The 60,079-nt window shown below is 44.0% G+C and overlaps 5 protein-coding genes and 1 long non-coding RNA gene across 9 annotated transcripts; 3 read left to right on the top strand and 3 right to left on the bottom strand.

Moving 5' to 3' along the window:
* Positions 1 to 2,113: 2,113 nt before the first annotated feature.
* Positions 2,114 to 4,844, bottom strand: DYNLL1 (dynein light chain LC8-type 1). 2 transcript variants are annotated; one of them, XM_033098550.1, is made up of 3 exons: positions 4,690 to 4,829; positions 4,347 to 4,484; positions 2,114 to 2,546 (listed from the first exon to the last, which is right to left on the bottom strand). In XM_033098550.1, the coding sequence occupies exons 2-3, from the start codon at positions 4,476 to 4,478 to the stop codon at positions 2,409 to 2,411; spliced, it is 270 nt and encodes an 89-aa protein (XP_032954441.1). In that variant the 5' UTR covers positions 4,479 to 4,484; positions 4,690 to 4,829; the 3' UTR covers positions 2,114 to 2,408. The 2 variants fall into 2 exon arrangements, with proteins under 2 accessions (XP_032954441.1, XP_032954440.1); XM_033098549.1 differs by having other exon boundaries at positions 2,120 to 2,546; positions 4,703 to 4,844.
* A 190-nt stretch (positions 4,845 to 5,034) lies between these two features.
* On the top strand, positions 5,035 to 7,604 carry LOC117017724 (uncharacterized). The gene is made up of 4 exons (XR_004422115.1): positions 5,035 to 5,157; positions 6,125 to 6,215; positions 7,275 to 7,375; positions 7,458 to 7,604. It is a non-coding gene; the product is annotated as an uncharacterized LOC117017724 (long non-coding RNA).
* Positions 7,605 to 19,273: 11,669 nt separating this feature from the next.
* SRSF9 (serine and arginine rich splicing factor 9) lies at positions 19,274 to 29,729 on the top strand. 2 transcript variants are annotated; one of them, XM_033097354.1, is made up of 6 exons: positions 19,274 to 19,570; positions 19,768 to 20,067; positions 23,218 to 23,375; positions 24,883 to 25,055; positions 26,700 to 26,848; positions 29,712 to 29,729. In XM_033097354.1, exons 2-5 carry the CDS (start codon positions 19,880 to 19,882, stop codon positions 26,841 to 26,843), a joined length of 663 nt encoding a protein of 220 aa, XP_032953245.1. In that variant the 5' UTR covers positions 19,274 to 19,570; positions 19,768 to 19,879; the 3' UTR covers positions 26,844 to 26,848; positions 29,712 to 29,729. The 2 variants fall into 2 exon arrangements, with proteins under 2 accessions (XP_032953245.1, XP_032953244.1); XM_033097353.1 differs by lacking the exon at positions 29,712 to 29,729 and adding an exon at positions 26,972 to 27,200 and having other exon boundaries at positions 19,275 to 19,570.
* GATC (glutamyl-tRNA amidotransferase subunit C) lies at positions 27,300 to 36,447 on the bottom strand. Of its 2 annotated transcripts, none has more exons than XM_033097355.1 (4): positions 36,329 to 36,447; positions 36,043 to 36,215; positions 30,529 to 30,632; positions 27,300 to 28,674 (listed from the first exon to the last, which is right to left on the bottom strand). In XM_033097355.1, the coding sequence occupies exons 1-4, from the start codon at positions 36,407 to 36,409 to the stop codon at positions 28,622 to 28,624; spliced, it is 411 nt and encodes a 136-aa protein (XP_032953246.1). In that variant the 5' UTR covers positions 36,410 to 36,447; the 3' UTR covers positions 27,300 to 28,621. The 2 variants fall into 2 exon arrangements, with proteins under 2 accessions (XP_032953246.1, XP_032953247.1); XM_033097356.1 differs by having other exon boundaries at positions 27,300 to 28,482.
* TRIAP1 (TP53 regulated inhibitor of apoptosis 1) lies at positions 36,438 to 39,100 on the top strand. The gene is made up of 2 exons (XM_033097357.1): positions 36,438 to 36,648; positions 37,336 to 39,100. The coding sequence occupies exons 1-2, from the start codon at positions 36,469 to 36,471 to the stop codon at positions 37,417 to 37,419; spliced, it is 264 nt and encodes an 87-aa protein (XP_032953248.1). The 5' UTR covers positions 36,438 to 36,468; the 3' UTR covers positions 37,420 to 39,100.
* Positions 39,101 to 39,613: 513 nt separating this feature from the next.
* Positions 39,614 to 41,648, bottom strand: LOC117017226 (cytochrome c oxidase subunit 6A1, mitochondrial). The gene is made up of 3 exons (XM_033097191.1): positions 41,488 to 41,648; positions 41,199 to 41,341; positions 39,614 to 39,890 (listed from the first exon to the last, which is right to left on the bottom strand). The coding sequence occupies exons 1-3, from the start codon at positions 41,588 to 41,590 to the stop codon at positions 39,810 to 39,812; spliced, it is 327 nt and encodes a 108-aa protein (XP_032953082.1). The 5' UTR covers positions 41,591 to 41,648; the 3' UTR covers positions 39,614 to 39,809.
* Positions 41,649 to 60,079: the final 18,431 nt, after the last annotated feature.

Genomic DNA, 60,079 nt, shown 5'->3' with positions numbered 1-60,079 from the left:
GTGTCCTTAATACATTTTAACTGAATGTAAAATGAGGCCATGTTTTGAGTGTGGATAAAGCTTAAGGTTTTTGTGGAGGCTTGCTAAGAAATCGCAAGAATCAAGCTGTGAGTTGGCAGGCAGTTTGTTAACCGCAGGTAACTTAGTTCAGGGCTATTTGAAAAGGCTTCAGATAGGCTGCCTCTTGGCCCAGCACAGTAAGGGTCATTTATGTACCTTCAGATCATTTATGTACTCATTAGATCTTGCTGTCACTGAAAAGCTTCCAGATACAGCTATCTAATATGCAACTATCTCAAGGAACAGCAACTAAGAGCATTTCATAAAATGCTAAACCTTAGAAAAGCTTTAGCTTACATTTTGCATTCAGCCAACCTATTGGCCTTTAAAACTAACAAGGAGAAGGCACTGGAAGGAACTTCATAAACCATCAACCTAGTCCTACCCTGTTTCCCCAAAAATAAGACCTAGCCGGACCGTCAGCTCTAATGCATCTTTTGGAGTAAAAATTAATATAAGACCCGGTCTTATATAATATTTATTATTAATATAATAAATATAATACCGGGTCTTATATAAGATCAGGTCTTATATAATTTTTGCTCCAAAAGACGCACTAGAGCTGCTGGTCTGGCTAGGTCTTATTTTCAGGGAAACACAGTATTTCCACAACGTGGTTTTCTCACATCTGAATCAAAAAATAAAAGTTAAAAGCTGCCACTTGCTGGCAGTAGATACAGATGAACCTAATCAAACCAGAACCCCGTGTCCAGCTGCTTGAGACTTAAGTCAGCTCTAGGGTCTGTTGCTGGAGACTATTTGGAAGTAGGGCTAATTAAACAAGACGGATACAGCTTTGAACGCCAAATTGCTGTTGGGCTTCAAATAGAAATATAGCCAGGTCACTAAAGAGGGAAGGGAGATAGAAAAAAGATGTATTATGGGAACACTTTCAGCCTTGTTTATATAAATACAAACCTAAATCACCCCAATTGTAGTCTCCTGTCCCACAGTACCTCCTTATCCTGCTTTCCTGCAGGAAGTATGAGAAACTCTTCTCCCATTCTGCCACAATAAACAGGAAAACAATTTTTTGCCCCTCTACCCTGAAACTTTCCCAGTCTTAACACAGTTCAAGTTCACTAAAACCCTAAGTTCTGGTAAAGAAAAATAATCTTCAAAAAATGTTACAGACCTAACTCTGCTCTTAAGATGGAGTCGAATCCATCACCCACTCCTGTGTAGCAGTAGCCTGGGTTTTCAGAAATCCTAATTGTATCTCAGATTTAAGATCTAAAACAAAAAGCCTTACCTCATGTGAACAATGAGCAGAGTAACTAGAAAGTCAGGACAACTCCCCAAGATGGGTGTGGATTGTTTCTGACTCGGGAATATTTTTCTACCTACAAAAGCCAAGTCTGCCATATTTGCTTTTCTTAAAAGACTTAAGTCTTCCTAAAATTGATAGCAGGAAACCTTCAATGAAGGTTACCGATCCAGCTTTAATTGGGTCTTTTAATGAAAGCTTCAATTCACATTTGTTAATTGGGTTTCTGACCAAAGCTAGTTAAAGCACAGCACATCGGGCTTACATATTTAAATTCTTGCAGACTTGGGAATAATCAGAGGGCTGCTGCTCAGAAACTTTTTCCCTTTTAAAACCACCTTTCATCTTTAGAGTATCCTTTTGAGGCCCCACAGGAGAGGTGGCATAGCCCAGAGCCCAAATTTCTCATTAGCCCAACTTATTTCCATTTTACAGCCATAGAAAGCTTATAGAAGGGAGTTCTACTAAACATTCATCACCACCACCTGCGGCCTAAGGCCTAGAACATTCTATAGCAACAACTTTTAACAAAATGAGCACTTAAAGATAGTATTTATCAGATTAGGAGTAAGATTTAATCCAAATGTTTCTGACATGCATTTCTGAGTGTTATTCTACCATGAACAACAGTTGCAGATGGGTGAGAATTAAAGGCTCAAAAGTACTGAATAGGCTAGTGTACTATATAACGCAGAAACTTACTTCAAAGACTCATCCCCACTAACCTAGACAAGATGAAGCTATAGAGACCATCTTCGACTCTAGATTATTTGAACAAATTGTAACTAACACTTCTCCAACAGATTTATTTATTTTTTTTTTTTGGAAAGGAATGGATTTTGAGAAAAAACATGGGGCAGAGAGGTATGGAATAGAAAATAAATACAAATGTAAGCTGTTTTGCTAATTGTTTTATAACCACAACAAATGAGTACAGAGAAAGCCCTGTACAAAACACAAAGGTTCAAGATCAAGGTGTTCCTTTAGGCAAAGCTGAAGATTTCAGTCTCTGGTATTTGGAATTTAGGCTGCAGTCCTTGTTTTTGGATGGATCACTGGGTGTGTAGCACAGTCCATGCTTCTAACCAGATTTGAACAGAAGAATGGCCACTTGGCCCAGGTAGAAGTAGATGAAGTGTTTGGTTTCATGTGTCACGTAACTACCGAAGTTCCTCCCCACGATGCAGTGCCAGGTGGGGTTGTACTTCTTGTCAAACTCCTGGGGGGGTGGGGGAGAGGAGAGAAAACACTAGAATTTTAGTGCTAAATCAGAGGTTCGAGTTTGCCCCTGGATAAGGAGGGCCTGTAGAGGCAGAATGGAGGAATATTAGCATCTGCAAATTCTTAGAATGAAAGAATGTTTCCCAGCTCCAAGTCGCCTACATAGTGCATTAATGCAAACATACTTGCAGTCTGAGCTAAGCTGGGAAGGGGGGCTGGGGAGGTAAACGGCAGAAAGGGCAGCCTCAAAGACAGGGGTGCTTTGTTATCATGGTAATTCCACCTTCATAATTTCTGTAATATTCTTATTCATTGATAGCAGGTGACATCAACAGTTCTGGTTTATAATGTTACCGTGTTTCCCCGGAAATAATACCTAGCCGGACAATCAGCTCTAATGAGTCTTTTGGAGCAAAAATTAATGTAAGACTCAGTCTTATTTTACTATAATATAAAACCGGGTCTGATCTAATCTAATCTAACCTAATACCGGGTTTTATATTAATTTTTGCTCCAAAAGACGCATTACAGCAGATTGTCCAGCCAGGTCTTATTTCCAGGGAAACACATTATGTGTAAACAGAGCTAAATTATTCTCCTACTGTATGTCATGCACCCCAAAATCCAAGAAAATGGTAAATATTTAGCCCCAAATACCCCATTATAACTCATTCTTTAACTGCACTCCAGTATCACTGATAACAAAAGACTTCCAAAAGGACAAAGTCTCATTTAGCATCTAAACCACTGTGGATCATAATTTAAGGGGACAAGATACATGACACTCCATTGCTCCTATAAAAAGAATGCGGGAAGCAGAACCTGACAGCCACCTAGTCAGATTTTACCCTTAATTAATTATAATTTCAATAGCCCTCCTTTCCACCATCTATCCTGTTGCTAATCTACCACCTGGTCCACAAGGAGCAAATTGCAGGAACAATTTTCCCCTATTCTCCCCGGGCCTAAGGCTCTGGAGACTAGAATGCCTGTGTTAATTTCTTCACTAGGTGACCATAGGCAGGAGCCAAAACTAATCCTTCTCTAGAAAACTCTTACAAGTCTGTGGTGAGTTACAAAATTTGGCTACTCTCATACTGTAGGCTGCGTGAACATCTTTAAGATCTATCAAGGGAAATAAGGTTCTCACAAGCTAGAAGAACACACTGCTGCGTTGGTCAAAAAAGGTATTTCTGTTCCATCTTAAGTCTTTCATCTTCCCATTCTCGACTAGAACTCTCTCCCAGGGTTAGGCTGCCAGCTTCCTTTCCTTCCAGAAAACATAGCTGGAGAAGTTGGCAGTCCTGCCAGCTTTCTACAGACTGCCATTTACCAAGCCCCCACCTCAGGTCCCAACCATCACTACCACCCACTTTCTCTCAATTGCCGACTGAACTCCCCAATGGAAGGCTGGCAAGATCTCCCTCCTGCCCGGCTGGAAACACCCACGCAGCTCCCCGCTCGGGAACATGCAGATGGATCCTCCGCGCAGGAATCATGAAGAAGGGGGAACCGCTGCTTCATGATCCTAGAAACCGTTGCTAGGTGGCGCTTTCCCCCGCGGATCTGGATAATAAAAAAAAACTTGGGGCACCGAGATTCTAGTCTTCTGAAGAGCGCAAAATTCATTTGCATTCTTTCTGGAAACCTCTATACCGGAGCTGCCCTGCGTACCGTGCCCCCAAGGCGCTCTGTCAGGCGCTCTGGGGATGCATGAACCGGGAGAATTTAGGTAAGTCGTGACTCCCCCAAGCTGAGCGTAATCAGCCCGGGCCCCCCGCCCGCGCCCCGTCCTCACCTTCTTAATATGGGCCGCAATGTCCTTCTCTATGTTATATTTCTCCAACGCCTGAGTAGCACACTCCACCGAATCCTGTTGCATCTCTTCGGACATGTCGGCATTTTTGATCACCGCCTTTCTGTCGCACATGGTTACCTGGGGGACGAGGCCCGGGCAAGGGGTGAGGAGTTGGGTTGTGCGGTGCGCCTCCGAAGCCCGCTCCCCCGGCCCCTCCGTCCGCCCCACGCCAACCCGGAATGACGCCCTCCACCCCACTTCTCAGGGAGCGCGGGCCGCGCGGATAAAACCGCGAGAGAAGTCCAGCGGGGGACGAAACCAGGTTGCGAAGCCCCCAGTGTACCCAAGTCTCTCACAGTGGAGCAAGGGTTGGCCGACTGCAACGGTCTCCTGGGGGAGGGGCTGGAGAGGCTCAGACCCGGCGGGAGAAGCCGTCGCTACCGAAGCCGTGGCGCATCTAAGGAGCCCCACACCAGTCGCCGCCGCCTAGTGCCTAGGCTCCGCCCTACTCCAGCCGGCCCCGCCCCCGCAGGACATCCCTATTGGCTTGACCCATCCCCTAGGACTCTCCCATTGGCCCATGGGCTCAATGGTTCCTTCAGGATCTTTCCCCTGCGTTTTGTTGCAGACCACAATGCACCGCTCGTGGCGTCGGTTGCCCCGGCAATGGGCCGCACGCGGTGAGGCCCACACACCCAGAAGGTGGAGCTGGGGTGCGGTTGCGAGAACCAGCCAGCGGCTAGAGGGGTGCGCTGGGAGCTTCTGCCCTAGCCAAGGGAAGTGATTCCAAATGTACGGAGGTTATCCTAAGGTTTGTTCTCGAATAACGATAGTGGGGTCCACCCCAGGTCGGAAGAATTTACTGATTCTGACTGAGGTGACCAATCCCTTCTCTGAAAAGGTATCTATCTCTGAGGCAGGGCAGGCTTCCTGGGCAAATAACCAGTGCAGTCCCAGAAGAGGGACCCCAGGGCTTGTTTTAATGCTCTACTGTCTCATTTGTGATATTCTTTTTTTTCTTTAACAAGGTACCCCACATATTCATTTTGTATTGACCCCCGCAAATTATGTAGCGGGTCCTCCTTTGAAATACTGGGGGAAGGTTCCTCAGGAATGGGAGAGGGTTTATTTATGAATTAAGGGATTACCCCCAAGAGAGGGGTCTCCCTGCGAGCAATGCTGACCTCCTTTAAGTGTGTGGGGGGCCCTCTGCGTGGATATGGGAGTGCCGATTCCAGGTGTGTGTGTGTGGCAAGGGTAGGGCTTCTTGCTCTGATGAGGCATTCTTTCCTGTATGGGAATTTCTTGGTTTGGGACTGTAGGGCGGAGGGAGGCGCCCTAATGATTAGGCATTCCTCAGACGTATTGCCTCTGGCTTAGGCTAACCACTAAGTGGTTAAAAAAAAAAAAAAGCAAGGTCTTGCGGGTGGTTAGGGAGCAGGATCGGTTCTGGATTTAAACCCCAGCACTGTTTTGTTTTTTTGTTTTTTACCTGCTGTTTGAACCTCAGTTTTCTTATCCGTAAAGTGGAATAAGTATAAAAGGAAAACACTTCATAGAGGCATGCTGGGAGCCTCTGAAGTTCTCAGCACAACCAGTGGCACATAGTAAGTGCCCAACGAATCTTACCATCAGTTTATGGAACTGTCCCAAGAATCACAGCAAGGTTTTGAAACAACCCTTAAATGCCTATAATGTGTTTTTGAACTTCTATAAACAAGTTATCAGGTTAATCATGTCACCAGAAGCTATTTACATTTCTGCATTTTTCTTCTTAGCCACCTACTTTAATTAACCCAGAGCCCCTTACAGTTTGACCAGAGGCACACAACTCCAAAGAGAAAGAAGTGGGAATGATAAGAACCTAAGGTACAATGTATGCATATCAGTTAAATCAAATTAAGAGGCTTTTCTCAGTTCCAGAGTTCCAATGCTGGGATTATGGATTTGAAAAGTTAAAATGAGTTTTATATGGTGTCACTCCTGAGGAAGAAGTTGGGTTGGCAATGAGAGTGAGGCAGGGTTAGTGCTTCTACCTGACTTGGGTGTATGAGTTAGAGCTATGGAATGCACTGATGACTCGAGAACATAAATCTCTCTCACACGCACACGTATATTTATCCCTCTGATCTGTAGTTTGGCCAGCTTCTCATTGTTTCAACAGAAGTTGCTGAAAGTAGTTAAAGTGGATGAGGCAATAAGAATAGCTGCTGTTTCTTGAGTGGTTGCTTACCACCAAGTGCTTTGCATTCACTCAGTTATTCCTCACCACAGCTGTGCCTGGGACTCCTTGCCTCCTAGCTCCCTCTTGACACAACTGTCTGCTCATTTAGATTTCAGCTCAAATGCCACCTTCCCTGAACTCCCATCTCTCCTTGCTCTCTAAACACCACCCTTCAATGGAAATTCCGAGTTTTAAGAGTTCTGTGCTAGGAACCCTGGACAAAGGCCAAATATATATATTTTCTATTATACTACACCTTTCCTGAGTCTGTCTTCTGGTTATAAAAACAGAGTATTCAACTGGACAAGAGGTTGCAAACTGGGGGCCCATAGATCATATCTAGACTGTAGTTTGCTTTAAAAAATGAATTTGTGAGCAACGTTTAAAAATGGTAATTCTCGGGGGTGGCTGGTTAGCTCAGTTGATTTAGAGCATGGTGCTAATAACACCAAGGTTGCTGGTTTGATCCCCACATGGGCCACTGTGAGCTGTGCCCTCCTTAAAAAAAAAAAAGGTATTTCTGATTTTTAAATGGAGATAATACCTTCATCATAGGCATTAGGTGGCAAGGATTATATTAAATAATGCATCTGAAGATCTAGGCAAGGTCTAAAAAAATGGTAGCTCTTGCTGTGATGTATTGAGACCTTACTATTAGTATGTGCCGGGCATCTGGGACACACTATCTCATTGACTTCTCACAGCACTATGAGGTGTATTTCAAGAGCCACTGATCTATTACCCAGATGAGGAAAACGAGGTTCAGAGAGGTGAAGCACCAGCCTAACGTGATGCTGCAATAAAGGTTAGATCTGGGATTTAAACTCTGGTCTGCCTCCACAGTCCCCCATGGTGGATGGAATTTTTGACCTGCTTTACTTTCCCAGACAAAAGGAGCTAATGCATGTCCCTGGAGACTTTGAAGTAGCCTGGCCCCTGGCTGAAGACCCTAAATACTGGGCGTACCAAAAACAATGTATACAAAAGGATACTGGTCAACGTTGCTCAAGCAGTAGTTCGCCGTAATCAGAAGTGTCTGGACGCTGATGGGAACCACTGTGAGCACCTCTTGTCATTGCAGAAGTCAAACGTGACTTGTATTCATCTTTTGTTATTGGTATATATTGAGTATTACAATTTTAATACAGTTTTCCTTTCTTAAAATGTGTATACGGTTTTTTGGCACTCTCTGTATATGCTGGGTGGGTGGGTGGGTTGCTGGCTGGCTGGCAGGACAGATGGAAGAAAGGGTGGATACTTAAAACTAATCCAGCATTGCTTCCTCTCAAACTTGACCAAGATCGGTCCTTGAGTGTTCTTGATTTTCCCTGGACAAATTACCTTTGTACTTTAACCCAGGGCCTTCAGAAAGCCCTTTGGAATTGTTTATAAGAAGGCTGAGGGATTCCTTGCAGGTCTTGGAGCTCTACCCTCCTGCAAACAGACTAGAAAGGACCACAGCCTGCTCCTCTTCTACCCCACCACTAGCCCAGGATTGCACTGTTCCCAGCCCTGTCCAGCAATCACTTTTCAAGATTTTCTGGGACCTCAAGCCCTTTTTTGGACCACAAGTTCTGTCACCAATCTAGCAGTTCCGGCCCTCCCTTACCTGAAAGGAAGTGTGAGAAGATATGACCTTATAGCTCCTACCGTTGACTCAAAGACCCCTGCCCAGAAAGGAGGGGCTCCATGGAGGAGTACGCCTAGGACTGAATTTAGAAGCTTCTTCCCCATGGAGAAGGGCTGGCACTAGCCTGGGGCTGGCAGAAGAACTCTCCCTGTGGAGCAGGGAGAGTGAGGTCAGACAGGCCGGGACCGAGGGAGGAAAACTCAGGGAAGAAAAATCTCCCTCCTGGCCAATAGCCAAGCCTCACCTGAGTGGACAGATACCGTGAAAACTCTGTGCTCAGCCTCCTGTCCTTGGGCGCAGTGGGTAAATTCAGGCACATCCACAGAGCCCTAGTAGGCCCCCCTCAGCTCCCCATTAGGGATCCAACCAACCCAGAGCAGAGACTAAAAAGTACAGACTTTGAGGCCAGGCAGACCTGGGTGTGCATCTTGACTCTACCCCTACTAAGGTGTGACCTCAGGTAAGTGAGTCCATCTCTCTGAGCCTCAGTTTCCTCATTTGTACAATGGGTACTGCACTAGTCCTTGTGTCTCATGGACAATTTGGAGACTGAGATGGTCCTGTAAAGTATGTAGTGCAGGACTTGGCACATGGCAAAATCAGCGATGCTAGAAGGTTACCCTGAGCCAGGAGTTTTCAACCTTGGCATTAACATTTTGAACCAGAAAGTTTTTTGTCGTGTGGGGGCCTATCGTGTGCACTGGAGGATGTTTAACAGCATCCATAGCCTCTGCTCCCTAGATGGCACCTCACACTCAGCTGTCAACCAAAACTGTCTCGTGGACAGCGCCAAATGTTCCCTGGAGGATGACGTTGCCTCTGGTTGAGGACCACTGTCCTAGACAATCTGGATTAAATCTGAATGTCACAGATCCCAAACTCACAGCCCCATGTAAAGACCACAAGGTAGGCAGGCCAATTTACAAAGGAAGGGATGGGAGGTCCAACAATCACAGAACAAGCTCTCTCCAGCGTGGACGAAGAGGCAGGACCTAAGTTGGCTCTAAGAGCCAAAGAGCCCCCTCTGACTCACTAGGTGACCTCTGTGTCACTGTTTAATTATATGCAAAGTGGTCGAAAGTTAAATCTCAATTATTCTAGGGCCCCAGACAAAGGGACAGGTAGTTGATATCTGATTTCTGGCATATCTACTCTTATCCACTGACTGAGGGAAAACCTGACTCTCTGGAACTCAAGATTTCATTCAAAGCGTCATTCATGATTGCTGAGAGATTTTTGAGAAAGAACTAGGTATCCATCACTGTTCTGGGTGCTGAGGATTATGATATTGTGATTCATAATAAGAAATACATATTTGGTCTTCATCCCAGTTCCTGGCTCGCAGCTCCCCAAGTCCTTGGAATTTGAGCTATATGAGCAATGGAAGCATCTTTTGTCATAATATTTGGTCTCTTGTCCTCAGTTCCTGAAATCCCTGCAAAGCCGTAAGGTGAAATGTGTGTCTTGCTTTTCATAACAAGCCCCTTTTCACCACAACTGGGTTTGTGTTAATAAGGTGACTTTTGGAAAGCACCTAATGGTGGGGACTGATTGTCTGAGGGAAGGGGAGAATTGCTTGTTGGTGTGAGGGGAAACCCTGCCTCTCCCATACATAGCAATTGGTGACCACAACCCTATTGGGGATGCACAAGAGAACAAAACAGGCAAAGTCCCTTCTTCATGGAACTTATATTCTATCAGGAGAATAAAGATAAAAAAAACAAGCACAAATGTCAGACCCTGATAAGTACAATGGAGAAAGATAAAGTAGAATAAGACCAAGGCTGACTGACAAGTCAAGGCGTCTTGTTTTACATAGAGGTTTCGTGGCAGGCCTCTCTGAGAAGGTGCCGTTTGAGCCAAAACTTGATTACTTTGCTACTGGGTAGAAGATTGGGTGTGGGGAAGCCAGTGGGAGCAGAGGGGCCAGGGAGACGCTATTACAACAATCTAGGCAAAAGGTGATGGTGGCATGGACCAGGCAGAGGTAGGATGAGACGTGGTTGGATTATAGATATATTCTGAAGTTGGAGTGGACAGATTAGTTTGATACCAGGTGTGAGGAAAAGAAAGGAGTCAACATGACTCCAAGACTTGTAGCCTGAACAGTGAGAAGAATAGATTGGTTTGGAGAAGGCTGGCCAAACAGAAACAAAAAGCTGTTTTTGGCCATATTAAGTTTGAGATGCCTATTAGACATTCCAAGTGGAGATGTCAAATATGCAGTTGGACATATGAGTTCTGGGAAAAGGTCCAGGTTAGAACTATAATTTAGGGACGCATCAGCTTGTAGATGACATTTAAAGCCGTGGGACTGGATGAGATCACCACAAGGGAGGAGTACCTATAGATGGAAGAGGTAATGCTATTCAGCTAGCAACATTCTCTGAGCTTTTACCATGGGCCAAGCCCTGAGCTAGGTACTAGGTACAGAGACGTATATCCCTCAGCACCTATCCAAGAAACACTCCCTTACTTATTTAATTTTTCCTGCCTAAGTGCTTTGGCCACTTAGAGGCTAAACATTGAGAGTTCCTGCCCTGCCTCTTATTCACTTATTCATTTTTTCAACATGTATTTGTTGAGTACCTACTTGGCACAAGGCCCTATCTAGGCACCAGGGACATGAAAGGGAGTAAGTCAGATATGGCTCCTGCCCTAATGGAGTTTATATTTTGCATGTGGAGGAGGTACACATGATGATGTGATCACAGTTATGACAAATAGAATGACAGAGAAGGCAGGCTGGTATGAGAGCGGTTAATGGGGACTCTGCCTGGGAGGCAGGGAAGTCTTTCCAGGGAAGTCACATTTGAGCAGCCATCTAAAGGAGCTGGAATCTAGGCTAAGGGGAAGTACCGGGAGCTTCTCAGGTGGATGGAACACTATGCTCAAAGGCCTGAAGGCCGGAAGGATGTTGACAGCTGAAGGAAAGCCAACTTGGCTACAGAGAAGTGATGTGGGGAAATGGGAGGGTGGGCAGCAGCCAAACCTCCAGGGCCTTGTGAGCCTGGTTAAGACACATGGACTCTGTCCTGAGGCCACCACCAGCCCTGAAAGGCTATAAGTGGGGGCTCACATGATCAAAAGGTCACTGAGGAGAGTGGGCGGGGAGGGGCGCCAGTGTGGCAGCAGAGATAACATATGAGTTTTGGAAAACCCATAAACATTCAGTCTATAGGAACCGCCAAATTCATAGTCAGCCAATAAGAAGTCTGGGCAGACTAGGAACCCCATTTGTGGCTAGTGTCTGAAATGACAGTAAGTCTTGTGGGACTAAGCCCTTAACCTATGGGGGTCTGCACTAACTCTGGGTAGTAAATGTCAGAACTGATTTACTGGACACTGAGTTTGTTTTGGAAAATTGGTGTGGAGAAACAACACATTTGGTGTCAGAGGTGATGTCAAAATAGATACCACAGGAAGGCACAGTGCTAGATACACAGACTTCAATAAATATAAAAATTATAAGCCACAAATAGGAGGAAAAAGGGTGTGAATAAATGGAATGCTTCTGGATGCAAAGGCCAAATATAGCAAGAATGAAAAAAATTTTCCTCATGTAAATTTATAGATTTAACACCATTCCAATTAAAATACCAATAAACTGCCATACAAACTTGATAAAAAGATTCTAAAATGTGCTCAGACAAACCAACCAGCCAAAGTACTGAGGGAACGCAAGGCGACAACTAGGTCTTACAGAGGTACACACTGAAAGTTCTACCTAGTGCAGGCTTCAGACACAGCGGATCCTAGAGAAGCTGGTGGAGGAGTAGGAGCAGATCAGGGGAGGCTTGTGGAGGCAAATCACGAAGGGCCAAGATAAGGGGGTGGAGATAGGGCTCCCTCCAGGGGGCTTTTGTCTCCTCCACCTCTGTCCCTAGCATCTAGCACAGTGTACACTGCAGGTGTTCCAGAAATAGCTTGGTGATCTTTTCACACCTGTGGATCTGGCCTTGGTCTGTTTAACATCTACATGGTATTCAGAACTGCACATTTCTCGGGTAACAAGCTCCCTCTGGACAGACCTTGAGGTCTTTTCCAGTTTTGGGGAAATCATAGTTATTATTAACGAACATCTTAGCATTTTGAAGCTAGTGCCCCCTGTGGCCCTTTTTTCTCAGGCCTGGGAGGGATCACTGGATTTTTGCTTAGTCCTCTTCTGCTTTTCTTCTGGCTTCCAAACAAGCACCCCTTTGCTATTCCCAGCTCCCCTAGGAGACTGTGAGGCTGTATTCCCCTCAGGCCCTTCCCTTCCCCCAGCCTGAGTATCTCATCCCCTTTACAATCATCCTATTCAAGGATATACAATAAACATTTGTATGATAAAGGCAACTCACACTGATTTACATTGAGCAGCTGAAATAGGCCATACATGTATAATCTAGCCCAGCTAGGCTGATTTACATGAGGACATCTCTCCCTAAGGCATTTGTGGCTCTAGAGTGAGAAAGAACACCCCTCACTCCCACCCCGTGTCCTAACTGTGCTGAGCTATTTAGCTTTCCTAAAGCACCAAGCTGTTTTCCGTTTTCCCAGCATTCCTTGCACACGCTTTTCCTTCTGCCTGGAATGCTTTTCTTCTCTCCTCATTTACCTAGCTAACCCCAGCTGGTTTTTCAGATCTCAGCTTGGAAGCCACTCTCTCCGAAAAGTCTTCTCCTGAACACCCCGCTCCAGGCTGGGTTAACAGCTGCAGCAGGAGCACCCTGTATCTCTCACAGCACACATCTCACTTCGCTGCCTTTTGAGGTGTCTGTGAACAGTGCGAGGGCAGAGTTTGGGTCTTGTTCACTGTTGTATCTCTGGCACTCAGCACAGAGCCCGGCGGTTGTGTGGCTCAATAAATATCAGTTTAATGAATGAACAAGTATCAAGTGGACAAGGAGAGGGGGAGCCAGCGAAGTCCCAGATGCCAGGTACACAATCCTGGGCTTTTAGTGCTGGGGTAGAAGCATTCCATGAGGGGGAAAAAACCTGGTCTCCTGCAGCCCGCCGTCAAGGACTGTGCCACAACTAGACAAACTGGCAGTCCGTGAGAAGGATGGAATAACAAAAGAAACTGGTCCCCGTCTGCCTAGCTCCACGAAATGTCTGTCAATGTGACATTCACAGAAGCCCTGCACATGTGCTGGCTGAGCCGGGGGGGCGGGGTGGGGGGGGGAGAGCCAGCCAGCCTCAGCCAGACAGAAGTCAGTTCAGTTACTGTACATGTGTTAGCACAGAGGGATGTGTGGTTTAGAAGCTTCTTGGCTCGCTATTCATTTTTATTTTTATTTACTTTTTAAAAATCTCTAGATATTTCCCATATTTGTTCTTTACCTTTAAGGAATGTGTTTATTTTTGAGGTACCATTGTTAATTTTATTAACACAGTTCGTTAAAAATCTGCTTCGTACAAAACTGGTTTGAGTCCAAAAATGTTAGCATTCTATTAAATTAAGGCATCCTCTTTCAAAAAACATTATTAGGACTGTCATTAATCTTTTTATACCCCTCAACCCTTTGCTTGTGTTTCTAGTTTACTCTGCCATAAAGTAAGTTTCCAACGTATGTTTAGGGAAAAGTTCTGGGTTGAAAGTAACAAATTTGGAGCTTAGAAAATAAAACTTGTGAACTCGAGGAGCCCATTTGTCATTTTCTACCTCAGTTCCCTTTTTCTGGAGCTAGAGTAACTCTTCTTTAAGTACTAGTTAATAAAATCAATAGGTGTTTAATAAGCACTTACTATATGCCAACATAACAGGGCTGTAATGGGAAGTGATTGGTCCCAGTGGTTGTTAACATTTTGCGGGGTAGTGGGGGTGTGGTTTACACGCCTTTGAGAATGGTGAACTGCACTGTCCTAGATGGTAGTCACTAGCCACACTGGGCTATTTAAATTAAATTAATTAACTGCAATTAAATATAATTAGAACTTCAGTTTCCCAGCTGCAGTAGTCAAGTGCTTAATAGCCACATGTAGCTAATGGCTACCACCCAGAATTCAGATATAGAATGTTTTCATCATCATACAAAGCTTTATTGGTAGCCCTGCATGGATATTCTCCCAGAATAATGACTTTCCTGCTCACAGGAAATATTTTGCATCCATCTTGACAATTTTACAACTTTGTAGGCTCAAGGTGGGGACCGGGTAGGTAGGCAATGGTTCACTGATCCTTGAAACCCATGAATCCAAGAAAAAGAAGCCCTGATATGACAAGCTGTATTCCACCTCAGAATGCAGCGAGTTGTCAAAAATGAAGCAACAGAGCTGCTACAAACTCGCTATGCTCACTGCTTTAAATGTACCTCATATGAAACCAGGCCCTTGGGTTACTTACTACCTGTCTGGCCACATTCAAAGAAACATCAGTTCACTATCCAAAAATAATTGAAAAACAATGTTAAAGATTTTCTGCAGTCTCTTAGGAAAACACCAAAGGGGAATAATATTCACAACACACTGCAACTCTTGAATTATCTTTCTCATCTTTCTCTTCTCATCCTCCCTCCCACACATGGCACTTGCTTCCCTAAAGCTCTCTGCACCCCCATTCCGGACTCTCTCCAAACCTCCTAGATCTGCTGCTGCTTCTCCCCTTGCTCCCCTGCACAGCGAGTTCTTATGGAGCTCTCCAAGAGAAGATGTTTTCTTTTACCCCATCACACAAATAGTGGCAAAAACGAACAGAGAGAAAGCTTCCAGGCTGCTGTGCCCAAGAACGCATTAGACAGCGACCCAGCCCACAGCTCTCCCTGGCAGCCAGGACCAGTTTCTCCGGGATGACTCATTTTCCCACTGATGGTCCACTCCCCCACCACTTTCTCTTCTGCCCACTGCTCCCAAGGGCCAGGATCTGGGAGCAGCTCATGACTGAGCCTGACAGAGAGGAAATCATTTTGCTGGGATGCCAGAGGGGAGTGATGTCACAGGGAAAGGAAGAAAACCAGACGGTCAGGTTTGTGGAATGTTTTATCTCCACTGTTAATTGTTTTATTATTTTTTTTTATTGGGCACTGCCCAGCTCCCTCGTAGGCAGTAGTAAATGGCTTGCTGTGGGAAACGCATTAACTCTTAGTAGTCTGCCAAGGTCAAAGGCTTCTTTTCAATTTGAAAACAAGTCCATTGGTGCCATTCTTATATTAGGAATGATGAATTTTATTGAGCTCCCATGTATTTTAAGTGAAGCTTATCCCTGTAGGAAGGACAGTCCTATCCCATTTACCTGACTCCAACGCCCATCCACCACCATTAGGTCATGAACCTGGAATTGTTTTCAGTGGAGAGGGCAGAGCCCACAGCCATCACACTTCTAACCCTTCTTTCTTATGTCCTCCACGCACACCTGAACTCATCATCATCCATCTCCATACATCAGTTCCTTCTGCTTTATCCCCCCATCTCAGAATGCTACCACTGCCTAACCGGGTCCCCAAGCCAGGAACCTGGGGATCACCCTGGACTCCTCTTCCTTCCTCAGCCCCCATGTCCACACTATGTCTAAGTCCTACGACTTCATCTCCTTGGGATATGTCATCTCCTTAGAATCTCTATCACCTTACATCAGGCCACTGACTCTCTTGCCTGGGTGATTGCAGTGGTCTCCTAACTGGTGTCTCCCTGCACCCACTCCCATGTGACTTCCCCATGTAACCTGCTAGTCAATGGGCTATCTGGGGCTATCCCTGTTCTCACCTATACTCACCTTTATGCTAATCTGAGCACACTGTCATATTTTCTCAGAACAGTAAGAATCCAACTCCAAAATCATTAATGGATAATGTACTTTTTAATGAAGGAATCTAATGAAGTCACAGGAGGCGGCTTACACAGTAATTAAACAGCAATACTTTTTACACTGACCCCTTAATTCTCTCTCCTTTTCCCCTAAATTCCCCCATAATGAAAGCTACTGCCATATTTCCCCCTCACTTCTCTTCTTTGCCCTGCTATCCTGCAGCTGCCCTCTAGTCAAATTAGCTCTGGGTCTTCTCCCCTACTCCAGTCTGCTCTACTGCCACTTCCTGAGGCCTCATCCTAGCATAATTCCTTAAAACCCTTTAATGGCTACTCATGGCCCTCAGTGGAATCAAATTCCATATGGTTTAGTAGGCCTTGAAGACTCAGTCCCAGTTCCACGTCCCTCCTTTTCCCCACCTGAACTTGCCCCAAGCCATACTACATAGGGTGGTGGCGATTGCCCCTATGCTACCATGCTGTCTTCTATCTGAACGATTGCTCGTTCTGTCCTTTTCGCCTGGAAAGCCCTCCCCTTCTTCCTACAGTTAACTCCTATGCTGGTCTTTCAGAACTCAACCTAAACACCTCCTTCTGGAAGCCTTCCTTACAATCTCTAAGACTGTGTTAGGTGGTCTCACAGCAGCTTACCCTGATCACAACACTTTAAATGACTGAATAGCAATATACACCTAAAGGTGAATATACACCTTTAAGACAGAGGTGTATTACTGCATGCCATGGGCCTCATACAGGGCCTAAATTACAACATGCACTTGGTGATGCTGAATAATGAGCGAAAGCTCAGAAGAGCACCCTGGGTAGTGTCGATGGCCTTAGCAGAGCATGGCGCCCATGGGCCCCTTGAGCATGAAGCAATAATTTTGGCCTCGTTTGTGCTCTAACCTGTAAAGGTTAGTAACTGGGCTTATACAAACAAAATCCACCTTTGGGCTTCCAGGGATGGTCCTAAATGCCTCCTAGCAATTTAGCAGTGTTCCTTCTAATCCAGGAAGGCTGTACTTGCCATATTCCCACATCTGGGCACGGTATCTTCTAGGCTAGGTATGAACCCCTTTGGTGACTGCACACGGCAAGGTTTTGTACAATACGTGCTGAATCATTCCTATTCACAAGCAGTCTCCACCTAGAGTCCTATTAGGTCACTTAACTGATTCCATTTCTCTCTCCCTAGGAGACTACTCAATTGTCTCCAATAGCATTTTTTTTTTGGAGGGGGGTGTCTTTCCAGACAACAATCATATAGGACCGGTAGAACTCAGACAGTGATATTATGAGGAGGCAACTGGACTTTAGCTTGCCTTTAGGATATGTAAGCTCTTATAAGGCTTACTTAAGACTCAAGATCACATTTGGACAGGGCTCTTTCCTGCTGGCCTTCTGAAGGCCTGCAAAGAACAACTAGCTTTATACAACCCAGAATACAACATAGTCCTGATTGTTTTATTTTAGAAATAATTTATTGTTTTATTCCAATTATAAAAGTAGTACATGCTAATTATAGACAATTTGATAAATGTAGAAAAGCATAAATAAAAATAAAAATATAGAAATCATTTCCATCATTTGGAACGTTATTTTCTTCTCTGTTTCGTTATAAGCAATGACTATATATACATGTACATATTCTCTTGTATAGAACTGGATAATATTGCATAAAATTTTATTTCCTTTTTTTCAGAATATAAAAATAAAACATAGTTGCAGTAACACTCTTCAACTTGACAGAAATGTATGACATCTAAAGTGAAAGTTCCCACAACTGCATTCTTTAGAGACAACTGGTGTCAACCAGTTTAACAGATTCCTTCAGAATATATAGTTAAATGTGTATATGTATGTATATATTAAACATCACTTTTAATTCATTTTAATTATAACAAAATTAGCATGACCTTAATATCTTTCAAAACATCATTTAATAATTGTGTAACAATCATTATCATTGTGTTGAACCACTCCCTTACTATCAGGAGTTTCATGTTTTTAATTTCACAGAATGCAATTGTAGGGGCCCAGGGCAGGCCATCCCGAAATATCCCACAATGTTGATTACTTTGAATTAAAGTTATTTGACAAATAGCCAGTGCAAAAGGGCACGTTGACCCTCCTTTGTCTTCTTGAATGCAGGAAATAAATCTCTGTGAAAGGTGCCCTGCTAGCTGCAGAGGCCTAAGAGAAACACCCCGGACTCTAGACTTAAGGACTCTAGGGCCAAAAGCTTTCATAAAGAAACCTTGTTACTCCTTTACTAATTTGCTACCCCAGCCCAATTTGTTTAGATTCCTCAGTAATGAGCACCAAAATTTAAGTCTTTGCATTGTCATTTCTTCACAAATTTATTGTTTCGTTGTCTAAAAAGTACAAAAAGCCGGCTGGTTCATCATTTTGGGGGCATCATTATGTATGATCTCCCGTGTGCACATATTAAATTGGTTTTTCTCCTGTCAGTCTGGTCTTATGTCAATTTTATTACTGGTCTAGGTGTTAAGAACTCAAGAAGGGTAGACGGGGGCAATGATCCCCCTCTCTGACACAATGAACATACACAATTTATTGTGAGGATGTCTTATTCCCTTATTATAAAATCCTTCAAGTGGAATTACTGGATCAAGAGGTGTATGTGTGTTATCAGGGCCTGATGTATACCACCAACTTACCTTCCAAAAAGGTTATGCAGGCAGTAGTTACCTGTGCGTGTCTAATTCTTTGATTTTTAAAAACTCAGAGGTAGGGTAACTACAAATCAACTACCTTCCCTCCTCCAACATTTTATTATGAAAAACTTGCAAATATACAGAAAGGTTAACAGAAGGGTAAAGTGAACACAACTGACTACACCCAACATCTGGATTCTACAGTTAACATTTTGCTGTGTTTCCTTTCTCATGTTCCCTAAAGGTTTCATTTTTAATATGACAAATCTTTCGAAACCAAGACTTTTTGGATGCAAGGCTTCATTTCTGTAACGTACCCAGGTTCAATGCCCTGCACTATGGGATGTAAATGTGAAAAAGTGCCAAGGTGAGGGTCTACCTGAGCTCCTGAAGGACTCAGCACATAACATTGGGAGCATGATTCTGGGTTCTAATGCTGACCCACTATGAGACCTCGGTTTTCTCACTATAATATCGGAATCCATCCCATCAAAAGCAGAAATCGCGGGGAACACCCTGTGATAGTTATGATAGTTACGGATTCCGTCTCAGACCTTTCACACTCATCTCAGTCCATCTTAGAATTACACCGTCAGTTCTAAGCAATAGTAAAATGGGGTCAGGGTGGCCCAGAGGGTTACTGACCTGAGGCGGAGGGCCGCGATAGCCCCGCCCAGCCCGGACTCGGCTGTCTCGGACTCGTTCAGGCACAGCGGGGTCGGTCTGCGGCCGGGGCCTGACACTCTCCCTCCGAGGCCCCGCACGCAGAGTGGGAGCCCCGCGGGGCCCACTTTGGGCACTACACGCATCAACTCAGAGGCACCCCGAGGGCGAACCGGCCCAGGGCTTGGGAACCTTGGCCCCTGAACCAGCTCCGTGAAGAGCTCACAAACGCCTGTGAGGTAGGCAGCTCTACAGAGGCAGAAAGAGACAGGGAGCCTGTCACTTGCCCACGTCCACACAGCTGGTGAGTGAACTGCCTTTCGATTGTGAACCCAAGTGGTTGGACACCCCTTTCGGCGCCCAAGGGCCAGCCGGCACTTATTGGGGGGCGGGGGGGTTAAAGGGGTCCTGCGCGCACGCGCAGTCTCGAAGCCGCGTCCCCTTTAAGAGGATTCCTTTTGCCTCCTCCGACCCCTTCTCTTCCGCTCCGCGTTCCCACAGTGCAGTGCGGCTGAGCGCCTCCGAGCCCGCGGGTACGCTGCAGGGGGACCCCGGCTGAGGCGGCGGCGCGGCGACGTGGGCTGCGGCGGGCCCGCGGCGTCCGGCAGTGCGGATGTCGGGCTGGGCGGACGAGCGCGGCGGCGAGGGCGACGGGCGCATCTACGTGGGGAACCTTCCGACCGACGTGCGCGAGAAGGACTTGGAGGACCTGTTCTACAAGTACGGCCGCATCCGCGAGATCGAGCTCAAGAACCGGCACGGCCTCGTGCCTTTCGCCTTCGTGCGTTTCGAGGACCCCCGGTGAGGCCCCGCTCCATCCACTCGCCCGCCTGCTCGAAACCCCGGGCCCAGCCCTCCTCCATGGCCTCCCCTCCCCCCCTCAGCGCAGACCCCTCACGGCGCCCCCGGGTGGAGACTGAGGCCTCCTCTCACCGCAGGCTCCCGGCCGTCCTCTGCGCCGTCGTCACTTCCTCTATTATTATTTTTTTACTTTACTTAAAAAATACAAAAGCTGGCGTTTTGGAGGGCCTAAGCCCGCACGAACTGGCCTCAGGGATGGTACAAATGACCATTCTCTCCCACGCAGCTGGAGAGGCACCCCGAGGGCGAAGCGGCCCAGGGCTTCTGAACCAGCTCGGTGAAGAGCAGGAGTGACCAGTCGCCTTCCCTCCCCACCCCTCCCCCAGCCCGAACTCGTCTTTGAGGGGCACAGGAGGTCGTAGAGGGGTCTCTATGATGGAACATACCTCCGTCCGCGCGCGCGCCCCGTCCCACAAGGCCAGGGCCTTGTCCTTCTAAAAGCATCGGGGATTTGGAAAAACTCATAAAGCAGTCGGGGCGGGGGGGGGGCGGGAGGGGGGCGGTGTCTCTGATTTCACCGCCCTCCTCTAATGAGGGAGGCACCGCTAGATGCCCCAAGGGTTTGGAAGCTCTTGATTCGTAAACCAGCTCAAAGGGGTCTTTGTGATTTTGCAAACATTGCCGGCCCTCAACGCGGAAAAGATCTAGAAACTTGCGACACTGCGGTTGGTGGTTCTTAGAAGCCACAGCATTTTACTGGTCAGTCCGCTCGGGGTAAATAGTGGCCGGCTCCCTGTTCTCCAGCATTGTCTGCGGGAACGCTTTACCCAGTCTGTGCCCTGCGGGCGTCACTATAAGGACTGACTGTAGGGGTCTTGTCTACCCGATGTGGTGGTATGGGGCAAGGAGCGCAGCCGAGGATGGGGAGGCACCCCGAGGTTTGCCGTTTACCTCAAAAATGGAAAGAGGCATTCTCACACCTAAATTGCAGAAGGTTGCACCTCTATTAATTAGTAACAGTTCCGGTATGGTTTTAGAGTAGTTGCCATGTGTCATGTACCATTCTTTTTATTATTTAGTGTATTTGACAACCTATAACCACATTTTACAGGTGAAACAGAATTTGGAGAGTTAGTAAAGGAATGCTAAGAAGGGATCGAGAGAGGATTTGAACCCCTGGTTCTGTGCTTTTAGAATACAGACTTACTATAGAATATGTTACACTGTTACCGCTTCCCACGTTCCTTTAATAATAGGAAAGCTGTCTTGGTTTTTTTTTGAAAAATTTTTTTAATTAAAATTTATTGGGGTGACAATGGTTAGTAAAATCACATAGGTTTCCAGTGTACAATTCTGTAATACATCATCTGTATATCACATAGTATGTTCCCCACCCAGAGTCAGTTCTTCCCTCACCATATATTTGACCCCTTTTACTCTCTTCTACCACCCCTCCCCCCTCACCCTCTGGTATTATCCTGGTGTCTGAGTTTTTGTTTCTTTGTCTTGTTCCTTTGTTACTTTCAGGTTTATATCCCACATGGTATCAGTGAAGTCATATGGTTCTGGACTTTTTCTGACTTATTTCGCTTAGCATAATCTCAAGATCCATCCATGTTTTTGCAAATGGCACTATTTCATCTATTCTTATGGCAGAGTAGTATTCCATTGTGTATCTATACCACATCTTCTTTATCCAATCATCTATTGAAGGACATTTTGGTTGTTTCCATGTCTTGGCCACCGTAAATAAAGCTGCAGTGAACATTGGAGCACATACTCGTACATCTTTACAGATAAATGTTTTCAATTTTTTTTGGTATATACCTGCGAGAGGGATTGTTAGGTCATATGGTAATTCTATTCTTAAAATTTTTGAGGAACTTCCACAATGCCTTCCATAATGGCTACACCAATCTGCATTCCCACCAACAGTGTATGAGGTTTCCTTTTTCTCCATAGCCTCTCCAACACTTGTTATTACTTGTCTTGTTGAGAAAAGTTATCATTTAATATCACTAGATGCCAAGTTTCAAGCATAGCACTGCACACACTGTATCTTATTTAATCCTTACATTAGCCGTGTGAGATAGACAGACATATTACATTTAGAGATGTAAATAGTTGATTAAATACTTACCCAGAGACAGCTACTAGAAAGTAGAAGAATGATTACCATTTGTATTCGAAGTCTGGTTTAAACCTTAGCAAGTCTGCCTCTTTCCCATTGCATTATAAATATAGCCAGGGTTGCACTGGGTGTGGTCCTTGTTGCTTTTAATCCAGTGACTAGAATCTTGATAAGTGATTATGAGCCTGTGACAACTGAATGATGCTTTCATTACTGTATCTTCAGCTCTGCTTGTCCATCCAAGTTCTGAGGCCATTCTTTCTCCCATCCAATACTGGAGACCCAACTTGGCATTCCTACCTCTCCCAGAGCCCTAGGAAAGACTAAAAGTAACTTTACCTTTTTTGGTGAAATTGTGGGGGGGGTTGTTTTTGTTTAGTTTCAAGTGTACGAAACAACATAATGATTAGATATTCACACCCTCAAAGCGATAACTCCAACGAGTCTACTACTCACCTGACACCGTACATAGCTATTACAAGACCATTGACTATATTCCCTGTGCTGTATGAGAAATTGATAATTTCTCCAAACCATGCTGAAAATGTACACTTGAAAGTTCTGTATTTCTTACACAAAACTAAATTGCATTTGTCTTTTGAGCCTTCTTTTTAAATGGGTTTTTCTTTCTATAGACTTGATGGTACTAGGCTTTGTGGGAGAATATTAGAGGACTAGTGTGTGGTGTACATTTTGAGAAACTTCCCATCAAGGTGAGAGAAACATTGTTCTATAGGTGAAATCAGTCACCTGTCAACAATTTGTTCTTGTTTTTGAATTAGTCCTCTTATAATCTGTTTACCCATTATCATTTCATACCTAGAAAGCCCTGTATGTGACAGCTGTAAATTTTAGTTCCAATATCGTGAAAGGTCTTCTAACCAAAGTAGTAGTACCTCAGGATCCTGTTTTGATTTGTTTTTTTCTCTAGGTTTTCCTTTGATGCTTGTTACCCATGCCCCTCGCTGGGAAGTCAGTCAGCCTCCTGAGCAGCACTAACACCAGACTTTTCTTTGCAGAGATGCTGAGGATGCAATTTATGGACGGAATGGTTATGATTATGGCCAATGTCGCCTTCGTGTGGAATTCCCCAGGACTTACGGAGGTCGGGGTGGGTGGCCCCGCGGTGGGCGGAATGGGCCTCCTACAAGATCTGATTTCCGAGTTCTTGTTTCAGGTATGTTCCTTTCAAACTGAATGAAATGATGCATGTAAAATACTTAGCACAGTCTGGCCTCCAAGAAATGTTACCTTTATTCTTCAGTACATGGGATACGTGGGGCTTTATTTTCCATACCCTATGCACACTGACAGTCTGAAGCCCTGCCCTGTCTTGCCAGTGAGGCAGATATCTTGCAAATGAAATTGCACTGGTAGTGCAGCCTTGGTAGAACATAAACTTGCTCCTTATAACAGAGTTTTCTAGTGTTGAAAGGCAAGATGATGGCAAAACCCCCTGTACTGGAATTCTAAAGATGTTTTCTTTTGAAGTGTACCCTGGTATTGGACTTGATAGAAAGGCATTCCAGGAGCCAGATTTGAACAACTTATCCAGCCTTGGATCCTGAAAAAGGGCAGATTTTGTGGTGGTTTTGGACTTATGCAAATAAATAAACAAATAAAACAACTTGAGTTTTAGGGATTGTATTACAAAGTATAGAACTAAATGTCTAGTGTTGACAAGAGATGAAATGCTAAGCTCGGAGGTTTATGCATCTTTCGAAATGTTAATCCTGGTAAAGACCTGGGGCCTTTTGCACATTTTAGGGCCCTGGTGGAGTGAAATGTATTGAGCCTGGCACCTTTTTAGATGTGAATGTCACACAATCACAGAGGACTCCACTGGTGCTTAAGAGTGATACTGTCAGTATCTGCCGATTTTGTGTCCCCTCATAATTTTTTTTTAACCCCAGAACTCTATTCCCTCCTTCAGGATGTCATACATATCTTTTTTTCTCTCCATGCTGCTCTGAAATCCTGCTTAGAAAACTATTAGGAAATGGCTGCAGTCCTGAGCTGTGAGCGGTAAACACAGCCTTTGAGAGCAGGAGCACATTTCCCTTTCATGACATCAGGTAGGGTTGTATGACTCCCGACCAGTTTTAGCGTCTGAGTCTTACCTTTTCCCCCCAACTGTATTGAAGAATATAGGTGATCTTTTAAGAGGTATTTTGTCTAGTTTGTCAGTTATTCGCACCTACAAAAAAATAAACTTTAAATTTTTGTTGTTGTTACCTTCTGCTACACTTTGGTCATTGGATGGTTTCAAAATTCCCGTGTCCTGGGAACCCAGTCAGGCAAGAAATCATTGGTACTGATAAATGTCGTAACAGGAAAAATTACAACTCAAAGTCTTGGGAATTTGATATTAATTATGCAGGACAAAGAAAGCGAGGCTATGAATTCTCAGAGATACTAAACTTAAAATGGGATAACTTCTTGCTCTGTTTGGAAAGCTTGTTCTGGAAGATTAGGATAGGACCACCTTCTTAAGGTGGTTTAACACACATACTTCAGTGCTTTTCTCTGGTTTCATGTCCCTTATCAAGATTTGTGATTTGAGGACCCTCAGGATTTAAAAGTAGTGATTGATGGAAAAGGAATCCTAGGTATTGCTGGCTCTTAACAGGACAGTTAACATGGCTGAAGGATGTGGCCTCTTCTCTTATGTTCTCCATGCCTAGGACTTCCTCCATCAGGCAGCTGGCAGGACCTGAAGGATCACATGCGAGAAGCTGGGGATGTCTGTTATGCAGATGTGCAGAAGGATGGAATGGGGATGGTTGAGTATCTCAGAAAAGAAGACATGGAATATGCCCTGCGTAAACTGGATGACACCAAATTCCGCTCTCATGAGGTGGGTCCCCACCTTCTGTTGAGCTTGTACCAGACCACTTCACTTGAAGCTGACCTAGCAGAAGTAGCAACAGGCCATGCGCTTGCCATTTGACGACCTCACAGTACCATTAAAGATTTATCTCAAGTGGAGAAAGCCAAGGTATTCATGCCTAAGCATGCCTAAGCAGGGATGCTTAGAGAGGTTTGCAGTCATACCTTGTTTCCCCCAAATAAGCCCTACCTGGAAAATAAGACCTAGCATGACCTTTGAGGAGGACATCTGCTGAACATAAGCCCTACTGCGTCTTTTGGAGCAAACCTTAATATAAGACCCGGTCTTATTTTCGGGGAAACACGGTAGTGTTTTTAACCTGGAGAGAATACTGGTGTAGTCTGTCGTAATATGGTGAGCTATTCTATGGTAACATCCCTTTCACAACTGGCTTACTCTGCAGTGTCCCTCTGTGAACCTAATTATTATGGCTGTCCCTCCTCTGGGTCTAGTCTGGACTCTGCAAGCCAACCTCATCATCTCAGCCTTTCTATGTACTGCCATTGGGGCTGAGTTGTCACTTCACTTTTCCCCAAGTTGTACAGGATTCTTTCTGAAACCTGAGGCACTTTGGCATTTTTTGTGGTACATTACCTCACCCTGTGGACTTAGTTCTTGATGTCCTTCATTTCAAGAAGGTGGCTGCTGCTTTGGATAGTATCTCAAAATGATTCAAATGGTGACTGTCCCTTTGATACCATTGAGACCAGATATTAGACCACCAGTTGTTTTCTGGTAATTTTGTCCTGATCTGCTGTGGGGTTTAGGCCCACATGAACTTCTAGGCCCATTTCTTTTTCTAAGGGTTCATATAATTCCCTAATTTTATGGCTTAACAATGCTTTTTGCTCAGACTAACCCCTAGGACTTGAATTTTGAACAGAAATAAAACAGTACCTAGTCAATTACACTGCACAGCAGAACTCAGGGTAAATGCACTTACTGACTTCACCTTGGGAAAGCAGCTGGCTTCTTTCATCTTAGCATCTTTAGATCTGAGAATGCTAGCTGAGGGCAAAGGACCTAGAGACAGGCCAGCCTAAACATGACTCCTCAGCTGCTTAGCCAGGCTACTCAACCCTGGTTCTTCCATAAGCAAAATAGTCAAAATAAAAGCACTGTCTTACAAGACTTGCCAGGAAACGAAATTATGAAGATGACTAGAGCATCTGGGCCAGGTAATGATACCTGGGAGATGCTGAATATAGGTTCCACAGGTGCCCATCGAAAGATGCATATATGAAGTGGGAAGGGACTGAACTATATATATGAGCTCAGATCTTTTCCAGTTCTTAGATTCTGGGGGTCAGTGGCAGTAATTAAAATATGTTGACAGTAGTAACTAGTATTTGAGCATTTACCACATACCACATTGCCATTTATTATTTGTGTCACCTTAGGCATATGATAGCATTCAGTTTTCTTCATTTTTGAAATGGGCTGCTGATATGAGTACCTACTTCAGAATTATGAGGTCTTGATGAGATGATATGCCAGGCAAATAGTGCTCAATAGTTAGTTAACTATTAACGTTAGGTAGCCGTTAATAAAGCATAATTGGTATGCTTTATTCTTGGTCTGATTTTTTTCCCTTTTTTGTTTGAATTTCAGGGTGAAGCTTCATACATCCGAGTTTATCCAGAGAGAAGCACCAGCTATGGCTACTCACGGTCTCGGTCTGGGTCAAGAGGCCGTGACTCTCCATACCAAAGCAGGGGTTCCCCACACTACTTCTCTCCTTTCAGGCCCTACTGAAACAGGTGATGGGAATTTTTTCTTTATTTTTTAGGTGAACTGAGCTGCTTTGTGCTCAGAATTTACATTCCAGATTGATGGTTTAGTGACTTAGTAAATTTTTTTAATTTTTTTTTTTTTTTTTTAAGGAAATAAAACTACATAATTTCTACCAGGGCCATATTAGCAGTGAAACATTTTCAACTGTGGAAAGTGTGGTTTTGGTTCAGAAACAAGTTGTATATTTTTACCCCTGATTCTGGGGGTTAAAAATCAGTCCTGTGTCTTTGTGGGTGGCTCTGCTATGGAGATCAGCAGTTACTGTGACTGAGGCGGCGCATTCTGTTTAGAAATATATTTTAAACGTTTAGTAATTGACATGTGTGGTTGTCCTTGATTAATAAGTTCATAGATTTCACCAAACAGGCACACTGATTAAAAAAAAAAAAAAATCACTGCATTGTAGTGGCAACTTGCACCCAATGTTAAGGAGCAGGAGTGGTATCTTTATTTGGGGATAAAGGTAGTTGCGCTGATGATGGTGGTTTGAGAACTTCAATCCCAAGGGCAGGTTCAGGGTTCTCTTATAATAGTTTAAGACCAAGCTTATAAATTAAGCTACTTTAACAGGAAAGTGAGCATTGTAGATACGGGAAGGGAACAGGAAGAATAAAAACAGACTTTTATAAATGGGCAGCAGCATAAAGATCACTGGGAGATTCTTAGCCAAAACCAACTTTGGCAGTTTGGTTGGCAAAAAAATCTAAATTACGATTCTATCACTTTAATTTCTGTCTCATTTATCCTTGGTATCTGAACTTTTTAAAAAAACCAAAAACTAAAAAACCCCACCATCTTGGATTCTGCTTAGTAATTCAGTAATCATTGGTGGGGGGGGGATCTACTTTGTCCCAGGCCTGGGGTTCTTTTTTTCAAAACCACTTTATTGAATTATAATTGACATAAAAAGCTATAGTTATTTAATGTATACAATTCAATGAGTTTGGGATTAAGCATACACCCATCACCACCACCAAGACCATAAACATACCCATTGTCTCCCTACTCCTTTATTATATATATGTGGTAAGAATATTTAACGTAAGATCTCTCCTCTCAGCACATTTTTAATACACAAGTATTGTTAGCTAACACCAGGACTACTTTTATAAGTTTTTTTCAGAAAGAGAAACTGTAGATATGGCTATATAATCACTTTGTGGGATGGTGGGTGGTTCTAAGTTAGGGGTTCCCAAGCTGTAGTCTGTTTTGAACGTTCTTCAGACCTTAGCAGAAAGCCCTCTGTTCAGAATAAAATGGATAACCAGGAACAAATTCAAGTGTGTTCAGTAAAGATAAAAGGCTGCTCAGGTTGACAGAAACAGCAACTAAAAAGGACAGCTTAGGTTGTCACACAGTGATCAGATGCAGTGGTCTAACAGTCACATAGATAGAAAAATTCACTTAAGTGCAGTTTGGTAGGCAGTCTTTGGGAGGCGATAAAGGGGGATGTTTTCCGAACAAACAGAACAACCTGTGAGTAAATACTTGATCCACTTCCTTGGAAACTGACAATGCCTTTTCCATTAGCATCAGAACCTCACTGCCTTGTTTGAGCTAGGTATTTCCCAATTCTGTCTTCAGAAGAATTATTAAGTTACTAAAAGAAACAAAAAAACAAAACTTAACCATCAATTTTTTTCAGACTTCTGAAGGAAGTGGGAACATTGGTGTTCCTAATAACAAAGTACTATTGTGTTTCCACGTGTTCAGAGGGTACCCCTTCCCAGAATAGCTACTCAGCCATGTGAGAAGGGCTCTTGTTCATCCAGCTTTGGCAAAGGGATATTACCTGTTTGAAAACAGTAACAAAAAAGAATGTTATAGCTGAGCCTGCTTCGCAACTGGCTCTAAGCTAACTTACCACTTGGTTTGTCGTGGAAAATAAGCAATGCAAATAAGTGTAGCTACTATCCTGTTTCGCTGAGTATCTGCAAGAATCACAGTTGTAAGTGAAGCCTAGTTAATGCACTTTTCAATAAGGAGCAGACAGGTTAATTAGCCGTTTGTTTATATGCATATAGGAATGGAAGGAAAGACTGACTGAACTCTTTGTCCCAAGAAGCAGTCTGATACAGGTTCTATTTGAAAATAGCATGTGATCAGTGGGTGTGTCTCTTCAAGCAGTGACAACCATCAGGCTCTGAGATGGATTATAAAATCTTATTTCCACAGTTGACTGAGGTGGTTTAGTGAATCAGGCATGGTTAAGAGTTGAGTTCACAAATTTTTTAGCTTTCCTTTCCATCCTTGATTCAACCAGAACTTTTTTTTGTTTGTTTTTGTTTTATTATCCAAATTGCCTTTTTTCTACTTCTTAATCTTTTTTTTATTAGTTTCAGGTGTGCAAAGCAACATACTAGACGTTTACTATTATCTATCACAAAGTGATAACCCCCCCAATCTACTACTTCTCTGACATCTTATATAGCTATTACAATACCATTGACTATATTCCCTATGCTGTACTTTACATCCCGTAACCGAAGCTTTTTTTTAACTGGTTAGTTTTGATCAAAGAGGTAACCCCTGAGCTAGAGGGCTGACGTTTGTCACTGGAGGCTGTTCAGAATGGTTCTCCTCTTAAGACAGCTCCTGAATTTGAAGTTGGCACTTGGAAAGCTGTCTACCTGAGTGCTTAGGCTAGTTAGTCACATTCCCAAATAACCAGAGGGGTGCAGAAGCTCTGAGGACCCACCTATCTGCAGAGGAGATAAAAACAGTTCAGCTCATCCAAGGTTCTGGATTTTATTATTGGCCCAGAGTTACTTTAAAGCTTCCATTTAAAATAGTTGCAATGAGGTTTAAAGATGCAAATCTCCACACCAGGGGTTGCAAACTGATGGCTCACAGGATGCATCTGGCTTGCAGGTATGTTTTATTTGCATGGTCTTTTATTTAAAAAATTTTTGAATTAGTTGTCAGTACTTAAAATTTGGGAAATATCACACAAAATGCCAGATCTCCAAGTTCTCTAGGAAAATGGGTTCACATTCCTCCTGCCCGGTACTGAATGAGAAGCAGCAAATGCCAGTTGCCCCTTCAGGCAGAGCTTGAGTTCCAGATTTGCTACTGTACACACCGCTCCCTGCCCCAGTTCTGTTTTGCTCATTCCTGTTAGCAACTGGCCTCTAGAGGTGAGCATGACCCCTGGACTCTACTGCCACCGTAATTCCACGACCTAAATGCACTTTATACTTTTTAAAAATTGTTAATGGGATTTTCCCCATTATTTCCAATTTGATTGATAATAATTAACATATAACATTGTATTTAGTTTAAGATGTACAACATAATGAATTGATACATGCATATATTGCAAAATGATTGCCACAATACGATTAGTTAACATCCATCATCTCAGTTACAGCTTTTTTCCTTGTGGTGAGAACTTTTAAGAGCTATTCTCTTAGCAACTTTCAAGTATACAATACAGTATTGTTAAATATAGTCATCATGTTGTACATTATATCCCCAGAACTTATTTATCTTATAACTGGAAGTTTGTGCCTTTTGACCACTTTCACCTAATTCCCACTTTATACTTTTTAAAGTGCTTTCACATAGCAAATTCGGGAATCACAGTTCTACTATGTTCTTAGTTCACTGTGAGACAATCTGTTAAACCACTTTGAGCAACACGTACCTGGAGGGGCCACAAAATACTCCTCCACAACTCGATGGGAGTTTTGTAGTACTTCTTCCGCACAGTTGCCTTCTACCACATTGTCAGGTCTCAAGTATAGACATCTACAAAACCAGAGGCTTATGGTTACCCTCTCAGAGAGGAAGGCTGACACGGCATGGGTGGAGAGGGTCAAGAATTGAGAGAATAAGGGGGCAGCATATTTTATGGTGGAGGAGCTATGGTCGATAGGAGACCAAATGACAGTCTACATATAGTTTATAGATTTCTCCCAACAACCCTGTGAGGTAAGTGGTCGTTATTCCTTAGGATTGATATGTTTAAGAAATATTTTTGGATGATTACTATGAGTAAATTGCTTTGGGTGAAGATAGATAATTAAAAGCAATTAACAATATAATGTTTTAAATCTAACAGGTGCGCACAGCTTGCCGAGGGAGTAGGCAAGGGCACCTGACCCAGCCTGGTTGAGGAACAAGTACTCAGGATAGGTGATGTCACTGCTAAAGGATGGGCAAGAAATAACTAGATTGGGGTGATAGGAAATGGACTTCCTGGCAGGTAACTTGCTCAGGAGTGGTTCTAAGTGACTTAAGGGTACTACCTGGCTCCTAAGTGACAGGAGTGGGATCTGAGCCCAGTCTGGTACTCTAAGACGAGTGCTGTTTTCACTGCAGCCACCTTTGTGGACATAAAAGTGCTTCCCCTTGTAAGATGTCCCACAAACAGCTCAGGAGTCTCCCACTGTTCTCTGGGCCTAGTGGCTTCATTAAAGTATCCAGATGGCAAACCACTGAAACCAAACAGGAGCTGAACATATCTATGAGGCTTTACCACTGTTTCAAGGTTGCAAAGTACATGACGGGGTCTGAGCCTGCTTCCAGCTGAAAAAGCACTCTGCTGAGTCTGCTAGGGGACCAGCTTTGAGCCAGACATAGACCTGGGGCCAAACCTCATGGGACAAAGGGGCAAGGATGTAACAAACAACAAACATCGGGGAGGAAAGGACTAGTTCTGTTTCTTTCGTGGCACCCAGTCTAAGATTAGACACAATAAACACTTATTCATAGTACAAAGAGTGGAGAGTTGGAGTCCATTCCAGGATCTGGCACTTTCTTAACTGTGTGACCTTGAACAAGTGTGATCTTTCCAGGCTAAACTTCTTGCCAAAAAACTGAAGGTTGTACTAGTTGTGTTTTTTGTTAACCATATAAGGATTATGCGTTCACTTAAGAAAACTTGGAGAACAAAAATAAAAATCATCCATAAAGGTGACCCTTGGACTTTCTGGAGTTTATATATATTTCTTTTGAGCAGTGTAACAAAATGGCGAAGAGCCTGGGTTCCTGAATCACAGCTGAATTCAAATCCCAGTGATGAGTGCTTTTCTCACCACAGCTACCTTCACGTGGCATGTGGCAAATTACTTAGCTTCTCGATGTATCGGTTTCCTTGTTTGTAGAATGCTTCATAGAATTGCTGGGAAGATTAAATGATGTTAGAAAGATCTGATAATGCTGGACTGTATTCTCATCAATAAAAGGTGGGTGCTGAATAGTACCGTGTTTCCCCGAAAGTAAGACCAGGTCTTATATTATTTTTTGCTGCAAAAGACACATCGTGGCTTATGTTCAGGGGATGTCATCCTGAAAAATCATGCTAGGGCTTGTGTTCTGGTTAGGTCTTATTTTGGGGGAAACAACGTTATCTGCTCCTTCAGAAAGAGTGAGTGCATCTCAGTCCCCACCACTCACTGAGTGTAACTGTGCACTTAACTGGCTGTAATCACACTTACCCTGCCGACTCCCTACAGACTGGAGGCTGCTAGTAGTTCCTGGGGGCTTGGAGGGTTTGACAAAGACTCTACTACTGCCAACAGGTGGTTAAAAGTTATTGCTTCCCAAAGTTAATCTAGTAGCAGTTGATTTATTTACTCATTTGGTAATCAGGTTTCCTATGTAAGTAACATTACCAGAAAAACAAAATTTACCCCTTCAAATATTACACATTTCCACCTAATTACTGTTTATGATGAAGTTGTTTCTAGAATAAACCCACCATCTCCCTATGTTTTTGTAATTATAGGCTACTGATCCCAGGGTCTCTGAGGGTACCATGTCAAGCAGACCCATCACTTGGCAAATGGCTGAACTTTTCTTGACCTCAGAATCATACATAAAACAGAACAGGAACTGCTGAGCTCTTTAGGTGCCTTTCAATTACTGATTAACTAAATGTCTACCTCACCTCATCTTTCTTGGTCTGGGTTACACACAAGAATTTAGTCCGAATACCATAGGACATCCATTTTGATAATAAGTCAACTTCTGTGTATCTGGGCTAATGTTAATTATGAACTATCCTTGGGAGAATTGAAAAGAGTCTCTTGGATCTTTCTGTGTCCTGGTTCAGATGAAAAACCCTGGTTGAGAAAGGCTTCAACTGTGAACTTGAAATTCCTGCCCTCTGAAGCTCATAGGCAGTAACTGTGGGAAATGCAAATAAAAAGCATTTAGTGGAAAACAAGATAGCAACATGGAGGAAGAAGTGCCTCTGCTGGCCCTGGGACTGACCGGTGGGACAGGTCTGCTGTTGCAGTTTCTGCCCCTTCCCTGGTATCAGGTTGCCAGGAGTCATTTCTCTGGACACCACTCTACTTCATCATCTGCTAGCCGTTGCCCTCCCTCCTAATTTATTTCTACTTTGATGCAGACTGGAATGAAAGCTAATCAATTTGGCCAAGAGTCTTTGGTTCAAATAAGGCTCTGAGGGAGATGCTAAGCATTGAACAATTTGGCTGGAGCCAGGACTTGATCTGAGTCAGCCTCTGGGTTTGAGATGAAAGAATAAAGTTTCCGGGGTTTGGCTTTAGATGGCATAGCTAAAGCACTATTTGAGAGCAGAGGCTCCAAGTTCCAAATCCTGAAATCTCTTACTGCCTGTGAAACAGTGGGGCATGTTACATAACCTTTCTGAGCCTCAGTTTCATCTATAAAAGAGATACTAGTATTTCTCTTCCAGGGAAAGAGAGCTGAGTTATGTGATAGCTGAGTTAATGCATATAAATATTAGTGCCTAGCACATAAGCACGGTCTTTAAAAAATATTTTAGCTCAAACCAAATGATAGGTTATTAATGTGCCAAGAGATTAGCCAGTCAGAGCTTTTATAGCGAGTATGGCTATCACCTAAAACCATTTAACACTTGTCTTAACTGGCTTGCATTTCAAGTGTCTGAGGCAGAATGTTCAAAACGTGAGTTCTACAAAATGTCAAATCCCTAAATTGAAATCATTACCCCAAACTAGTCTCTAAATTTACGGCAAGAGTGCAGGTCACTGAATAGTGCAAATCACTATTGCAACTACCAAATCCAAATCTCCCTTCATCTTTTTACAAACTCTTCCCTGAGTAATAAATAGTTGCATTTCTCTAGTTACCCTCTAGATGACTTGGGAAATTCTGCCACTTTGTGCTTCTATCCCCTGCTTTCCCAAAGATGGTAAGAGTCAAACATTGACTGCCCAGTGCTAGGTACTGAAAACATAATAACAAACATGCTTCCTGGAACGTGGATGAATAGGAGAGGGGCAGAAAATCAGCACTCAAATAGATGTATAAAATACATGTAAAACTACAGCTCTGTGAAATACCAGAAAAGCCACAGGTCCCGAAAGGGAACCTGATTCAACATAGAAGAATGAAGACCTTGAGGAAGTGGCAGTTCAAATTTGAAAAAGAAAGAAGTTAGGCAAAAAAGAGTGGCTGGGGTGAAATGGGGGTAAAGGCAAGGGGTTCAGAATTCTAAGAAGAAAAAAGAATGGTGAGCTCAAGGAATTGAAAGTTACAGCACTGTCTTGGAGAGAGGGGCAGGGCCTCGGTTAAATGATGCCAAGCAGGCCACAGTGAAGCTTTTGTCTTGATCCTGAAGAACACTGGGAAGCCACCTGAAGGCTTGAGGAGGCGAATGACATCAGGTTTCTGTTTTGAAACACTGGAACTTTGGACAAATTGGTTAACCTTTCTGACCTGAGCATGAGATTATAAAATAGAGAAAGGATTTGAAGGAATAAAAGACAAGACTAGGAGGCTAGCAAGCACTTTACACAAAGATTATGGTTACAGATAGGTCTGGCTCTCCCTATTGGCACTAATCTTTTCTTGCTCCCACTTGTACTAGTTTATTTTTAAAAAATCCCTCAGGAAAAGGCTAGGACACAGTTGTAGATTGCCTTGTCTTTATGAGCTACATAATCATCCTAAAGCTGCAGTCCCAAACGGCAAACAAGTCTGCTTTCCAAAAAAAGCATTTTCTTTGAAAATGTATTCAATTTGGCAACAATTGGTAGAGATTAGTAGAGGCTGCACCCCTTTAGTAGTCACAAACTAGGCTGTCAAAGACCCACCCCTCCCTATTGTATTATACTACACTATTTCAGTACTTCTGTTATTACTCTGGCCCCTTAGGCATTTGTGTTTTTGCTCCTTGGTATAAAATGAAGTTAAAACTTCCCTCTGCATTCCCACTTTTTAAAAAAGACTTTCTAAAGGTTTCTTACATGCCTTTTCAGGGGACAAAACGAAACTTAATGCATACACCAGAATATGTAAAACTACACATAAAGCATCAATACCATATACAATGTTCTGAACTTTGCCTTTTTTATTATATATATATCTTGGAGACCTTCCCATACCAGCATATGTAGTTATTTGTTTCATTATTTTTAACAACTGATGAGTATTCTGTTGTGTGACACAAAGGACACTTAGATTGTTTCTGGAGGTTTTGTTGCTGCTTTTTGTATTATGAACATATTTGCATACCCTGGACACTTGTGCTTACATCTTGATGCACTTTCACAGATTATTTCCATAGGGAATCACTAGGTCAGAAAATACGTACATTTAAAATTTTGAGACAGGAATCCCAACAGTAAGGAGGTCAGACATGATCTCACATTCTAATAACGAGATATAACAAATCAACAAAAATAATCAAGAAAATGATTAGAAAACTCTACAGGATAAGGACTTAGTAACTGGAAGGGTGGAAGGGATTTGGAGTGGTCAGGAGAGGTCCTTCGGAGAAGATGAACCGAAGAGACAGACTGTCCACGAAAAAGGGAATAGCAAGTGCAAAGATCCTGAAGAAAGAACTAATGTGGCATATTGGAGAAACAGTAAGGAAGCCAATGTGGCTGGACTGGAAAGAGTTGTATGTCTGAGTGGTAGGCAGAGGTTCTGTGAAGTACACCCTCGAAGGTGATGATCAGCAGTTTGGATTTTGTTCCTAGTGACACTGGGAGGCCTCGAGGATTTTAAACGGGAGTGATGGGATCTATAATGAACGGGGGGAAGGCGGGAAACCACTCACCGCGGGATGACCGTGGGCAAGTGTCTGCATCTCGCCTAAAGCTCTTTCTCCCTCTGGGAAATGAGACACTAATCACCATCTTAAATGGCTGCGAAAGGAGCCACAGGCAAGGCTTCGGGGCCGCGCCCGAGAGTTTACCTGTCCTCCAGTACTGACTCCATGGGCGCCACCCCGTCCGTGTCCACGGCGTGGAGCCGGTCTGCAAAGGCGATAGCTTTCTCCAGCCGTGCCACGGCCTCTTGGTTGCCGAAATCCACAAGCGCTAGACGCTCCAGGTGCTCGATCACCTCGGCCGTGATGCGGCCACTTCCCTGGGGTGGGCGGGGGCAGATGAGGCGGAGCGTGTGGGTCACGGATGGGGCCTGGTCCGCTTTCCGACCTGCTTCACCACCCGCCTAGGGACCCTCCATCCCCCGGCCTTTACCTGAGGATCTGCCTCGGAGGTGAAGCCCCGGCGCCCGCCCACCCGGGCCCGAAGGCCCAGCCACACAGCCCGCGCCCACATTTCTTCTCTGCTCGGCCGCCGTAGTGCGCCCTCAAAGCCAAGCGACGCGCCTAAGAGTGATGACATCAGAGTGCGTCTCCACTGCCGCCGCCATGAACAGCGTAGGGGAGGGATGCACCGACATGAAGCGCGAGTATGACCAGTGCTTCAATCGCTGGTTTGCCGAGAAGTTCCTCAAGGGGGACAGTTCCGGCGACCCGTGCACCGACCTCTTCAAGCGCTACCAGCAGTGTGTTCAGGTGAGCTGCGGCCCTCGCCTCTGTCCCCGGCCCCGCGCTCTCTCTGCGGTGTCCCGGGCCACACGCCTCGTCACTTGGGGGGGTTGGGATGCGGAGGGTGAAGAAGAGCCTCAGTGAGGCTCTGCCGCCACCACCAAAGCTGCCTGGTATTTCTCCAGATGACAAAGTTAAGTACTTTTGTAGTGTTTTACTTTTTACGGAGCATAGTAATATGCTTTGGTTTATTTGGTGCTCTTAAACTTACAAAGTGGGAGTAGTTCTTCGTCTTTTAAAAATGGAACACTCACGCCCAGAAACGGGAAGTGATTAGGCCAAGTTCACTACAATCGTTTCCTTGATTTTTACGGTGGTGCATTTTCCCACTGTTATTGGGAGGCGAGGCAGCGTGTTCGTCTCTCTGTGGCCAGGTAGACATTATGGAGGGTTTCATTTTGTTGTTATCATCTCTTCGTTGGCCTGTTTTCTCTCTCGACCAGCTAGGGGAATTTTCATTCCAGCCCAACTGATATGAAACTACTTTGACATGTAAGGACAGCACTCCCAGTTAATTTAAAACATCCTCAGGGTAATTCCTGTCATCCTTACTGCGTTTGCAGACAGGAAAAGCTTGCTCAAAGTAACATAGCCAGAAAGTAACATAGCCAGTAAGCATCATATTGACCTTTATAACCTGTTTTCTCCCTTCAGAAAGCAATAAAAGAGAAGGAGATTCCTATTGAAGGACTGGAGTTCATGGGCCATGGCAAAGAAAAGCCAGAAAGCTCTTCTTGACCTTGACAGCCACCTTGAAAATGGACTCCTCAAATAAGGAAATTGAGCACTCTGGATTTTGTGAAGGCTGTGAAGATGGCCATTGATTTAACGAGTTTAGGAGGGAGTGCTTGTATTTCCTCCTCCTCGATGTTTTCTTCTCACTTGTAAAAGATGATGAACCATCACTCTGCTTTGGGATGATTTCTCATTTGCTCTGGCATTGTGCAGGAACTCAATGTGCTAAAACTGAATTTCTTGGGATTATGGTTGCAATATTTCATCTGGGATCAGCTTTGAATATACCTTTTATGTAAATAATGATAAACATGTCAGGATGATCACGATTTCCTGACCTCGAGTTATGCTGCGAAGAACATTAGTAACACTGTACTGGGGTCACTGTTGATGAAAGCAATTGGTTAGAACCTCTTTTTTCTCTCAGGGATCTAGTGCTCTGAAAAGGGATCCCAGCACAGCAGTTTTAATCAACGCTTTGGAGCAGTTTTATTTTTATATAGTAACTTAACGGTTAAGCTTGCTGGTGGTCTCGGTAAGCCAAAAGGAAGCTTTTAACAGACAGTTCCTTGCCTTAACAAGAGGTGTCAGATCTCAGATTAAGATGCGAAAACTTCAAGAATGTTAGACTGAACACCATAGTATAGTTCAGTAGTTAAGATCCTTGGGGTATACTATGGAGGAAGATCCTAAATTGCAAAGATTTGCTGTTGCTAGCTTCCAACCCAAGTCAATGAATTAAACCAACATGTATATCATCAAAATGCTGTATCTGGTTAAATGGGAGAAAAGAGTTTGCTATTTGCCTTGTTTACCCACCTGTCCTGTATTGTCTGTAATCATGACGATGGAATAAATTGTTAACATTTAGTTTTCATCACTATTTGCCGCTGGAACTCAGTGTACTTTATAGAACTAGTATTACCCTGTTACCCCACATATTCCACATATACACAGGGTAGAGTTTTCTATGCTTTGTAATTTAAAGGTGAAGAAAGTGAAGATTTCTCTAAGCAAGGTAGTATGGTATAGCAATTAGAAACCCCGCTGACTTCTAAAATGTATTTCTACAGTAGGCTACACAATATCTTTAAATGTCTCATGGCACAAATGTCAGGATCAGGTGAGCATTTACATACTTTAGAATATCATCTAGTCCCCACAACTGCCTATCTTGAGTATTGGGTTCAATTTATTATATGTGCCCAAAGGTAGTATGAAACTTGATTTACAGAAAGCCTAAATTCTATCTTCTTTCCACTTTACTTATTACTACTTCATATTTAATGTGACCAGTCCTTAATGTCATTTGAAAACATTCTGCATTTATATTCTGACTGTTTAAGGTCCATTCTGCAAGGATTGTAAGATATTTGGAACCCAGCTGAAGGAGACCAGGCAGCAAGCTGAAGTTAAATCTTGCCCCAAACTCAAACTGGCCACAAGCACAACAGCTCTATAGGGAAGCACGGCCTGTGGTTAGATCACAAAATGGCAAAGATAGCATGGATTCTTTTTTCCTTACTGTAAATGGTTTTCATAACGTGTTTCTATCTGCCTCACCTTTGCAGTACCAGTTTACTATATGTGCTAACACCAAAACTTTATAGCTTCTTGACTCTTACCACAGAACTGTCTGTTGAGCTTTGAGAATAAAATCTGCTCCAAGCCAACCATGTTCTTTTATTGTAATTGCTACTGAGAGAATAATTTTTTCTGATTGTTCCTCATGCTGTTCTGATTTCATCCTCCACCTATTTCGGCTACTTCAAAGATACTGCCTTTATTTCTCCAAAGGATTCTGACCCATCCCTCATGGTGCTAAGAGATGATACCAAGGTGAGAAATTGACAGCTTCGGAGAAAATGATCTGACCATAGCAAACGCCAGTAGAATGGGAAGTGAGAAAGCTGGGATACAGGAAGCACTAACTGTAGAGAATCACAGATACACACCTCTTTCTCATGTAAAATAGAGCCATTCTGCTGGCCACTCAATGTCTTTGCCCTTCAAAGTCTGTCAGGACCCAATCTTGATACTTAACTAGCTCCACTCCTTTTGCTTTATGCCCCCCAGGCACTAGAAACCAAGGACAGGCCTGTTAACACTGTTATTCAGAGGCCTGAATTGGACCTGAAAATAGCGGAAATAACACGAATGCTAATTTATGAGGGAAAAACACCAAAGAATGCAATTCTCAGTTCACGACCAATCTGAAGTTATTTATTTAAGCCACCTCCTTCCATAAGCAAAGGGATGGAAGATCGGTATACTGGTCATTTGATACAGGAAAGAAGGTCAGCTTAAGATCCCATACACTTTTCTGGTCCGTGTTCAGAGTAATGGTCCAAACCAGTGCTGTGGTCCCCAGTGGGTAGTGGTCCTCGTTCTCTTTAATCTTCATAGCCGGTCGGAAGCGGATTCAAATGAGCGTTATGGAATAGAGTATGGTTACCATCTCCCCAGGGAAAGGGCTGTGGAATGAAGATGTCAATTAGGATATTCCAGGAAATAGTTCAAAAATACCACTGCCACGAACTGCTTAAAATAGATAGGGTGACAGCTAATAAATAAAAACAAAATGGAAGTTAGTCCTTTAACTACTGGCATGTTTCAGCCTTCCCCTAATTTAAGGGAGTGCATAACTTCCAGGAGAGCCCTTTAAGTAGACATTAGGAAAAGCAAGCTCAAGTTCGGTACTCATAAACCTCTCCCTGGTAACGATCGGTGCTGTGTTTATGAAAGTATAATCCTCAAATCACCAGTATCAGAATGGCAGAGGTGGGTATGGGGGAGATATTCATTTAAATGCAGATGCCTGAGCTCTGAAACAAACTTCTGGACTGGAGACTGCAACCGACCCTCCTCAATTATTTTGCATGCTACCTTTGAAAAGCATTGCTCTAGGGCAGTGGTTTCCAGTCCAGGACGATTCTGCCCCTCAAGGATACTGGGCAGTATCTGGAGGCATGTGGGGGAGAGTGGGGTACTACTGGCATCTAGTGGGTAGAGGTTAAGGATGCTGCTAAACATCCTACAACTCACTGGATAGCCCCCATCCCTAAAAGAATTATCCAACCCCAAATATCAATAGTACTGAAATTGAAAAACCTTGCTGTATGACTTCTAATTCTACTGTACAAGGGTGAATGGGGCTCAAAAACTCAAAAATTCTTCCTGAATCTAAGAATCTAGATTAAGTTTCTATGAAGTCACTCCTACCTGGGCTAAGTGATGTAACAGTCATTAAAGAACCAGAAGAGGCTCTTGTTAAGAATACTTACACATGATTATAATGCAAAACACATGATTATAATATATCTACATCAACAGCCAAAGGATAAAATAGTTATGATAACTAGCGTAGCGGTGGGGAATAGGAAAAGCCGTCAGTCTCTTCATTATGCAGCTACTACCTGCCAGATAGATACCTCCATGCCCAGGTCCTAAAAGGTGAACCACCTTCCGACTGCCAGTCTAAGAATTTCTCAAACCTTCAAGTTTTCTACAACCGACGGCTGTTTGAGAACTCTATCAGAAGGCAGAAGGTGAGATGAATCAGAGAAAAGGAAAACCGAAGGGCATTTACTGTATGACTTTGAAAAACAAACAGACGTGATTCCACCCACCCCCGTTTCCCTTCCGTAAAACCGGATAAAATAAAAACTGAAGATACTGCGAAATTGTACACGCCCGGCATCCACGCTTTTAGAGAAGAATTTGGACAAGGGCATTTGGAATAAAAAGGAGAACGGACACTTCAAGAGACTGCAAGCGCGTACCTTGGACCTGATGCGGAGATGGGGGTAGGCGACGAACTCGGGTCTCTCGTGCTCTCCCTGGTGCGACTTCAGGAAGACGTTCAGCATGCTCACTGCTACCCCGGGGAGCGCGACGAAGTAGGTGAGGGCCTTCCACATGCGAGCTGCGGAGGGGTACGAGGGCTCAGGCCTGGCGGGGGCCTGCCCGGGTCTCATCCCCCTCCCGCAAAGCCTCAAGCCAAGGTCACAGGCCAGCGCCGACTGTCTGGAGTCGGGCTGAGGCCCGCCCCACCGACCCCAGCCCCAGTACCTGAGCCCTCCTCGCCGTGGGCGCCACTCGACATAAGCCGCGCCAGCTGTGGCTGGAACCGACCTAGCAGCCCAGAAAACCGGGACACAGTTCCCGCCGCCATTTTTGACGAGGATCACCGCAGCGCCGGAAGGGAAGCGGAAAGACAGGCTGCGGAGGCGGGACCACAACTTCAAAGGAAGTGCCTATTGGGTGGCGCCTGCGCACTCTCCTCGGGACCGACCCTGACCTTGTCAAAAAGGTTGGAGCCGCGGAGCTGGAGGGAGCATGCGCTCTGCACCTCCCGTGTGCACCCCTCTTTCCTACCGTCCCCACCCTGGTGAGGCTAAGCGCGAAAGAAAGTTTTGTGGAGAGGACCCTTGGCATCTGGGATGGCTCCCTTCGTTGGAGTCCGTGGACAGCAACGGAAGGTTCCCAGCACAAACCACCCTATCTAAAATGCCATTTCCACTCCTCCCCATTCTCTGACCCGGCATTGTTTTCCAATGGAACCTGACATAATAATCGTCATCATCATTATTATTTTGTCTGTTTCCCCTGATAGAATATAAACTCTGATGCCGAGAGTGCCCCACTGCAGCATTCCCAGATTCTGGAAGGGTGCTTGGCACAGAGCAGGTGCTCAACGCAAATTTACTGAATGAATGAATGAGTGAATGAATAAATGAATGGCAACGGGGAAACAAAATTGGCATCTGCTATATTTTGGCTCGACAATTCTCGCCTCCTCCGCCCCTCGTTTCTTCTTTTTTCTTCCTTGTACTCATCTAAAAATTGTTTTAAAAATAAAGGTTAAAAATTAGATACATAAGATAAAAGAAAACTAAACTTTTTGATCATAGGTACCTTTAAGAATATAATAAAAGCTATGGACGCTTTTCCCCAAAAAAATGCACCTGCTTCCAAGCACACACAGTTTAGCAGACAATGTTGGGGGAAGTAGGTACCGAAAAGTACATCCAGACTCCCTAAGAGACCTTGTGCCTCAGGTCAAGAATGCCTGAGAGAAGAACAAACAGGGACACTAGTGTGGGAAGACTGGGTTCACATCTTGTTTCCTTCCCTTACAGCTTGTGTGACCTTGGGCAAATTAGATAAAACGAATGCTTTATGGTCATGCAGTTTCATAAAGACAAAAATTTAGGATCATATTACTAGAGTACTAGAGCTTCACAATCTGATCTAGCATTAGCTCTTTCACTGAGTCGCCTGGGTTCTAACATGCGATGGTGTAATCAGGGTCATCAAATCCCTTGGACTGGCCCGGTGGCTCAGGCGGTTAGAGCTCCGTGCTCCTAACTCCAAGGACTGCCGGTTCGATTCCACATGGGCCAGTCGGCTCTCAACCACAAGGTTGCCAGTTCAACTCCTCGAGTCCCGCAAGGGATGGTGGGCTGTGCCCCCTGCAACTAAGATTGAAAGCAGCACCTTGAGCTGGGTGGCCGCTGAGCTCCCAGATGGCTCAGTTGGTTGGAGCACGTCCTCTCAACCACAAGGTTGCGGGTTCGACTCCCACAAGGGATGGTGGGCTGTGCCCCCTGCAACTAGAAAACAGCAACCGGACCTGGAGCTGAGCTGCACCCTCCACAACTAAGACTGAAAGGACAACAACTTGACTTGGAAAAAAGACCTGGAAGTGCACACTGTTCCCCAATAAAGTCCTGTTCCCCTTAAAAAAAAAAAATCCCTAGGCATCCTCAAACAGTCAGAGGGTGTATGAGCCCCCACAGTGGCCATAGAAAGGTCCAAGCTCAGGGATCAGGAAATCCTGGGTCCAAATCTCTGGTCTGCCACCCGCTGTTTCCTTTTCTCTAAAATGGAAATGTAACATGCATTTTTGTCCAGCAAATATTTATTATCCAATAGATATTTATTAAAACCCAGCTCTGCCTTGGGAAGTTATTCCACTTCCATCTATAATAATGGAGGTTCATTTAATAAAAATTAATGTGCCTACTATGTGCAGTAGTACGCAAGAGCTATAAGATCGCGTACAGTTTACGTTCTAGCGCTGGAGACAAGATTAAATGAAAAATGCTCAATCACTGGAATATGTTAAAAATTCAAAAAATGTTCATTTTCTCATAGTTCTTTTTTACACCATGCAGGGTGGTACTGCTAAGTGAAGATTCTGTCTATCATGTGCTTGGCACACAATACATGCTCAGGCATGATGCCTACGGTGTTATTGCCAGGTATGCTCAACATTTGCAAAGCCTTGGGTGACAGAGTTACCCAGGAAACCAAAATCATCAATACAAAGAATAACTAATATTTATTGAACACTTATTTTGTGCCCAAATCTATGCTAAGCACTTTATGTAAAGTGTCTTCTCCACTTCAGTAAATGGCCGCTCCATTCCTCAAGTTAAACACTTCGAAGTCACTTGGTTTTCTCTCTCTCTCTTTCACACACACACACACACACACACACACACACACACACACACAATTTTATATCCAATCTATCAACCAATATTGACAGCTCTTCCTTCAGACATATCTAGAATCTGACCACTTCTTACTACCTACTACTACCAACTTAATGAAAGGTGTTACCTCTCACCTGGACAATTACAAAGCCTCCTAACTCCTCTTCATTCTACCTGGTCCCCCTACAAGTCTATTCTCTACATGGGATCCTGTAAAACCTGTCAGATCATCCTCCTCCTCTGCTCAAAATTTTCTAATGACTCCCATCTTCCTCAGAGTAAATGCCAAAGTCCTTATAGTGGGCTCTCAGGCTCTACACATCCTGCCCCCACTCCACCTTTTTGACATCATCCCTTCTACCTGCCCCCTTGCCCACTTCACTCCAGCTACCTTGGCCTTCTTGCCTTTCCTTGAACGTTCCAGGCACACCCCTGCCACAGGACACTTGCACATGCTCATTTCTCTGTCTGGAAGAGTGTACACCTGGAAGATAGCCCCATGAATTACTTCCTTATTTCAATCAGGGGTCTGCTCAGCAGTCATCTTTTCAGAAAGGTTTACCTAGACTACCCCGAACTGAAATAACTCTTCCCCACCCTGACACTTTATCCTCGTTACTGTGCCTTCTCTGTCTTCATAGCACTTACCACCATCTGCCATATTAAATATTTATTGGTTTATTGTCTGCCTTCCTTCACCAAACACCACGGGGCAGGGACTATGTTTTGCTCACTGGTGTGACCCCAGCACTTGGCTCATGATAGACACTCATTGAAAATACATTAATCCTAACCCTGATCTTGTGAGCTAGATACTATTCCCCCCATTTGTCAGAGACTCTGAACTTTAGGCAAGTGGTGGACCCAGGCATTCTGGGATTCAAGTAAATTATTTTAACCTCAAATCCATACAGACTTTGCTTTAGGTAGAGCGATACCAACTCCAAGAGGTCACCCTGTCAAGCTCATACTGATAGGATGCTCTGAATAGGGATTAGCAAGAAAAGGAACAACTATTTAATTTCTGACTTCAGTGGGTTTAGAAAGAAAAATATTTCAAGTCATGGGGTACCTTGAGAATACACAGAACCATCTAATGTGTCCTCAGAGTACTGAGTTGGCAGTTCCAGGCATGTGCCCCTCCCTCACCGTGACTCCCAGTGTATCAGGCCTCTCTGTGCAGGGAGCTGCCCCAAGGCCATGGCCAGCCAGCCTGGATTTGACGTCATCCTCTCTGGCAGCTGGTGATATTTACGTTTGTGCTGAAGCCACTAAAGCTCTCTCTGATGCTCTATTTCCTTGAAATAGGGAGCTCGTGGGTGGGCACCTTGATACTAGGAACAGCTGTTGATGAGAGAGGCATTGGAGCGAAACTGGGGGAGGCTGCCCAGCCAAGGACAGGGCTTGCTTAGGGGAAAGCTTATCTGGGGCATCCTGCCCGCTACTTCTGCTGTGCTTTCTCCCAGCTAAGAGCACCTCCAGTTCCTGGCCCAGGAAATATTAGTCCGCCAAGAGACTAATCCTAGGAGAAGGCACTAAGGCATTTTTCCATGCAGGCTGCAGGGGAATCCAGGGTGTTTTGACCACCACCTCAACTCTCTGAATAACTTACGTGAGCTGCTCAGCATCATTAATTCATTCATAATTAATTCACTCAAATGTGTCATTGGGCTGGGACAACAAGACCACAGTGATCCTCACGGAACACCCAGCCTAGAGGGAGAGACTGACAAGTAAACAGCTATTACAACCAGCGTGATGGGCTGTACGATGGGCTCTACGATGGGAGGCAGTACAGCATGGGCCTTGGCATCAAGTTCAAGTCCAGATTTGCTACTTAGCTATGTAATCATGGGTAAATCAAGTGAATCACCTCTTAGAGTCTCACTTGTGAATTGAAGTTATTACAAGGATTTAACAGATATTACCGTGTTTCCCCGAAAATAAGCTCTAATGCGTCTTCTGGAGCAAAAATTCATATAAGACCTGGTCTTATTTTACTATAAGACCACATTTTGTATAATATAATATAATATAATATAATATAATATAATATAATATAATATAATATAATATAATATAAATATAATACTGGGTCTTATATTAATTTTTGCTCCAAAAGACTCATTAGAGCTGATGGTTCGGCTAGGTCTTATTTTCGGGGAAACATGGTACCTAGCATTTATTAAGCACTTAGTATGTACTGTCCCTTTCTCATGTATTAATTTGGTCATTACGACACTCTTATGAGATAGATGCGATTCTCTCTCCCCATTTTACAGATGAGAAAATCGAAGCACAAGAAGAGGTTATATCATTTGCCTAAGTTTCACAACCCTTTAAGTGATGGAGCCAGGATTCAAATCCAGGAAGTCTGGCCTCAAAGTTTGCACATTTAACCACTATGCAATACTGCTTCAGTAACTCAAGGGACCTCAGCACAGTGCCTGGCACAAAGTGAGTGCTCAAACATTGCTAATGAGTATTATTGCCATGATTATGGGAAAGGGCACGGGGTCTATGGAAACAGAACACAGGAGCATTTAGCTGGTCTTCAGCAGGGCAGTCAGGGAAGGCTTTCTGTAGGAGGTAATATCTAAGTCGTAGCCCCTTCCCCAATACAAATATGAATGAGTCAGGTACAAGTTTGGGTTGGGAGGGAGATGATAAGAGTTTTCCAGGCAGATATCACCACAGAGAAAGATATGGGTACTGTATCCAGAATTTCAAAGAGTGCCTTAAGGCTGGCCATGTGAGGGAAGGGGGGGGAGCAAGAACTTAAAGGGCCCTGAGGGCCATGCTGAGTTAGGATTTTATCTGCAGGGTCTGATAAGTCTTGGAGACTTGCATAGGGAGCTGGGTATGAGAGACTGTTTCTTTGGGGCCAGCGGAGGTGGAGGGTGGGGCATTTGAAGCAGAATAGTGTAGCTGTGCAGGTTAGAGCACTGGATTTAGACCCTGAGCCTCGTGGGTTGAGTCTCTCAGCTCTAACCCTCCCTATCCGGAAGACCTAGACCAAACCATTCTCTGAAACTTCCTTTCTTCATTTATAAATGGAACTCATAACTGCCAATCTTCCAGGGATGTTGTGAGCTTAAAGAGGATCGTGTAGGTAAAGAACCTGGCATGTGGGGGTACACAGTGAAGTACACACTATTATTTATTTCTGTAGTTCCCCCCAACCCTCCACCTAGCTAGATAGTCAGTTTTTGGAGGACAGATCCCAGGCATTGTCCATCTTTCTAACCCCATAGAACATGGTGCTCAATTATTTTTCCTTACTGGTCCCTGTTTATTTTCATACACTTGTCTATATCCAAGACTTTGCTCAGGCTGGCTCCTTTTGGATGAAAATGCCCTTCCCACCTTGCTGCTATCTCAGCCTGCACACACCCCAACCAGTCCTCACTTCCTACAGGCAGCCTTTCCTGGTTACATCGTGCCCCCTGGCTTCTGAGCTCCCAGTGATATTTAAGCTCACTGTACCTTGTATGAGGACTACTCAATTTTTTAAATTTCCACTCTGAGCTCCAAGAGATTCCTCACCATCACCACCCCCTTTTTTTTCATATTCCTCTGAATTCCCATGCAGCCTGGCACACAGCAAGCATCACCAAATGGTTAAGAACTCAGGTTCTCAGACAAAGCTGGGTTAAAATCCTGGCTCTGCGACTTTTGCTGGACAAATCACTTACCTTTCTGTGTCTCAGTTTCTTCATCTGCAAAATGGGTGTATAGATGCAGACGTGAACAAAACTCACTCCATCTTTGTGTTCCTGGATTTCTTCCATCTTTAAGTTTTCATGCTGTGAACTTTGACCAACATCACTGTCCTTAGCAAGCATATCAAAGCCTTCTAGTTGATGATTATCTGTGTTCCATAAAATGTAGCCACAAATATTTTTGTTAGTGATGGTCAGAATGGCATGACAACCGAGATAAGTATCAAACTGATGATAGTATTGATTATAAACAATCATTCATCACAAGCCCACCAAGGAGTATGGCCCCTGGCACATACTGCATTCTTTGTCCCTTTGTCTTGTGAATCATAAGTACCTGAGTTATACTATTTTTTAAAAGTACTGTAGGGGCAGCCAGATGGCTCAGTTGGTTAGAGCGCAAGCTCTGAACAACAGGGTTGCTGGTTCGATTTCCATGTGGGCCAGTGAGCTGCACCCACCACAACTAGACTGGAGGATGACTTGGAGCTGATGGGCCCTGGAGAAACACACTGTTCCCCACTATTCCTCAATAAAAAAAAATTAAAAAAAAAAGTACTGTAACAGGGGTCTTGTAGCAGAGAATAATTTACGCAGAATTTCTGGGTCATCTGTCTGCTCCAACCCTACATCCATGTAAGTAAATTACCCTATAATAAATTCTATTATATTCTATGGAGTTGCTGGCATCATTTTTCAGTACGAAGATACCTTTTCGCTGCGGTGGCCATTACACCTTTGCCGCACAGTCAGACAATGGGGAAAATCATAGTACCTACCTAATAAGGTTGTTGGGAGGACTGACTGTGATGATGTGTATAAAAATACTTAGCACCTTGCTCAACAAATAGCAGCAATTCATATCATATTACTATTATCCATCACCTACGGTTACATTAGGTCAAAAACAAAGCTGGTGTACAGTATGAGAAATGTATCAATAAAGCTGTTAAACACAATAAAGCAGGCAATGTATGTTTCCATTTTTGTAAAATGCATAGAAAAGTACTGTAAGAGCTCTACACACATGTTAACAGAAGTTATGTCTAGGTTTTAATTTTTTAAATTTCTACAATTAAGTTCGCGAACTCATTGCTGAATATCACTATGGTCACCTTCCAAGTACTCCCCTTGGGAAGCTATGCACAGACACTCTTCCAAGCAATTTTGGAACTCTTTCTGGAATGTCCATCAGACCTGTTGTCATATTACCCTTGATGTCCTGAATGTCATCAAAATGTCTTCCTTTTAATATTTCCTTTATCTTTGGGTAAAGAAAGAAGTCACTGGGGGCCAGATCAGGTGAGTAGGGAGGGTGTTCCAATACAGTGACTTGTTTACTGGCTAAAAACTCCCTTTGCTTTTGCTCCTTTGGGACCATTTTTGCACACAGCTTTCTCATGCCAAGATTTTCAGTTAAGATTTTCCTAACTGTTTCTCTATCGATGTTTATTTGCTCTGCGATGCTTCTCACAGTCAGGATTTTGACGCACAATTCAACGAATTTTTAAATGTTTTTGTCTGTTCTGTTCATTACTGGCCACCCTGACCTCTCTTCATCAGTGACGCATTCTCTCCACTCAGAAAAATGTTTAATCCATTTGTACAGTGCTGTTTCCTTCATGGCATTATTTCCATAAACTTGGATTAACATGTCGCTGATTTCACTTCCACTCTTGCCACGTTTAACAAGACATTTAATGCTTGTTCATTGCTCTAATTCAAGCTCAGACATACTCCCGATGGCACATAAAAACACGCAACAACAATAATGAACGCCACTCAGCAAGGCACCGCCACATGTCGATAGGAACACAGCTGTGAGACACTAATATACCAAGGTTATGAAACCTTACCGAGCTGTTTGTACAGTGCCACCCATGTAAGCGAACGGTGGCAAGTTCGTGAACTTGTCATATCTCGTATATATTACTTGTGTTAAAAGAACAAAGTCTTTCGCCAAAAAGCAGATTATGAAGTTGCTACCAGCACTTCCGTTGCTGATACCCCTCCCATTAGACTGTAAGCCTCATCAGGGCAGGGACCCCTTTCGACCAGCGCAGAAAACGCGCTGAGTAAGCACTGACAGAACAATGACTGGATGGGGGCTTCTCTGGCACCCGCGCCTGCAGTACCGCTCTCGCCCTGTGGGTGGCAGGCTCCGCATGTGAGGGCGCCGCCAACGAGTCTGGTCAGACTGGAGTCAGGCCTGCGACCTTCAACGTGGCTCTCTGGTCTCAGGATCCTTGAAAGAGGGAGGGAGGTGGAAACTGTGAGAGAGATAAAAAGAGCCGAGCCAGACCTCAGGGACTCTTTCTTAAAGCCTTGCCTCTGAGACTTCTCCTGCATCTACCCCAGTTTGGAACGAGGAAACTCTTGAGAATGCCCTCCCCACCCCACCTCACCCCTCAGTGGAGAGGAGAGGAGAGACTGAAAGCCTCCCTGGGCTGGGAGACTGAGAACGAGAGAGAGGCTGTCCTGAAAATACTTATCTTCATAACATAACTCACAAGGTGAGGCACTTGGCAGTTGCCTGCCTGCCCCCACCCAGTAGGTCTTTGAATTTGGGAGGGAGGTGTATTAGCATACCCATTTTGCAGAGGAGGGCCATGGTGGTTTAGAGAGGTGGTGCCAGCTTGGAGAGACAGACCTCAGTTGTGTCTGATTCCAAATCCCGTCCCTTGACCCACCCCTGTGTGTCAAGTTGAGACCTCCTTGGGGGAGCGGGGGTGCCCATCCAACTGACTATTATTAGTTATTAATACTAATAGCACCTATTTAGCCTACCCCTAGTGCAGTGCGGGCACTCAACATATCTCATGAAAACCTTCCAACGACCCATAAAGTGATCTCATTTTATAGATGAGGAAACTGAGCCTCAGAGAGGCGAAACTGACACAGTGAGAGACAAGCCTGACAGAGCCAAGATTCAAATGCCCTTTAAATGACCCCAAAGTCTCTGCTTTCAAACAGTACATGTTTTTTTCTTAGTAATTATTCAAGTGTTGAAGTATTGAATGGGTAATACATCTATATGGTTTAAATTACAAAAAAAAAAAAGGATAAAGATAAAGGAAAAGCCTCACCATCCCTCTCCTCTGGCCACCCAGTTTCACTTCAAAGAAAATTGCCATACTAGATTTTTCTGAGGATCCTTCTAGAAATAATTGGTGCAGAGTCGAACACCTATTTTAGTGCCTTTCACGCACTCACCCACTGATGTTCTAAAATATAGGAAGGACAAAGTTCTCTTCTTCTGGAACTGAGGTACTTCCTCTTCACTAACTCCTTGGATTGGCAGGTTGGGAGGGCCTCCCAGAGACATCTCCACCCACTTTATGTGTCAACCACCTACGAGGCCTGACAATTAAGTTCGCGAACTTGTTGCAATGATGTTGCTAACTTTTTTGATATCAGAAGGATTGCTCATTATGAATTTGTACCAACTGGACAAACAGTTAACCAAGTTTACTATTTGGAAGTGCTGAAAAGGCTGCGTGAAAAAGTTAGACGACCTGAACTTTTCACCAACAATTCATGGCTCTAGCATCACGACAGTGCACCAGCTCACACGGCACTGTCTGTGAGGAGGTTTTTAGCCAGTAAACAAATAACTGTAATGGAACACCCTCCCTGCTGACCTGATCTGGCCCCTAATGACTTCTTTCTTTACCCGAAGATAAAGGAAATATTGAAAGGATGACATTCAGGACATCAAGGGTAATACAACAGCTCTGATGGCCATTCCAGAAAAAGAGTTCCAAAATTGCTTGGAAAGGTGGACTAGGGCCTGGTGTTGGTGCGTAGCTTCCCAAGGGGAGTACTTCGAAGGTGACTATAGTGATATTCAGCAATGAGGTAGGTAGCACTTTTTCTTTCTTTCTTTTTCTTTTTTTTTTTTTTTAAGTTTATTAGGGTGACAATTGTTAATAAAATTACATAGATTTCAGGTGTACAATTCTGTATTACATCATCTATAAATCCCATTGTGTGTTCACCACCCAGTCAGTTCTCCTTCCATCACCATATATTTGTTCAGTAGCACTTTTTCTAAGATGCATTTGCCAACTTAATTGTTTGACCTCGTAGGTCTTCTCAAAGCTCTGCATCATGTCTTCATCTTCCCAGCCTCCTTGTCTCCAGCTTCTCTCCAACTGCTCCATCTATTGTGATCTCTTTACCCGTTGAGGCTCTCCAGCCAGAATATACTCCCCTCCCTCTGTGCTCCCAGAGGTGCTGCTTGCATCTCTGTTTTAACACATTTCATTGTACCATATGTGATGGATGGTTGTCTCCATGCCTGGCTGTCCTACTAGATTATTCATTTCAGGCGTCTGTTGTCATTGGCTAGGTGGGTCATATATAATGGTGCTACCATCCACCCAGTCCCCAAGCTAACAAACTAAGAGTCAGTCTTTCTCCTTGTCTCCTCTTTCATTCTCACATCCAATCAACCACCAAGTGGATTTTACCTTAGAAATGTCTCTCCAATTTTCTCCGTTCCTGCGAAGTCAGGGCCACCATTCTCTCTCTCTTGGACAATTGCAGTAGCCTCCGGGCTGGTCTCTCTACTTACAGCTTCACCCTCTCCAATCTATTATCCACACAGCAGCCAGGGTGCTCCTTCTAAAATGCAAATCTGACCACATCACCACTCCTCTTTGCAATCCTTCAGTGTCGGCCTGTTCCCTTAAGATACAACCCAAATGTTTTACTGTGACACAGTAAAATTGACACAGCTAGAGACAAGCCTGATAGAGCCAAGATTCAAATGCACCTTGAATGACCCCAAAGTCATTCAAGGATATAATCACTGCATCTCCACCAGTTTTACTAAGGTCGCCTCATTCATCCCTCGAGCTAGCCTTCTTTCTGTTTCTGAAATCTGCCGTGCCCCTTCCGACCTCAGGGCCTTGGCTCATGCTGTTCCCTCTGCCAGGAGTACACTTCCCACTCCTCATTCCACTACTTCTAAGTAGCCTGGGAGTTTTGTGAGAGCAAGGACCTTGTCTGTCTTGCTAACTCCTGTATCCCAATGCCAAACAGTGCCTGACACAAACCGGATGCTTAATCAGTATTTTTGAAATGAAGTCATTCTGCTTCTTTAAATTTGACACTACTCTTGGACTCTACCATGCAATATAATGTCATGTCTTCTGTCTTTATCTATTAGGTTGGTGCAAAAGTAATGTCGGTTTTTGCAATTATTTTTAACCTTTTAAACTGCAATTACATTTACACCAACCTAACTACAACTTCATATAACTGCTCTACAGTTATATCGTAAACTCTAGCCATGGAGTCACAACATTTCCCATAACAGGCTGCACAATAATAGATATTAATTGTTCTAATTTTTTTTTAACATTACAGATTTTTATTGTTATTTTGCTGTTCTTCTTCTGATGCCAAAAGAAAAAAACGTTTGTTGGAAAAACTTCAGACAGAAATAAATTAGAAGGTCAAAGTCCTCCATGGGCCCACCCTGTAGAGCTATTGCTGATTTAAATGGCACCTGGAACCTTGTTTTCATTTGGAGACTTTTCAGAGGAGGGAAAAAACGGAGCCTGGCCAGCCTGTGAGCCTGACCTTGAATGGTCAGTTTCTCGCCTTACTTTCTAGCCCCTACTCCTCAGTTATGCACATAGCATTGATTCTGATGTTATATATACGTTATCCGTGTTGAAGGTGGCACAAATGACTTTGGTGGAAGGTGGCACAAATGACTTTGGTGGAGAGGAGGCCTATTAAAACCTCACCAATGATAGAGGCTGTTATCAGGCTTAAATCAGACTGTAGGTCTCCATTCAAGTTTGTGAACATTGAATGAACTTGAATCCTGCTGTGAAATGGTGAAATTAAAACACTTGATAAAATTCCTGGTCAGACTGAACCCAGGTTTAAATCTTGCCTCCAGGGCGGCCGGATGGCTCAGTTGGTTAGAGCGCGAGCTCTCAACAACAAGGTTGCCAGTTCAATTCCCGCATGGGATGGTGGGCTGCGTGCCATGCAACTAAAGGTTGAAAATGGCAACTGGACTTGGAGCTGAGCTGCGCCTTCCACAACTAGATTGAAGGACAGTAACATGGAGCTGATGGGCCCTGGAGAAACACATTGTTCCCCAATATTCCCAAATAAGTAAGCAAATCTTGCCTCTATCTCTTCCTGTGTGCCCCTGGGCAAGTCATTTGCTTTCTCTGGGCCGCCTTTCTTCATCTGTAAAATGGTGAGTAAGGATAAGATCATACTCTAGCCATATTGGCTTTCTGTTAGTTCCCTGAGCGAGCCACTTCATTCCTACCCCAGGGCCTTTGCAACTGCTGTGCCCTCTACCAGGAACCCTCTTCCCCCAGCTTGTCAGGTGGTGTGCTTCCCCTTAAATATCAGCCTTCTTGGAGAGCTTTTCCCTGATCACTCTCACGAAAGGAGACCCTCTTTCTTTATAGCAAGTATCATATCTTTTTAATAGCACAAATCATAGTCTGTGTTGTTTCTTTTTAGTTTACTTTGTTGTTCATTTCTCCCATTATAGTATAAATTCCATGAGGGCATTTAACTTGTCTTTTGTTGTTATATGTTCAACACTGCACTCTTTCTGGAGCCTGAGTAATACCCAACATTTTCTGAGGTCCTATGGTGTATGCCAGATACTCTTCTAAGCTTTTCAAAGGAAAATTCATTCCATTCTCAAAAAAACTCTTTGGGGATAGTAAGTACTATTATTAGCCTTTTTTGCCAGAGGAGGAAATCGAAACATTGCAAAGGTAAGTAATGTGCCCAAAGACAGAAAGTGGCTGGAAAAAGATTTGAATACAGGATGGCCAGGGCCAGAGTCCTACTATTACCTAAGTGTGAGTCACCAGTGGTGGCCGTGAGGGTTATTCCAAGAGGGAAGAGCTCCTGGGCTTCCTCTGTGATTGGGTGGATCTAAGAAGCAGGTGTTCTTAGAGTCCCATTACAAAGGAATTCTCCTCCACTTATTCAAATGTCACCATTTACTGCTGGCACTAAGGACTCCAGATAGAAGGACTTAGTTCAAACAAACAAAGGCTTAGCATTGACAATGGAGGTGAAAACAGCCTCCAGATTAGAGGATGATTTGGCTTCCGCTCACTATGAGTCGGCTGATAAGAGGCTTCTAACGTCCTGAAAGACCACACCTCCCAGCCAGCAGGCCTGATTCCGTTCCACACCCATTCTCTTCACCCAAGATGGGATGAAGCAGAAGCTTATGTCTGAGAAAGCCCTGGAAAACCCAAGAGTCACCCCGATTCTTCAGGCTGCATCAGGCGCCTCTTCCCGTTCCCACAACCACCTGGGCACATCATTCTGCTGAGAACTTCCTAAGGGCAGAGACTGGCTCCATCCTGGCTGTGTCTCTTCCCCTTCTTGGCCTGTTCACCCCTATTCACCCATCAGGTCTTACCTTAAAAGTCACCTCCTCCAAGAATCCTTCCCTGGCAACCCCCATAATTTGTATAGATCACGGTTCTCTGTGTAATAATTGCTTGTTTGTCTAGGTCGCCTCACCCTCCATCCAGGGGTTCCCACACTTCAGTGTCTATACGTCACCTGGGGGGCTTGTAAGAGGTAGATTCCAGGGCTCCAATGTCAGAGAGGCTGATTCCGGGGTCTGAAGGAGAGCCTGAGAATCTGCACTGTAACAGCTTGCACCAGGAATCTAGTACGGGAGCTGCTTGAAGGCGGGGACCATGATCACCGTAAGTCCCCATTAGTCGGTCTGTGCCTGGCACACAAGAGGTGTTCATACATGATTGTTGAATGAATGCTTGAAGGAATGAATGGTTGCCAGCATTGTAATACGTTCTCCAAATACAGCAACTTGAATTTGGCATTGAAAGAGCCACATGGAGGTCACACGTTTATACTCTCCTGGAATGGAGGTGGGAGAGTGTCAAAGTTCTGGGGTTCACAGGGCTCAGTTGGAAGCCAAGGACCCTACCTCCTGGCTGTGTGACCTGAGCAAGTTACTTAGTCCCTCTAAGCCTCAGTTTCTTTATCTGCAAAATAGAGATGATGATCACGACTGCATCATGACGCTGTGACAAGACTAAATGAGGTAAAGCTCTCAGCACAGTGCCTGCTCCAGAGTCAGCGCCCAAAAAGTTTTGGATTCCATTATTGTCATTGTTGTGGTTGGTAGCATTACAACTACTAACATCAGAGATGGAAGGGACCTCAGATCCTTGAATTCAGGGGCTCCCCCCTCAGGGCTCCATAGATTACCCTCTGCTAAGGAATCTATAGTGGGCATTCAATAGGTTGGTCCGTGAACATCTGGAAATAGAGTATAAAATTATATACCCGTATATCTATTTTCCTAAGGAGGAGAGCCTTAACTTTCAACTACTTAAAGATGGGGAAACAGTCCAGAGGGAGAAGGGGCCTTGCTCCAAGTTTCTCGCTTCATTCATTTATTTGTTCATTCACTCCTCATTTCATCAACCAAGCACCAAATATTTCCTGAGGGCCTCCTGTGTGCCAGAGATGAACCAGACAGTCACTTCGTAGTCTCTATTCCCTGCCTGCTAACTCTTGGCCCAAGGCCTCTCCTCCTCACCTGGGAAGGGCTTCTGTGTTTATCCTGATTCTTGTGATAACACACTGTCCTGGGAGCAGTCAGGCACTTCATCAAGTCAATCAAGACACTTGCCCCAATTTAATGCCTTACCATAGCTTTACTTTTGAAGCCTTTATTTCCCTTCTCTGAGCCTCAGTTTCCCAACCTGTAGAAAGAGGGTAATCATGCCAGCCGCCCAGAGATGTGAGAATTAAAGGAAAAAGATTTGAAAGTGCTTTATAAATTGTGCTATGCTGATATTAGATATTATCGGCTGGAGAGAGATGAAATAGAAATCAATAAAAAATTAAGAACTGCCTCCATCCTCTCCCTGTTTCCAATTTTTTAAAAAATCTGCAGTCGGGACTTTCTTACCCAACCTGGTCTGATGAGTAGTTGGTAACTTTATTGAAAAAGTCCATTGAAGCAGGAAATGATAAAAAAAAATTACTTACAACCTTTAAATATTCTATTTTAACTTAAAAACCTTTCGCTATGTATTCGTTCACCAATCTTTTGATGTAGGACCAGAGCCTCTTCTTTGAGTCTGATCTGAGTCAGCCGGTTGGCGTTCCCTCAAATCTTTCTTGCATGAGCCACTCTCCCGAGTTCTAGTTTGGGCTTCTTAAAAGTTGATGTGGATCTGAAGGCCCTCGTTGTCCTGATTATTAGAATTCCACCTTCATCCTCATCCAATAGTCCTTAGTTGGCCAAGCCACACCCAACTTAACTAACTCTGACCATCCTCAGTGGCTTAAGACAAAAGTTTGTTTTTGGCTCAGATTCTATGGCCACCATGGGCCAAGCTGAGGCTTTGCTCCATCCATCTTTCTTTTCCTTCCTTCCTTCCTTCTTCCCTTCCTTCCTTCCTTCCTTCCTTCTTTCCTTCCTTCCTTCCTTCTTCCCTTTCTTCCTTCCTTCCATTTTCTCTTTTTCTTTCTTTTTTTCTCTTTATCTTTTATTCTCTCTTTTTCTTTTCAATTGACTTTCTATTTATAGCAGCTTTAGATTCACAGCAATATGAGTATTAACAAGAGGTACAGAGATTTTTCATATACCTCCCACCTCTGCACACGCACAGCCTCCCCCATTCTCAACATCCCCACCACAGTGGACCATTTCTTACCATGGATGAACCCACACGGACACAGCATTATCACCCCAAGTCCATAGTTTACAAGAGGGCTCACTCTTGGTGTTGTCCATTTGTTGGGTTTGGACAAATGTATAATGACATGTACCAACTAACTTTTTAAAAGTTTTTCCAAAGCATTCGACTGTGCTTGTAGAAACATTACTGTGTTTCCCTGAAAATAAGATCTAGGGGACAATCAGCGCTAATGCGTCTTTTGGAGCAAAAATTAATATAAGACCCGATCTTACATTATAGTAAAATAAGACCAGGTCTTATACTAATTTTTGCTCCAAAAGATACATTAGAGTTGATTGTCCGGCTAGGTCTTATTTTCAGGGAAACACAGTAGTTTTCTTTTCCCACTACTACGAGGTCAGACAATTAAGTTCGTGAACTCATCCTAGGAAAAGCACTACATACCTCATTGCTGAATATCACTATGGCCACCTTCCAAGTACTCCCCTTGGGAAGCTATGCACTGATGCCAGTGCTTAGTCCACCCTTCAAAGCAATTTTGGAACTCTTTCTGGAATGGCCATCAGAGCTGTCGTATTACCCTTGATGTCCTAAATGTCATCGAAATGTCTTCCTTTCAATATTTCCTTTACGTTCAAGTAAAGAGAGAATCATTGGGGGCCAGATCAGGTGAGTAGGGAGGGTGTTCCAATACAGTTATTTGTTTACTGGCTAAAAACCCCCTCACAGACAGTGCCGTGTTAGCTGGTGCATCGTCGTGATGCAAGAGCCATGAATTGTTCGCGAAAAGTTCAGGTTGTCTAACATTTTCATGCAGCCTTTCCAGCACTTCCAGTTAGTAAACTTGGTGAATTGTTTGCCCAGTTGGTACAAATTCATAATGAATAATCCCTCTGATATTAAAAAAGATTAGCAACATCATTGCAACAAGTTTGCGAACTTAATTGTCAGATCTCGTATGTCATCAATTTATGATATATAATTATATGATTTAATAACAAGAGTAACTGATTGGAGAATCAACCAAGCTGACTCTGGCTAAGCACACAGTCACATCGCTAAGTCAGCAAGAGGAGTTAGTGGCTGCTGTTCATCATATGAAAGATGAGTCCACCAGCTGCCATGGGCATCACATCTTTCTGGGTTTTTGCAGCAGGCAAGGCAAGTGTTTGTTAATCCAGTGAGCCAGATCCAGTGACTTCTTAATCCAGTGAGGTCGTTAATCCAGAAAGCTTCTACTCTACAACCAGGTATAACAAAAAGCCATGCCTCAGAGTAATTGGTGAGACTAGAGCTAATTGTGTCCTTTTTTCTGATCATTTATAGTTTCTAGTTATTTTTTGCACCTTTAAAATGGATGAAAGTATATGTGCCAAGTGCAAAATGAACTATACTAGACTTCAAATTCTTTGAATCGAGTCTATTGTAATAGGCTGGACGTGACATAACATGCATAATTGGGATAATGACAGTGGAGAAATCTTGGTATTAGCCTGTGGTTCTCAAAGTGTGCTCCAGAATCAGCAGCAGCAACTATTACCTGGGAACTTGTTAGAAATGCAAATTCTCGGGCTCCACCCCAGACCTGCAGCCTCAGAAACTCAGGGGGGGGGGGGCCAGTCTTGGAATAAGCCCTCCAGGGGATTATGATGCTCCCTCCAGTTACCAGATGCTTCACATCCTAGGTTTACCACTTAGAGGCTGTGTGATCTCAGACAAGTCACTGCATCTCTCTGAACCTGTTTCCTCTCTGGAAAGTAATAATAATAATAAACCTATTTTACAAGGTGATTGTGAAGATTAAATGTGATAATACATGTAAAGTGCATAGGACAGTGCCTGCCATAACAGGCACCCAATAAACTTTAGGAATAGTTAATATTATTATTAGGAATTCACCAGTGGCAGCTCTGACTAGGGTCAAAAACATTTTGGGGAAAAGGAAAAAGATGTTAAGGAGTTTAAAATATTTCTGAGCAGCTACACATACTTTGACTTCATATGTCCCTTTGCCCTCCTAATAAACGTGATGAAGTAGGTATAATTACACTTACTCCCTTCCCGTTTCGCAGATGTGGAGACTGAGGCTAAATGACAGCTAAGAAGTAGAAGAGCTGGGAGCTGACCACCTCCATGTGCTCCACATGTCCCACCTCACTCACCCCTAGTCTCAAACAGATGCAGGCAGATTGCCGACTCCCAGTGCTGCCCTCTCCCTCCAAACCATCTGCCTTCCAGAGTCTGGCTGTTCTCCTTCTGGCCCCCATGCCCTGTGCAGGAGCAGGCTTGAATTTCCTGCAGAGGTCACAGCAGGATTGTTTTCTCCATGCTCTAGAAGTCAGGCCTTTCAACTCATCTCTGCTGCACAGGGATTTCCTGGTTCTGTTCCCTGGCCCATTTCTACTGCTTCAAACCCTTGCCCATCTCCAGCATGATTCAGTTTTGACTCTCAGACCAGACCTAATAAATGCATTAATTCATCGGGCCCTGGTAGTAGAGAGAGGAGCAAAATAGACACGGGCCCTACTGCAGAGAACTTGAATGCTCACGTGAAGGACACACAGAACCAGACAAATACTATACAGTATGATCACTGCAGGGATAGGAACACAACCTGGCACTGTGAGAGCCCAGAGGAGGCTTCTGATCCAGCCCGGAAGTGGGAGGAGATCTGGGAAGGCTTCATGGAGGATGTGACTTCTGAGCTTATTGGAAGGAGTTCATCTTACTGTTTCATAAACTTCTC

The sequence above is a fragment of the Rhinolophus ferrumequinum genome, chromosome 25, assembly GCF_004115265.2.
Source record: "Rhinolophus ferrumequinum isolate MPI-CBG mRhiFer1 chromosome 25, mRhiFer1_v1.p, whole genome shotgun sequence".
In the NCBI taxonomy this organism is placed as follows: Eukaryota; Metazoa; Chordata; class Mammalia; order Chiroptera; family Rhinolophidae; genus Rhinolophus; species Rhinolophus ferrumequinum.
Note: the sequence above shows the minus strand (reverse complement) of the source record. Positions and strands in the feature narration are given on the sequence as shown.

Coding starts and splice junctions, on each gene's coding strand:
- GATC (XM_033097355.1), bottom strand. CDS start 36,409: ATGTGGGCGCGGGCTGTGTGGCTGGGCCTTCGGGCCCGGGTGGGCGGG. Junction 36,216..36,328: donor CCTCCGAGGCAGATCCTCAG/GTAAAGGCCGGG, acceptor CGCCCACCCCAG/GGAAGTGGCCGCATCACGGC. Junction 30,633..36,042: donor GAGTCAGTACTGGAGGACAG/GTAAACTCTCGG, acceptor CTGGTTTTGTAG/ATGTCTATACTTGAGACCTG.
- DYNLL1 (XM_033098549.1), bottom strand. CDS start 4,478: ATGTGCGACAGAAAGGCGGTGATCAAAAATGCCGACATGTCCGAAGAG. Junction 2,547..4,346: donor TTGCGGCCCATATTAAGAAG/GTGAGGACGGGG, acceptor CCACCCCCCCAG/GAGTTTGACAAGAAGTACAA.
- SRSF9 (XM_033097354.1), top strand. CDS start 19,880: ATGTCGGGCTGGGCGGACGAGCGCGGCGGCGAGGGCGACGGGCGCATC. Junction 20,068..23,217: donor GTGCGTTTCGAGGACCCCCG/GTGAGGCCCCGC, acceptor TTTTCTTTGCAG/AGATGCTGAGGATGCAATTT. Junction 25,056..26,699: donor CCAAATTCCGCTCTCATGAG/GTGGGTCCCCAC, acceptor TTTGAATTTCAG/GGTGAAGCTTCATACATCCG.
- LOC117017226 (XM_033097191.1), bottom strand. CDS start 41,590: ATGGCGGCGGGAACTGTGTCCCGGTTTTCTGGGCTGCTAGGTCGGTTC. Junction 41,342..41,487: donor CCACGGCGAGGAGGGCTCAG/GTACTGGGGCTG, acceptor ACCCCTCCGCAG/CTCGCATGTGGAAGGCCCTC. Junction 39,891..41,198: donor ATCTCCGCATCAGGTCCAAG/GTACGCGCTTGC, acceptor TTCATTCCACAG/CCCTTTCCCTGGGGAGATGG.
- TRIAP1 (XM_033097357.1), top strand. CDS start 36,469: ATGACATCAGAGTGCGTCTCCACTGCCGCCGCCATGAACAGCGTAGGG. Junction 36,649..37,335: donor GCTACCAGCAGTGTGTTCAG/GTGAGCTGCGGC, acceptor TTCTCCCTTCAG/AAAGCAATAAAAGAGAAGGA.